General features: G+C 49.2%; 3 protein-coding genes, 1 non-coding gene and 1 pseudogene across 17 annotated transcripts; 3 read left to right on the forward strand and 2 right to left on the reverse strand.

Annotated features, from left to right (window-relative positions):
• The first annotated feature begins 1,098 nt into the window (after positions 1-1,098).
• On the forward strand, positions 1,099-15,522 carry FXYD4 (FXYD domain containing ion transport regulator 4). Of its 4 annotated transcripts, none has more exons than XM_009214310.4 (8): positions 1,099-1,371; positions 11,858-11,903; positions 12,758-12,889; positions 13,529-13,561; positions 13,672-13,698; positions 14,557-14,631; positions 14,735-14,774; positions 15,188-15,522. In XM_009214310.4, exons 3-8 carry the CDS (start codon positions 12,853-12,855, stop codon positions 15,318-15,320), a joined length of 345 nt encoding a protein of 114 aa, XP_009212574.1. In that variant the 5' UTR covers positions 1,099-1,371; positions 11,858-11,903; positions 12,758-12,852; the 3' UTR covers positions 15,321-15,522. The 4 variants fall into 4 exon arrangements, with proteins under 4 accessions (XP_009212574.1, XP_017818248.1, XP_021798906.2 ...); XM_017962759.3 differs by lacking the exon at positions 1,099-1,371 and adding an exon at positions 10,669-10,808; XM_021943214.2 differs by lacking the exon at positions 1,099-1,371 and adding an exon at positions 15,073-15,110 and having other exon boundaries at positions 11,628-11,903; positions 15,188-15,374.
• Positions 5,581-5,684, forward strand: LOC116269556. Its single transcript, XR_004177182.1, has one exon. It is a non-coding gene; the product is annotated as a U6 spliceosomal RNA (small nuclear RNA).
• LOC101025655 (60S ribosomal protein L7a-like) lies at positions 7,485-8,372 on the forward strand. Its single transcript, XM_031652365.1, has one exon. The coding sequence runs from the start codon at positions 7,527-7,529 to the stop codon at positions 8,289-8,291; it is 765 nt and encodes a 254-aa protein (XP_031508225.1). The 5' UTR covers positions 7,485-7,526; the 3' UTR covers positions 8,292-8,372.
• A 9,249-nt stretch (positions 15,523-24,771) lies between the features above and the next one.
• On the reverse strand, positions 24,772-49,135 carry HNRNPF (heterogeneous nuclear ribonucleoprotein F). 11 transcript variants are annotated; one of them, XM_017962758.2, is made up of 5 exons: positions 49,028-49,135; positions 35,905-36,039; positions 34,100-34,155; positions 30,757-30,884; positions 24,772-26,863 (listed from the first exon to the last, which is right to left on the reverse strand). In XM_017962758.2, the coding sequence occupies exon 5, from the start codon at positions 26,809-26,811 to the stop codon at positions 25,564-25,566; it is 1,248 nt and encodes a 415-aa protein (XP_017818247.1). In that variant the 5' UTR covers positions 26,812-26,863; positions 30,757-30,884; positions 34,100-34,155; positions 35,905-36,039; positions 49,028-49,135; the 3' UTR covers positions 24,772-25,563. The 11 variants fall into 11 exon arrangements, with proteins under 11 accessions (XP_017818247.1, XP_003903621.1, XP_003903624.1 ...); XM_003903572.3 differs by lacking the exon at positions 30,757-30,884; XM_003903575.3 differs by lacking the exon at positions 30,757-30,884 and having other exon boundaries at positions 48,987-49,103.
• Positions 49,136-56,977: 7,842 nt separating this feature from the next.
• LOC116269640 lies at positions 56,978-57,156 on the reverse strand (annotated as a pseudogene).
• Between the last annotated feature and the right edge of the window lie 3,792 nt (positions 57,157-60,948).

A 60,948-nucleotide genomic window follows, 5' to 3' on the forward strand; every position in this document is an offset into this window, starting at 1 on the left:
GGAGAGGATGAGAATTAGGATGGAGAGAAAAGATTGAATACGCGAAATATGGAGAAACTAGAAGGACGGGCTCTGACTTGGGGGGCGGACAGGGAAAGGAGTTGCCTAACTTCCCTTTGGTGGAGTCAGACTGTATGCTGAGCGCTGTGACTTTGGACCACTGTCCATGTCCTTGAGGGGGTCATATCCTGAGGAGCTGGCACACATTTCAGCAGATATCTCCATATGACTGTGCTTAGTGGTGGCCTGTGCGACCACCTGGGAAAGAGACCGACCTGAGATGGGAAATTCTGAAAGGTCAGAGATGGTGGGGGAACGGAAAAGTTTATTTTAACGGTTGTTGGCTGTGAAGTGCCTGCAGGAAATGAAAGGGAGGTGCCCAAGACCTGAGAAGTCTGGTATAGGAGAAGCATGAGTAGGAGCTGCTCCAGGGGGCTAAGAGGTGACCTGTGCAGGAGGAAAGCACTCGCGTTCTACCAGGCGCAGAACGAGCAAAGATTTGACGACAAATGATTTTGCCTACCATCTTGAACCCTTTCGGCTTCTCCTCTTGCACAGGTCTTCACTCTCACCCTGCTACACAGCCCCTACTAGAACGTTCTGAAATGCAAACCTAACAACTGTCTCACCCCAACAGGAAACTCTCCCTGGGGTCCCGGGCCCCCTACGGGCCTGCGGGGTTGCAGGCCTCACTTCTCGCACCCATCCCTCAGCCCTGCCCACCCCGAGCTCGCCCCCAGTGCTGGCCCTTCACGTCCAGTTATCCCTCCCAGCCTCCAAGGTCCCCGTTACTGAAGACCGCCACCATCGCGACATGGCGCAGCACGAAATGGGCAAACAAATGGACTGAGACTCAAGCAAAGAAGTAACACTAGACGCGCGCTACACTGGAAACGGCTGCGCAAGCGCGGTAGAGCAGGGGCTTGAAAGTGAGCCGGCGCAGCCAATCCACGCGAAGAGGGTCGGGACCACTTCCGTGGAGGAAAGCCCCGCCCACACCTCCTGGGCCCTCTCCTCACTGGCGGTTTCTCCCGCGGGCCCGCCTCAACGACATTTCTTGGTGCTGACTGGCTGGCGGCCAGTGCAGTCCTCTTTCGTTTGGCTCTCTCGCGGCCCCTTTCGGGAGGGCCTCCTAGAGGCCATGGAGTAGTTTCTGGCGGCCTAAGTGGGGCTAACTTCTAGAGTCCCGAGGGTAGTCGCTGCGGAGGAGATCTCCGCCCCATTTCCGTGCCGCCTTGCCCGTAGGGCTCAGAGCCCCCTGCGCTAAGGGCCCCGTCCCATCTCTGCCCTACACGCGGGAGTCAGCCTAAAGCTGAGCCCTGGGACAGCAGCCGCGCCTGACGCTGCTTGCCTGCCTAACACAGGCAGGAGGTGAGCGGAGTTGGTCGCCTCCCTCCCCAGGGCCCTCCAAGGGAGTGGGCTTCACCTCCGTGGGCCCGAGGAATCTGCCGAGAGACGGGAAGAGCAGGGGCACTCACGGGGCGGGGGTCCAGGCGGGAGTCCAGTAGTCCTCCTGGAGACAGCTGGGAGAGGCCTCGGGGCAAGGGACCTCGGATTTCCTCCTCTGCCTCAAAACAGACAGTCTAAGCCGGGCGCGGTGGCTTGCGCCTGTAATCCCAGCACTTTGGGAGGACGAGGCGGGTGGATCATGAGGTCAAGAGATCGAGAACCATCCTGGCCAACATGGTGAAACCTCGTCTCTACTATAAATACAAAAATTAGTGAGGCATGGTGGCGCACCCCTGTAGCCCCAGCTACTCGGGAGGCTGAGGCGGCAGGAGAATCGCTTGAACCTGGGAGGCGGAGGTTGCAGTGAGCCGAGATGGCGCCGAGAGGCAGGGGACTAAGCCTCAAGAAAGAAGGCGTTCATAGGAAAGGGGTCCTGTAAGTCCCAAAAGCCAACTTTGCTTTGGAAGGTCTCCAAGAGGAACCTCAGATGCACTTCTCCAGAAGGCCCTAGCGTTTTTGCCCGCCCCCTCCCCCCCCCCCCCCCCCCCGCAACAACTTCTGCCCTCTTCAGGGATCCACCATTCCTATTCCTATTGCTATGAGGTATTACAACCTTTAACAGGTGGAAAGAAAACTTCACCTCAGCCAGGTGGTATTGATCCCATCCAAGGCAGGGAGAGGTTGAGGCTTGGACAGATCCAGAGATTGGGAATCCAGCTCTTTGAGCGTGCTTTCTGCAAGCGCAACGGTACATCACCTCATCCATGGTGTGTACCATGCCTTAGCACTGTGTCTGTGCCCTCTGAGAGGCCCCCAATTTCTGGCCACACACTCAATCTGTAGCAACACCTTTTACACTGGAAGTGATGCAAAGTCAGTCCCTAGGTTGATGAACATATCTTCTTAGGTATTAAACCCAGTACTTAAAAATAAATGATCACCGAATGGTGTAGAAAGCTTTAAAAGTTTTGAATATTGGCCGGGCGGGGTGGCTCAAGCCTGTAATCCCAGCACTTTGGGAGGCCCAGACGGCTGGATCACGAGGTCACAAGGTCGAGACCATCCTGGCTAACACGGTGAAACCCCGTCTCTACTAAAAAAAAAATACAAAAAACTAGCCGGGCGAGGTGGCGGGCGCCTGTAGTCCCAGCTACTCGGGAGGCTGAGTCAGGAGAATGGTGTGAACCCGGGAGGCGGAGCTTGCAGTGAGCCGAGATCCGGCCGCTGCACTCCAGCCTGGGCGACAGAGCAAGACCTGGTGCGGAGGAAGGGAAGTCTGTGGCCCAGAGTGGCACCTGAAAATCAGCATTCGCAACTGGGACCCCTCCCTGCCACCTGGCCTCCCCTACTCCCAGAATAAGCTTTTCCCTGTTGCTCTATGAAGAACATAGATGTGTCCATGACGGTATTAATTTCCCTGAGGAAAGGTAATAAAGACTAGAATGTACCCAGATGTAAAATAAAAGGGAAGTGGCAAGTATCTTACCCGGTACACAGTGGGAACATAACCTGAGATTTCTGTTTTCCAAGATGGACTGAACATTACAGGCATCAGTAGAAGGCTGAGATGGTCTATTTTGAGGAGTGCTCTACATGTTCGCGTGTGAGAGCAGCATGCGCGTGCACACACACACACACACAAGCTGAGATTTTAAAAGGCCCAGGAAAGCCGCACCCAGTGGCTCACGCCTGTCATCCTAGCACTTTGGGAGGCTTGAGCTGGGAGGATCACTTAAGACCAGGAGTTCAAGACCAGCCTGGGTAACATAGAGAGGCCCTGATTCTACAAAAATTTAAAATATTGGTTGGGTATGTTGGCGCATGCCTGTAGTCCCAGCTACTTGGGAGGCTGAGGTGAGACAATCACTTGAGCCTGGCAGGTCAAGGTTACAGTGAGCCATGACAGCACCACTACACACACCAGCCTAGGTGACAGCAAGACTATATCTCCAAAAAAAAAAAAAAAAAAAAAACCAAAAGCCCGGGTGCAACGGCTCGCGCCTGTAATCCCAGCACTTTGGGAGGCCAAGGAGGGTGATCACAGGGTCAGGAGTTTGAGACCAGCCTTGCCAATATGGTGAAACCTCGTCTCTACTAAAAATACAAAAATTAGCCAGGTGTGGTGGTGGGTGCCTGTAGTCCCAGCTACTCGGGAGGCTGAGGCAGGAGAATTGCTTGAACCCGAGAGGAGGAGGTTGCAGTGAGCTAAGATCACGCTGTTGCATTCCAGCCTGGGTGACAAAGCGAGACTCCATCTAAAAAAAAAAAAAAAAAAAAGACCTAGGAGACCCAGACAGAAAGTGGGAGAAGATATACCCTGCTGCAGTGACACCACACTCAGAGAAACCACTATAGTAAGGGAGCTAGCTCAGGACGTTGAGTCCTCAAAACAATGCTCTCACTAGTCTCCTTTAATAAATGAAGAAACAGACACCCAAAAAGGTAGAAATCTTCTCCAATGTCACCTGGCTTGGGAGATGGGCCCCAAGTTTAAACTCTGCTCAGTTACTGCAGAGCCACTACATTCTACTTCCTGCATGGAGAATGGCTGGGGGACACACGCCCAGAGACCAGCAGAGAGAGAGTGGGAGGCAGAGGCCAGGAAACACAGGGTCAAGCTGGCCAAGATCTGCCCTCCAGGAGACCATGACACCCAGAGAGTCTACAACATAAAAAGCACAGTGAGGCTGGGTGCAGTGGCTCACGCCTGTAATCCCAGCACTTTCGGGTGAATCACCTGAGGTCAGGAGTTTGAGACCAGCCTGACCAATATGGTGAAACCCAGTCTCTACTAAAATTACAAAAGTTAACCTGGCATAGTGGCATGCGCCTGTAGTCCCAGCTACTCTGAAGGCTGAGGCAGGAGAATCGCTTGAACCTGGGAGGCGGAGGTTTCAGTGAGTTGAGATCATGCCACTGCACTCTAGCCTGGGCAACAGAGCGAGACTCCATCTCAAAGTGACTGCCCTAGGCAGTGAGGGTGTCGCCACCCAGCCACCAGGCTGGGGTCCTGACCTCCCATCCACCCTACATGTGACATGGGGCAAGTCATTCAACCTGTCTCTACCTCAGTTTTCTCACCCTTAAAGTGGGGATTGTGAAAATAAAGCTTACAACACCTAAAGTACTTTAAGCTTTAAGAGAGATGTGACTGTGATCTGAATCACATAACATTTCACAAGTCTACTTCTTTTTTGTTGTTTTTTTGAGACGGAGTCTAGCTCTATCGCCCAGGCTGGAGTGCAGTGGCATGATCTGAGCTCACTGCAAGCTCCGCCTCCTGGGTTCACGCTGTTCTCCTACCTCAGCCTCCCGAGTAGCTGGGACTACAGGTACCTGTCACCACTCCCGGCTAATTTTTTGTATTTTTAGTAGAGACGGGGTTTCATCGTGTTAGCCAGGATGGTCTTGATCTCCTGACCTTGTGATCCGCCCTCCTCGGCCTCCCAAAGTGCTGGGATTACAGGCGTGATCCACTGCGCCTGGCCTCACCAGTCTATTTCTTAAATTACAACTTAACTTTCTTTCTCAGTGTGCTTCTTTAATAAATGACAAAAAAGACAAGAGACCATACATCCCCCTTCCAATCACTAATCTTTGTTATAAATTGACTGTTTTGGCTGGGTGCAGTGGCTCACACCTGTAATCTCAGCATTTTGGGAGTCTGAGGCAGGAGGATCACTTGTGCCCAGAAGTTTGAGAGCAGCATGGGCAACATAGTGAGGTCCTGTTTCTACAAAAAAAATAATTAGCCAGGTGCAGTGGCTCATGCCTATGATCCCAGCACCTTGGGAGGCTGAGGCAGGTGGATCACGTGAAGTCAGGAGTTCGAGACCAGCCTGACCAACATGGTGAAATCCCGTATCTACTAAAAATACAAAATTACCCAGGCATGGTGGTGCATGCCTGTAATCCCAGCTACTTGGGAGCCTGAGGCAGGAGAATCACTTGAACCCAGGAGGCGGAGGTTGCAGTGAGCTGATATCGCGCCTCTCCACACCAGCCTGGGTAACAAGAGTGAAACTCCATCTCAATAATAATAATAATAATTAATTGCTTCCTTTATTATCCTGTACCTAACTCAGACAGAGACCTTATGACAATTACATTTTCAGTGTAAAATGTTAAACAGTGCTTGTTTCTCCAGCACATATACTAAAATTGGAATAATTCAGAAATTAGCATGGCCCCTGCACAAGGATGACATGCAAATTTTCAAAGCATCCCTTGTGTGTGTGTGTATATATATATATATATATATACACACACACACAGGGTTTCACTCTGTCACTCAGGCTGGAGTGCAGTGGCGAAATCTCAGCTGACTGCAGCCTCTGCCTCCCAGGCTCAAGCGATCCTCCTGCCTCAGCCTCCCAAGTAGCTGGGACCACAGGTGTGCACCACCACACCTAGCTAATTTTTTCTATTTTTGGTAGAGATAGGGTTTCACCATGTTGTCCAGGCTGATTCCATACTTTTTAATTTAAAAAAAAAGAATAAATTGGCTGAGGGGAGTGGCTCACCACTATAATTCCAGCACTTTGGGAGGCCAAGGCAAGAGGATCACTTGAGACGAAGAGTTCAAGATCAGCCTGGACAACACAGTGAGATCTAGCCTTCACTTTTTTTGTTTGTTTGTTTTTTGAGACAGTGTCTCGCACTGTTCCCTGGACTGGAGTGCAATGGCGTGATCTCAGCTCACTGCAACCTCCACCCACCGGCTTCAAGCGATTCTCCTGCCTCAGCCTCCCGAGTAGCTGAGATTACAGGCGCCCGCCACCACACCCAGCTAATTTTTTGTAATTTTAGTAGAGACGGGGTTTCACTCTGTTGGCCAGGCTGGTCTCAAACTCCTGACCTCGTGATCCTCCCACCTCGGCCTCCCAATGTGCTGGGATTACAGGTGTGAGCCACCACTCCTGGCCTGACCCAGCCTTCATTTTATATACAAATATTTAAATTTAAAATAAAGTATTAAATAGACCTTCCTCCTAAAGAAAGACTACCTCAACTGATCAGAACTTTTTTTTTCTTTTTGAGATGGAGTTTCGCTCTTGTTGCCCAGGCTGGAGTGCAATGGCACAATCTTGGCTCACTGCAACCTCTGCCTCCTAGGTTCAAGCGATTCTCCTGCTTCAGCCTCCCAAGTAGCTGGGATTACAAGCATGCACCACCACACCCGGCTAATTTTGTATTTTTAGTAGAGACAGGGTTTCTCCATGTTGGTCAGGCTGGTCTCGAACTCCCGATCTCAGGTGATCCACCTGCCTCAGCCCCCTAAAGTGCTGGGATTACAAACATGAGCCACCACACTTGGCCCAGATCATTATAACAATACATTAAACCTTACATTTTAAAAAGTTAAAATTCAGCCAGGTGCAGTGGGTGGCTCATGCCTGTAATGCCAACACTTTAGGCAGCCAAGGCGAGTGAATCACTAGAGCCCAGAAGTTTGAGACCAGCCTGGGCAACATGGCAAAACTCTGTCTCTACCCAAAAAAAAAAAAAACAAAAATTATCCTGGTGTGGTGGTGTGCACCTGTAGTCCCAGCTGCTCAGGATGGTGAGGCAAGAGAATTGCTTGTGCCCAGAAGGTCAAGGCTACAGAGAGCCATGACTGTGTCACTGTGCTTCAGCCTGGGTGACAGAGGGAGACCCTGTCTCAAAAAAGACAAAAAAAAAAAAAAAAAAAAAAAAAACCAGTTAAAGTCCTATTAAACTTTCCTAAACTGTGTCTATATAAATGATCCTAGGCCGGGCACAGTGGCTCATGCCTGTAATCCCAGCACTTTCGGAGTCTGAGGCAGGTGGCTCACTTGAGGTTAGGAGTTTGAGACCAGCCTGGCCAACATAGTGAAACCCTGTCTCTACTAAAAATACAAAAAAATTAGCTGAGTGTGGAGGCCCGGGCCTGTAATCTCAGCTACTCAGGAGGTGGAGGCACAAGAATCACTTGAACCCAAAAGGCGGAGGTTATAGTGAGCAGAGATCATGCCACTGCACTCTAGCTTGGGTAACAGAATGAGACTCTGTCTCAAAAAAATAAAAATAGTTTCTCTCTCCTCCCGCCGCCCAAGATGCCGAAAGGAAAGAAGGCCAAGGGAAAGAAGGTGGCTCCGGCCCCTGCTGTCGTGAAAAAGCAGGAGGCCAAGAAAGTGGTGAATCCCCTGTTTGAGAAAAGACCTAAGAATTTTGGCATTGGACAGGACATCCAGCCCAAAAGAGACCTCACCCGCTTTGTGAAATGGCCTCGCTATATCAGGTTGCAGCGGCAGAGAGCCATCCTCTATAAGCGGCTGGAAGTGCCTCCTGCTATTAACCAGTTCACCCAGGCCCTGGACCGCCAAACAGCTACTCAGCTGCTTAAGCTGGCCCACAAGTACAGACCAGAGACAAAACAAGAGAAGAAGCAGAGGCTGTTGGCCCGGGCCGAGAAGAAAGCTGCTGGCAAAGGGGATGTCCCCACTAAGAGACCACCTGTCCTTCGAGCAGGAGTTAACACCGTCACCACCTTGGTGGAGAACAAGAAGGCTCAGCTGGTGGTGATTGCACATGACGTGGATCCCATCGAGCTGGTTGTCTTCTTGCCTGCCCTGTGTCGTAAAATGGGGGTCCCTTACTGCATTATCAAGGGGAAGGCCAGACTGGGCCATCTAGTCCACAGGAAGACCTGCACCACTGTCGCCTTCACACAGGTGAACTCGGAAGACAAAGGCGCTTTGGCTAAGCTGGTGGAAGCTATCAGGACCAATTACAACGACAGATACGATGAGATCCGCCGTCAATGTCCTGGGTCCCAAGTCTGTGGCTCGTATTGCCAAGCTCGAAAAGGCAAAGGCTAAAGAACTTGCCACTAAGCTGGGTTAAATGTACACTGTTGAGTTTTCTGTACATAAAAATAATTAAAATACAAATTTTCCTTCAAAAAAATAAAAAAAATAAAAATAAAATAAATGATCCCAAACTTTTACACTTTACTTATTTATTGTGAGACAGGGTTTCCCTCTGTCGCCCAGGTTGGAGTGCGGTGGTGCTTCCTGGGCTCACTGCAGACTTGACCTCCATGCTCAGGCGGTCCTCTCACCTCCGCTGGGGTATAGGTGTGTGCCACAACGCCAGACTGTTTGTTCTGTTTTTTTTGTAGAGATGGGTTCTCGCTGTGTTGCCCAAGCTGGTCTCAAACTCCTGGGCTCAAGCGATCTGCCCGCCTTGGCCTCCCAGAGTGTCAGGATTGAACCCCCACACCTCGCCAAGACTTTAAAACTCTGACTTCCATTCTTTTTTTTTTTTTTTCTTTTTTGAGATGGAGTCTCGCTCTGTCACCGAGGCTGGAGTGCAGTGGCACCATCTCAGCTCACTACAACCTCCACCTCCCAGGTTCAAGTGATTCTCCTGCCTCAGTTTCCCAAGTAGCTGGGACTACAGGAGTGCACCACCACGCCTGGCTAATTTTTGTATTTTTAGTAGAGATGGGGTTTCACCATGTTGGCCAGGCTGGTCTTGAACTCCTGACCTCATGTTCTGCCTGCCTTGGCCTCCCAAAGTGCTGGGATCACAGGTGTGAGCCACTGCCCCCAGCCATGACTTCCATTCTCTACAATTTATACTTCCTGAGCAGACCATCCTTAACCTTTACACTTAAATAAACTCCTTTAAAACTAAAATCTGACCTGTTTGACTATTGTAGATTGACAGGCTAATGAGAGTATATACCTCCAAGGACTTCTGTGAGGGCTAAGTGCAATGAGCTCAAGTAAACAGCTGGCCGAGGAAACACCTGGACCCCTCCTCTGTGCTAAGCCCCATGCAGTGTACACACAGAGACACAAGCCCACCTCAGCCTCCCAAAGTGCTGGGATTACAGGCCTGAGCCCCCATTCCCAGCCAATATTTTATATTTTTACACAAGTGACAGCATCCTATTCAGAATGCCCTATACTTTTTTTCTACTTAAAAGTATGTTTGGGCCAGACACAGTGGCTCACGCCTATAATCCCAGCACTTTGGGAGGCCCAGGCGGGTGGATCACCTGAGGTCAGGAGTTCGAGACCAGCCTGCTCAACATAGCAAAGTCCTGTCTGTACTAAAAATACAAAAATTAGCTGGGCACAGTGGTGTGTGCCCATAATCCCAGCTACTCGGGAGACCGAGACAGAATTGCTTGAATCTGGGAGGTGGAGATTGTGGTGTGCCAAGATTGAGCCACTGCACTCCAGCTTGGGCGACAGAGCGAGACTCCGGCTCATAAATTAATAAATAAACCATCTAAACCGTCACTGCCCTCCCTAGCCCTCCCAGCCCAGAGACCCCCATCCCTTGTCAGCCATCCCCCCTTACCTTCTGGACAGGGACAAGTGTCCCTCATTTGGAAAAGAATTAGGGAGGGGTAACAGCAGACTAGGGAGGCCTGGGTCCTCCACATGCCTGTGTGGGGTGTGTTTGGCCCCCAGCAACAAGGCAGGCCTGAGGTCTGCAGAGGGAGGTACCACTCCTTATTTGGGGGCGGCTATCCTCCTCCTGGACCCATCCCTCTCCTATGGGGGAGGCTAAGTGGGTGTCAGGGCCCTGTCAGAGGGTGAGCCACCCCCAGGGGTGCCCACCAGCCACCAGCCTCCCTTCAGTAGACATCCAGCCCAAGTGACAGCAGTGGCACCACTGAGCACAGGGAGCCTGCAGGTCAGTGCCTGGCTCCTGGTATCCTCCGCGGTCCCCAGGACACCCCCACACAGAGGTCCCAGAACCCCCACAGCTGGCACAAGAGCCCAGAAACACCCTGCCCAGCACCCTCCAGGTCCCTCTTTTAGGATCTGGGTGAGCTAAAGAAGCCAAAAGAAAGCCTGGGCGTGGTGGCTTACGCCTGTAATCCTAGCACTTTGGGAGGCCGAGGTGGGCAGACTGCCTGAGCTTGGGAGTTCGAGACCAGCCTGGGCAACACGGTGAAACCCCATCTCTACTAAAATACAAAAAAAATTAGCCAGACGTGGTGGCGTGCACCTGTAGTCCCAGCTACTCGGAGCCTGAGGCAGGAGAATTGCTTGAACCCGGGAGGCAGAGGTTGCAGTGAGCTGAGATCACACCACTGCACTCCAGCCTGGTAGACAGAGTGAGACTCTGTCTCAAAAAAAAAAAAAAAAAAAAAGGAGAAGCCAAAAGAGGGTCTTCGGCCCAGCCCACCCCTCCCCAACAGCCCTGGGTGTGGCAGGCCCGTCAGGCTGAGTCTCAGGAAGCCTGACCATTTCCCTCCAGCCTGCGTCATGGAGCCCTGGGCGTGGCTGCAGGGTTTAAAGAGCTGACCCACCTGCCTGGGCCTCCACAGCCCAGCAACCTCCTCAAATCCATTCTCTGCGCTGCCAGCTCAGGTGAGTCCTCACTCAGGTGACCTCGCAGGTGACCAGGCGTCCACTTCGGGGCTGCTGGGTGAAGGGGGTGGGTGCCCAAGAATTCTGAGTAATGACAAGCCTGTTGAGGTGTCTTAGGGCAGATATGGCTGCAGTAGACGCTTGAAGGCCTCTTGCTTTGCACCTACTGTCATATGGATGGTGGGTTGGGGGCTGGAGGAAACAGAAGCCAGCCCTTGGTTAAAGAATATATGAACTGGTGGGGTGCACCTGTGGTCCCAACTGCTTGAGATACTCAGGTGAGGAGATCACCTGAGCCAAGAGAGTTCAAGGCTGCAGTGAGCCGAGATCATGCCACTGCTGCCTTCCTGGGTAACAGAGCAAGACCCTGTCTCAAAAAAATAATAATAATAAAAATAAAAAAATAAAAAATGTGGCCTAGAGTTGAGACCCTCATATTCCAGGAACTCTTGTTGGTGAAGGTAGAGAGAGACCAGTGAAGGCTCGGGGAAGTCAGCTTTGGAGACTGCTCCTAGCCCAATAACTCATGTTCAGAAGCAGTGCCTAAGAGTCTCTCCCTCCAGTGCCTCCCTCCCGCTGCAGAAGGAGCAGTTTATTTATGGATGTATCTATTTATTTATTTATTTTTAGATGGAGTCTCACTCTGTTGCCTGGGCTGGAGTGCACTGGCACTATCTCAGCTCACTGCAACCTCCACCTTCCAGGTTCAAGTGATTCTTCGGCCTCAGCTTCCCAAGAAGCTGGGAATACAGGCGCCTGTCACCACACCTGGCTAATTTTTGTATTTTTAGTATAGACAGGGTTTTGCCATGTTGGCCAGGCTGATCTTGAACTCCTGACCTCAGGTGATCCACCGGCCTCAGCCCCAAAGTGCTGGGATTATAGGTGTGAGTCACTGCGCCCAACCTATGGATGTATTTATTGTAACAGGTTTTTAGTGCTTACTGTGTGCTAGGCATGGTTCTTAGGCTTTGCAAATAGTAGTTCATGTAATTCCATTGCTATAACCTTATGAAGTTGCTACTATTCTGATGATCCTCCTTTTACAGGACACTGGTGAAGGAGCAGTGAGGAACCTGCAGAGTCACACCGTTGGTAAGTTGCTGAGAATCGACCCAGCCCAGACAGCTGGCCCTGGATCTGTGATCTCATCAGGAGGCCAGAGCTGGGTACAGCAGATGAAAACAATGGCTTCAGTATTGAAGACTTGACCACACTAGGCTAACAATATGCAGAGGGCTGGGAGGGGCCCTGCGCTCAAAGACTCAGCCTCCCCGAGGACAAGTAAATGGGGTCCTGGCTACTTCCAACCTGAGGGAGAAATGTCATACCACAGGAGGTCTATACTCTGAGAGCAGAATCTGGGGCTGCTGGAGCAGGGTCCCCTGCCAGGGCTGGCAGGGGAGGTCCTGGCTGCTGTAGTCACCTCATCCCAGGATTCAGCGCTTCCTTCCTCCTCTGCACCCTTGCTTTTGTGAAGGCTGTCTGGGAATTCAGACTCAGGGCACTGGACTCTGGCCACCCCAGGCCCAGACCTTTGGGAGCAATAGCCTGGGGCCTGATAACAATGCCCTTTGTGTGGGGTTAGGAAGTCCAGACCCTGACTTAGAATAGCAGCCACCTGACCCTGGGCATCTGATTACACCTCTCTAAGCTCCATTTCTTTTTTTTTCTCCTCTGAAATTGAGACAATAATAGTGCCTTCCTCATAGGGAGGAGTAGGGGGTGGGTTTGTCACATGGATTTTAACAACGCCTTCTGCAGCACTTACTCTGTGCAGGCACAGTTCTGAGCTCTTAGCTCGTGCTTACTCCCCCAGGCCGTCACTATCTCTAGGTGGGAAGGCAGAAAGTAGTCACTTTCCCAAGATCACCCCACAAGCAAGTGTATCCTTGGGGTTTGTACACCTACTCTCACCACAGGGCTGTGCCTGCCCCCACCCCCTGTAGCTGACCAAGCGAGCTGTGAGCCTGGAGCAGATCCGTGGGCTGCAGACCCCAGCCCCAGTGCCTATCCCCTGCAGTCCTGCCACTCGAACTGTGACATGGAGAGAGTGACCCTGGCCCTTCTCCTACTGGCAGGTGAGTCCTCCCAGTCTCTTGGGACCCTCTTGCAATCACCCCACCCACAAAGGCAGCAAAAGTCAGACAACATCTCCCAAAGTTATTTAAACTGACAATTTAGAGAAAAACATGAAGGAAATGACAGTACAGGTAGGATGAGAATATTGCAAAAAGGTCCTAATAGCTCCAGAGGAATTGAACCATGGAAAACATTAACCACCTGTGGCTTGAAGACAAAAGCAGGATGGCACAGTGGCTCAGGCCTGTAATCCTAGCGCTTTGGGAGGCCAAGGTGGGAGGATCACTTGAGCCTGGGAGGTCGAGGCTGCAGTGAGCTAGGATTGCACCATTGCACTCCAGCCTGGGTGACAGAGGTTCTAACTCAAAAAAAAAGACAAGCACTCCCTGTTTCTTCAGGGGGCAGAGACATAACAAACCATCCCTGTTAGCAGGTACACAGGAGAATCAGGAAGCCTGGGAAGGCAGGGCTTGGGCGGGGCCAAACCCTGAGGCTGTGTGGGGCTGGGGAGGGCGTGAGGAAGGGAACTGGTGGCTCCAGGGTCACCCCACAACCTCTGGGCTGGGGTCCTGCTGCCTGACTTACTTGGACACCAGTGTCATGAATTCCCACCCATTTTCTCTGCTCCTCCCACACAGGCCTGACTGCCTTGGAAGCCAATGACCCATTTGGTGAGTGAGGCCCCCAAACAGCCTGCCCACTCTGCCCACATCTCCCCTCTGATACCCACATCCTGTCTCCTGGTTCTGGTTCTGAAGTCTTTTCCCCCCACTTTTTCTAGCCAATGAAGATGATCCCTTCTACTATGGTAAGAGCTGATATTCCCACCCCCACCCTCCCCTTGCTTATCCTGGACCTCTTTGCCAGACAAGTTGGTGAGGGGTGGTGTGGACCTAGTGTACACAAAGTGAGATGGAGGATTAAACCTGGTCTCTGTGAAAGCGTTGCTCCAGCAAGGGGAGGGTGGCCACAGGATGCTTAGGAACGCTCCTGGTGAAGGGCTGGTGTCTGGGCGGTTAGGCCCCCCGATACATCACCTCTACCCTCCTGCCTTCACTCACCCTCACTCTCCCCTTCCCTAGTCCCCAGCCCTCAGGCAGTTCTCCTCTCTTCCTCTCCCCTGGGCCTCAGCCCCAGGATAACTTTCCTTGATCATCCTTCAAAGCCCCTTCTTTGCGCACGTCCACTTCTTCTTTTTTTTTTTTTTTTCTTGAGACAGATTCTGACTCTGTCGCCCAGGCTGGAGTGCAGTGGCATGATCTCTGCTCACTGCAACCTCCGCCTCCTGGGTTCAAGCAATTCTCCTGTCTCAGCCTCCCGAGTAGGTGGGACTACAGGTGCCCACTGCCATGCCCAGCTAATTTTTGTATTTTTAGTGGAGATGGGGTTTCACCATATTGGTCAGGCTGGTCTCGAACTTCTGACCTCAGGTCATCTGCCCGCCTCAACCTCCCAAAGTGCTAGAATTACAGGTGTGAGCCACCATGCCTGGCCTCACCTTTTTTCTTCTTAGTGTTTCCCCACCAGACACAGAATGATGTCTGTGTTGCTGGCTTGTCTTTATGCATATGGCAGCGGCTGGCACAAGCAGGGGCCCACGAATGTCTTTTGAATGAATGAGTGAGGCCCCAGGCTGGTGCAAGCACACTCTCTGTACCTGCCCCAGACTGGAAAAACCTGCAGCTGAGCGGACTGATCTGCGGAGGGCTCCTGGCCATTGCTGGGATCGTGGCAGTTCTGAGTGAGTGGCAGGGCAGGTGGGGCTGGCGGACAGGGTGGGGCAGGAAGAGAGAGTGCTCTGATTCCAGCACTGACCCTGGCACTGACCCCTCTCTCCCTCCCAGGTAGCAAATGCAAATGCAAGAGCAGCCAGAAGCAGCACAGGTGAGCCCAACCCTGTGGTGCGCCCCTCCTTCAGGGCAGAACTATGGGAGGACAGTCCTGACCTGGAGAGTGGACAGGGTCCTGGCCATTCACTGGACTTGCAGCCAGCTTTGTTATTCAGATAGTCAACCCTGAAGGGCCCCAGTCAGGGAAAGCTCTGACCTCGGTATTGTGTGAAGTGACCATGGAAGGAGAGCAAGGAGGTGCACTCTTGGGGCCAGGCGGCAAGAGTCTGGGATGTAGGGTAGAAGGTCCTCCAGGCTAACCTGATACTACTCTGATGCGGTCCTTTCTCTAGTCCCGTACTTGAGAAAACTATCCCACTCATCACTCCAGGTGAGACGGGCTTCCGTGGGCTGAGGGGGTGCCTGTGTAAGGATTGTGTCTGATGGCCTGCCTGCCACTCTCCGCAGGCTCTACCACTACCTGCTGAGCATAGGACCGGCCTCCAGGGATGGCCTGAAGCCTAACACTGGCCCCCAGCGCCTCCTCCCCTGGGAGGCCTTATCCTCAAAGAAGGACTTCTTTCCAAGGGCAGGCTGTTAGGCCCCTTTCCAATCAGGAGGCTTTTTTTCTGAATTAAACTTGCCCCACCACCCCTTCCTCTGTAGTCTTGTGATCCATCGTCTTTGGGTCTGGGGGCGAGTAATCCCTCGGATTGCTGACTTTCCCTGGAGGCCCACTCCCAACGAGCTTCCCGATCCCTGAGTCCCTGCCGCCCAACTGTCTCCTATGGCTCCCACTCCAGCAAGCCCCACAGAGACCCACGTACCGTGAGACACCACAGTGTTATAACAGAAGACCTTTCCATTTCCACCACTTGCGCGGGGGTCCTAGAAGTCCTGATGCCTCAGGTACTCATGACTTCCTTTAACCTAGAGTGACCCCCAGGGCTCGCCCCCCCATTGAAACCTCATCTCACCCAGTGAGTGCTCTCTATGGTAGAAAATGTAGCAATTCCTTCGACCCATTCCAGTAAAACCCTCAGCTCACCCTGTGGGTCCCCCTCCTCCCAGGAAATATCCTGTGAAACTCCATGAAGAACTATGTCTTGAGAAGCCCTGCATAGTGCATGCGGGAGTCAAACACCATGTGTGCAAATCTGAGTTCTTTGGCATGCCCGAACTCCCCTCCAGGAAGACCTCCCTGGCAATGTCCCTGTAGCCCCCCAGGCAGGGGTGTGAAGTGCCGCTCCTGCCTGGTGCCCGTCCTGCAGTCCTGCCCCTTGACAGCCCAGGAGAAGGAACTGAGCCCACTTCTAGCCTCTGCCCCCAGCAAAGGCCAGAGCACAACAGAGTCCCTGCCAGGTGGCATCTCCCAATCTGAGGCCAGGGCCTGGGATGGGCAGCTGTCTCCAATGATGCATCCTCCCTCCACTTCTCAGGGTGGGCCACATCCTTGAGAAGTATGATGTATCCTAGACTTAGGGTCTCCTGACTTGTGGGCTGGGGTCAGAGACTTGTGCAGGGCCCCAGAGGTATAAAAATGAGGTCCACATGTCTGCCAGAGCCTTTGAAACAGGACATGCAGGGGCTGAGAGCAAGGCTCCAAGGTGGGGCTGAGTGGGACTCAGGATACCTGGCTGAGTCCAACCACTATCAGGGAATCTTGGGTGGGTCACAGAACACCTGGCAAGCCCCAGTGCTTTGGGGAAGCTGCCCTGTACTGGCAGCCCCAGGTGGTATGGCCAGTCCGGAGGCGGCACTGAGTCTGCACAGGTGGACCCAGGGAGGGGCCTGTGCGCAAACCACCCTGGTGGAGGGAATCAGCAGCATGACTGGAATGCAGGCGATAGGATCACCGAGGAAGCAAGGCCCAGCCCTGTAGGGACACAGAGGCAGGGGTGGGAGCCACCCAGCAGGGCTGATAGAAGGGGGCTCCTGAGCACGCCTCCTCATCCAGGGGGTGCAGTGCAGAGCTCTCTCCTCATTGGCACCGGAAGATGCTGGTGTGAGGGACTGCTTTTGAGAACATGAAAAGTGAGGTAAGAAAGCTGAGTCTGGAGTGGCAGACCCAGGGGAAGCCACACAAAGGTGACTGGAAGCAGTGTATGCTTTCTGACTGAGGAACCCAGGACGCAGTCATGACTATCAGGAGCTCTGCTGTTTGAAATCCTAGCAAACCTTGTCCTTGCATGGTGGCCCCATGACCCTGACAAGAGATGCAGCCTTGACTTCCAACCCCAGTGCCCCGCTGGGGAGCAGAGGTTTCTGGACATGACATCCACCCACCTCCACCTTCACATGTTGTGTCCTGGGGCCACATCGTGGCGGAGACCTGCTGCTCTGCTTTCAAGCTCTCATGCTGCTTCATTTAAACTTCTCCTGGACAGGTGCCACAGTTTCCCCAAGTCCTGTAAGTGACCACTTATGTAGGAGGCCCCACCACACATGAGTCCCTAGGTGTGACTGCCCAGTGACAGGCTTATCCCTCCGATGTGGAGGGTGACAGCTCTAGCTTATGGAGCCTGGGGAAATCATGATGGGAGGAGTCAGAGACTGATGGGAGGAGTCAGAGACTGATGGGAGGCCAGGCCCGGGTGACAGTGGAGGATGGAGTCGGTGTCAGCCCCAGGTGGATGAGGCTGGGCCCTGGAGTTGGGCTGCTTGTTCCCAGCAGAAATGAGCTCTCCTCTCTCCCTTCTGGGAGTGAGGAATGGGCTGACTAGGGCATGACACAGGCTCTCCAGGCTTCCCTTTGTGGGATTACTGGCTGTGCCTCAGAGACCCCTTCCTGGGGCCTGTTTCGGAGGTAGGGGGTAATTTCCCCTTGTCATCTTCTCCTAGTTGAGGGGCTGCGGGGAGAGGTGGGGAGGACCAGAGAAAGCAAAGGGTCATTTCCACTCAGTTGGGGATTTACTATGTGACAGACACCACTATAAATACTTCACACATGTCCAATTTTCCTAGCAACCTATGAGATGCGGATGACATTAGGGTTAGGGTTAGGTTAGAGGAGAGGAGGCACCCAGAGGTTCTCATGGGCTAATGAATTCCACAGCCAGCCTCCAACCCAGGTGTCAGGCTCCTGAGCCCTGTTTCCAAAGGTCTGGGGCCTGTTGCCTTCCCAGTGTTTATCATTGTCAAAGACAGAGCCCAGGGACTGTGCTGCTGGGTGACTATACATCCTTCCTCACTTTTTTATTTTAAAAATCTTTTTATTTTTCAGGGCTGGGCTCAGTGGCTCATGCCTGTAATCTCAGCACTTTGGGAAGCTGAGATGGGAGGATCACTTGAGGTCAGGAGTTCGGGACCAGCCTGGCCAACATGTTGAAACCCTGTAACTACTAAAAATACAAAAATCGGCCAGGCGCAGTGGCTCACGCCTGTAATCCTAGCTACTCAGGAGGCTAAGGTGGGAGGATCACTTGAACCCAGGATGTGGAGGTTGCAGTGAGCCGAGATCGCACCACTGCACTCCAGCCTGGGTGACAGACCGAGACTCTGTCTCCAGAAAAAAGAAAAGAAAAGAAAACAAACATCACAGAGACATTTACTCACAAGGTAAACCAACTTCTAACCTAGCACCCCCAAATTATCAAGGTTAAAAGTTTGCCCCCACAAAAAAAAAAAGTTTGCTAATCTTTCAGATCATCTTTTCCCTCTTGTACCTGGGAGTTGGCCTTGTGAGTTTGAGATCAGAACTCAGGCTATTGCTGGGCACAGTGGCTCAAGCCTGTAATCCAGGCACTTTGGGAGGCTGAGGTGAGCGGATCACCTGAGGTCGGGAGTTCAAGACCAGCCTGACCAACATGGTGAAACCCCGTCTCTACTAAAAATACAAAATTAGCTGGGCGTGGTGGCACATGCCTGTAATCCAAGCTACTCAGGAGGCTGAGGCAGGAGAATCACTTGAACCCCGGAGGTGGAGGTTGCAGTGAGCCAAGATCGTGCCATTGCACTCCAGCCTAGCAACAGAGTGAGACTCGGTCTCAAAAAAAAAAAAAAAAAGAACTCAGGCTATTGTTTCAGAACCCCAAAGTTGAGGACTAGAGAAAGGACTTATTCTGATTTAAAATAATCCTTTTTTTTCTGAGACAGGGTCTGGCTCTGTCACCTAGGCTGGAGTGCAGTGGTGCAACCTCACTACAACCTCTACTTCAGCCTCCCAAGTAGCTGGAACTACAGGCACATGCCACCACACACGGCTATATTTTTTGTAGAGATGAGGTCTCATCATGTTGTCCAGGCTAGTCTCAAACTCCTGAGCTCAAGCCATCAGCCCACCTCAACCTCCCAAAGTGCTAGGAATATAGGCATGAGCCATGGCACCCAGCTCTCTTTTTAAAATTTCTATATATTTTTTCTTTTCTTTTTTTCTTTTTTTAAAAATTTATTTCTTAAAACTCGGTCTCACTCTCTCACCCAGACTGGAGTACAGTAGCATGTGGCAGCCTCAACCTCCTGGGCTAAAGCAATCTTCCCACCTTAGCCTCCGGATTAGCTAGGACCACAGGCGCGTGTCACTATGCCCAGCTAATTTTTTTTTTATTTTTGAGATGGAGTTTCGCTCTTGTTGCCCAGGCTGGAGTGCAATGGCGCGATCTTAGCTCACCACAACCTCTGCCCCCTGGGTTCAAGCGATTCTTCTGCCTCAGCCTCCTGTGAAGCTGGGATTACAGGCATATGCCACCATGCCTGGCTAATTTTATTTTGTTTTTTCTTTAGTAGAGACGGGGTTTTTCCATGTTGGTCAGGCTGGTCTTGAACTCCCAGCCTCAGGTGATCTGCCCACCTCAGCCTCCCAAAGTGCTGGGATTATAGGCATGAGTCACTGCACCCGGGCCAGCGAATTTTTTTGATGTAGAGATGGGCTCTCACTGTGTTGCCTAGGCTGGTCTGGAACTCCTGCGTTCAAGCAATCCTCCCACCTCAGCCTCCCAAAGTGCTGGGACTACAGGGGTGAGCCACAGCACCTGGCCTGCCTCTTTTTTCTCAACTAAACCAAACCAAACCAAACCAAAACAAAAAAACCTTACATTTAAGATAATTATAGATTCACATGCAATTGTAAAAAATAATACAGAGAGATAAGCCAGTTTCCCCCAGTGGCAACTTCTTGTATAACTATAGTACACTATATCACAACAGAATATTGAAACTGCTAGAAACATCGGTCTTACTGAGATTTCACCAGTGTTAGAACACTCATTTGTGTGCGCATGTGTTTAGTTCTGTGCAACTTTATCACCCGTGATTCCTGTGACCACCACAGTCAAGATCTAGAACAGTTCATCACTAGGATCCCTCATGCTCCTCTTTTATAGCCAAACCCATTTCTCTCCCTACTTAGGCCCCCCAGGCCTAACCTCTGGCAACCACTAAACTGTCTTCTATCTCTATAATTTTGTTATTTCCAGAATGTTAGGACCTGGCATGGTGGCCCACACCTGTAATCCCAAAACTTTGGGAAGCTGAGGCGGGTGGATCATCTAAGGTTAGGAGTTCGAGACCAGCCTGACCAACATGTTGAAACCCTGTCTCTACTGAAAATACAAAATTAGCCAGGCGTGGTGGCAGGCGCCTATAATCCCAGCTACTCCGGAGGCTGAAGTAGGTGAATCGCTTAAACCCGGGAGGAAGAGGTGCAGTGAGCCGAGACTGCACCACTGCATTCCAACCTGGACAATAGAGTGAGACTCTGTCTCAAAAAAAAGAAAAAAAGAATGTTAGGCTGGGTGCGGTGGCACATGCGTGTAGTCCCAGCTACTTAGGATAAAGCAGTTGAACCACTGGAGAGTTTGAGGCTGCAGTGAGCTCTGATTGCGATCATGCCATTGTACTCAAGCCTGGGTGACAGAGCAAGGCCCGGTCTCAAGACAAAGAAAAAAAAAAAAAAAAAAGGGAGCTATGATCTCACAACTGCTCTTTAGCATGGGCAACAGAGTAAGATTCTGTCTTTTTTTTTTTTCAAGATGGAGTCTCACTCTGTCGCCAGGCTGGAGTGCAATGGCCTGATCTTGGCTCACTGCACTCTCCACCTCCTGGATTCAAGCCATTCTCCTGCCTAAGCCTCCTGAGTAGCTAGGACTGCAGGCATGTGCCACCACACCCAGCTAATTTTTGTAATTTTAGTAGAGATGGGATTTCACCATGTTGGCCAGGATGGTCTGGAACTCCTGACCTCAGGCGATCCGCCTGCCTCGTCCTCCCAAAGTGCTGGGATTATGGGTGTGAGCCATCGCTCCCAGCCTGATTCTTTTTTTAAAAAAAAACAATAAAACTGAGATGCCTTGAGACTTGATGCATCTGCCAGCGCCCAAATCATGAGGGTGGTCTTAGTGCGGGTGACTTATCTCCCATACTGCTAAGTACTCAGGGGCTGCTTCTTGAAAGGTAACTAGGCCGGGTGCGCAGATTGCCTGAGGTCAGGAGTTCCAGACCAGCCTGGCCAACATGGTGAAACCCTGTGTATACTAAAAATACGAAAATTAGCCGGGTGTGGTGGCGGGTGCCTGGAATCCCAGCTACTCGGGAGGCGGAGACAGGAGAATCGCTCGAACCTGGGAGGAGATTACAGTGAGCCGAGATTACGCCATTGCACTCCAGCCTGGGCAACATAACGAGACCCCGTCTCAAAAAAAAAAACAACAAAAAAAACAAAAAACGAAAAAAAAGAAAAGAAAAGAAAGGTAACTAGCCCTCTCCTGCAGAAAACATGGCCTTGATTCAGAACACTCAGAGTTTCAGGGTTTGGCCTGAGTGTTTACTGAGACTCATCAGAGGCGCCACATGAAATCATTTAGGAACACAGGTACCTCTTTGATGGGGCCTATGCTGTCATTGGTAGCAGATGGCAGAGCAGCTGGTGGAGTCTTTGCATCCTTCTGGTCACCTGGTAATTAGCAGGAGTAGTATTTTCTTTTATTTTTTTTGAGACAGGGTCTAACTGTCACCCAGGCTGAGGTGCAGTGGTGCAATCTTGGCTCACTGCAACCTCTGCCTCCTGGGCTCAAGTGATCCTGCCACCTCAGCCTCCCAAGTAGCTGGCCTACAGGTGTGAGCCACCATGGGCCCGAGTAATTTTTATATTTTTTGTAGAGTTGGGGGTCTCACTATATTGCCCAAGCTGCTCAAACTCATCAGCTCGGCCGGGCACACTGGCTCACGCCTGTAATCCTAGCACTTTGGGAGGCCGAGGTGGGTGGATCACCTAAGGTCCGGAGTTCAAGACCAGCCTGGCCAACATGGTAAAACCCCACCTCTACTAAAAATACAAAAATTAGCTGGGCGTGGCAACATGCACCTGTAATCCCAGCTACTCAAGGAGCTAAGGCAGAATCGCTTGACTAGGGAGGCGGAGGTTGCAATGAGCTGAGATCGCACCACTGCACTCCAGCCTGGGTAAGAGTGAGACTCTGTCTTAAAACAAACCAAACAAAAAACCCTCCTCAGTTCAAGCAATCCACCTGCCTCAGCCTCCCAAAGCACTGGCATTACAGGTATGAGCCACTGTGCCAGGCCTCAGGGTATTTTCAAGTGTTAAAGCAGCTTTCTCCAAAATCCAAAACTACTACCCAAAATTATGCCTCTTTCTTAGTGATGAGTTTCTGTAACCAGGACCCTTGAGATTTCAACACCTGGCATTTTTAGTGACTCAAATAATGAAAATTCTTATCAGGTCCTTACTTGCTTACACGTTAACCACTCGCTTTTTGCCCAATATTCCTTGTTTCCATAATGAAATTATAAACTGCTGGAATACTGTTCCTTGTGAAGGAGGGGTTAACTTCAGGGCCATAACAAAATTTTGCAGAACGAATGAGTATCTTTAAACACACTGTGACCAGCTGCAGACACCCAGAAGTCTGGTTATTCAAGACACTATGTGAGACTAAAGAAACATAGATTTTTCCCCCCTTAGGTCTCTGAAACTGCTCCTCCCTTATTCTCTAGCTATGTAAAAACTCCCTAAGCCTGCCATGGTGGCGTATGCCTGTAATCCCAGCACTTTGGAAGGCCAAGGCTATAGTGTACTATGTCAATTGTGTATCTGCAGCAAGTTCGGCCTCAATATGACCTCCCAGGAGTGGAGGACCACTAGGTTGCCTAAGGAGGGGTGAACTGGCCCAGGTTGAAAACAGAGGTCAAAACTTCCATGCTGAGGCCGTGCGCGGTGGCTCACGCTTGTAATACCAACACTTTGAGACACTGCACTCCAGCTTGGGTGATACAGGGAGATCCCATCTCTAAAAACAAAAAACAAAACAAAACCTCCATGCTGCTTCTTTTTGTTAAGGCAGATTTCTCACCTTGGCCAAATCAAATAAACCTTTATCTCCAAGCACCTGTCTCTCGATGTTTGGCATCAGCTACACAAGCCTGAATTTGGGGTTCTACAACATAACAAGATGCAGTATCTTGACCTTTACCTTGCAGGGAATGCCCTTGTCATGCCCAAGGCCACAGGCTGAAAAACATTTCCTGTAACAGTGTCAGTAAATATTTTAGGTTTTGTGGGCCATGTGGTCTCTGATACAACTACCCATCTGCCTGCCTGCTGTGACACCTGGGCAGCCATAGACCGTATTAACAAATGGGCATGGCTGTGTGAAATAGGCCAGGCTGGGTGCCATGGTACATGCCTGAAATCCTAGAACTTTGGGAGGCCGAAGAGTGCAGATCACTTGAGCTGAGAAGTTCAAGACCAGTCTGGGCAACATAGTTTGAGACCCCGTCTCTACAAATAATACAGAAATTAGCTGGGAATAGTGGTGTGGGACTCCAGTCCCAGCTACTTGGGAGGCTGAGGTGGGAGGACAACTGGATAACTTGAGCACGGGAGGCTGACACTGCAGCGAGCCAGCATCATGCCACTAGACCCAACCTGGGAATCAGAGGGAGATTTGCTCCTCCCCGAGTTAACAATCCTGGAGCAAGGGGATGTGTTTTGCTGTCCACGTTGTTACCTTGGGACATCAGGTCATCTAACACATTCACTTTCCCATCCCCTAAAGCCCTTTCCACCCATGCATCCTAAATCTAGCAGACTTCCAGGGGTGTGCAGGTACTCTCCCCACCACTCTACAAAATCCGAGGTCTCATCTTCACCGCATTCCAGCCCCGTTTACAGCTGAAACTCGTTTTCCAATGGAAACTTCACTGTTTCTCTGGGTTTCCCTCACCTGTAGTCCTCTGCTTCCCCATGCAATGCTGACACTCGAAGCATGGTAGGCCCATGGGTAGGCAGAGATCCCGGATCAGGGCTACAGCAAGGATAGTTCTCTCTAGGTTTTCCCTATGCCAGTCTTCTGCATCCCTGTATCCTGCCATTCCTGGTGATGCTGCTGCCCTCACATCAGGCCATCCAAGCATGCAGAACACTGGAACTAAGGACTGTACCTAAGCTGAGCCTCTGAAGCCCAATGGAGCTAGCAAAGGCTGAAGACTTCACAGACTTAATTTTTAATGCAACTCTCAGGGGTTTAACCAAAAGCATTTACTCTTTAAGATACTAATGAAAACCCTTAATACCGGTAAAATCATTAACACTATATAGCTAGTAAAGGGGGAAAATGAACATTTTTGAATAGAATGGTTTTAAATAAACTCCACATTTTAAAGTCCTAATGGTTTGTATTTAGCATAAGGTTTAAAATGATAGTAATACTGTATGCTGTATGTAGAGCTGCCTGAATTTTAACACTGCTTTGTTGCCTAGGTGGGTAGCAATTTGAAAACAGGTCTCGAGCTTGGTAATGGGTATCCTGCCATAACCTAATCAACAAATGCACCCTACAGAAATCAGGAAAGTGACCAAAAAAAAAAAAATAATTTAAATCAGCATTTTTATAAAAACTAGAAACAAAATAATGGCTTTCACAATGTAGCACTTGAAACTAAAGCTCTCCCGCTATCAACAGATGTGACTCCAGCATCAAGGGCCCAGCAGGAAATTCCGAATGGTTTAGAACAGTGCACGTAAGTTGCCAGTGGCTGGGGCTGTGTGTCTATTTGATGCTTCCCGGAATGTGTGCTGCTAGTCACCATTTCCACCATTCACATATTTAACGTTTTTATTAGTCTTTTATTTAGCCTCATCATAAGAATATAAGGGAGATCATAGATTTGATGTATGAAATTTTTAAATTCACACTAAAATACATTACGATTAAAATGAATTATCTTCAACCCATTTTGCTATCTTTTGCTGAGTAGATAATCTGTGCCAGTCATTGTGAAAAAGTCTTTATTTTAAGAAAAAAATTTAGTTAACAAAAAATTTAACAAGTTTCACTTAGCAAAATACACCCAAAAGGAAATCACAGTACAAAGAAAGTTTTAAGTCAAGGCCTCACCAATTCCTACAGTATTAGTATTGTGTCTCAATTCTCAAAACTAACTTTTAAAAAGCTTAAACTTAACCTAAAGGATCTTAAATGAAAATATAAACTAGAATGAACAAACATGAGAAATATTTCTTTGAATCAGGGAGCTAGCACCTTTGAGTTTTCCAAAAAAGCACGTCTCCCCAGTGTGTTCACTGTGATGTGGTGTAAAAGATCCACATTTAACATACTTAAACTACTTAAACTCGGATAACATCACTCTGAAGTATACTACCAAAATGTTAATTGAGAAAAGCTGAAAATAGTTTTAGTTTACTCATTATCACATGCTAGAAGAAAATTTTGCATGAGAAAACACTGAAGAGGTAATTTTTTAATCCAGATTTCACAAACTCATGGTGCAAAATGGGTCCCCCAGCTTCCTCTATTATAACTGCTCTTAACTGCTTGTTGGCTGCCTGTGAAAATTTGATTGAAATAACTCAAATGTTCCTAACAAAACTAGTCATAGCCACCCATGCTGTTCTGCCCACTATAGCCGGCCCCGTAACAGCCACTCACTGACTGGCTCTCCAGGCCACTATAAGTGGCCTGGGCAGCAGACACCCCCATGCCTTGCATCACCTGGCTGCTATACGCCCCATTGCTGGCCCCTGTTGTTGAATTCAAGAAGAGTTCTATGTATCTGTGCTGCATATTGGCCCTGTCTTTGGACATAGCTGCCACAGCTTCTTCATGAGTAGCAAACTCAACATCTGCTTCGCCCGTCACTCTTCCATCTGGGCCGATCTCAATATGGACTCTCACAGGGTTGAGAGGAGAGAAGAAGTTGTAAATGTCGTTCTCGGTCGCTTTGTACGGCAGACCCCTCATGTGGACACAGTGGCCTGTGGTGCTCTGCACTGTGAACTCACTGTCGCCATATCTGTGGTCATACATTCCGGAGAGACAGTAGCTGAGATCTCTCCCGAACAGGTCGGTGGTGAAGCCGTAGCCATCACTGAGGCCACTGTACTCCTCGTAGCCCCCATAGCCTGTGCTGTAGGCACCGGGCCTCATCCTCTCCAGGCCTGCCTGCTTCACGATGCCAATATACCTCCTGGCAGTCCCGGGCCGGTCATAGGGCCCTGGCCGCTGCACGGACATGAACTTCAGAGGGGGATCTGAGTATGACCTAACTTCCTCCTGGCTGCTCTTAAACACCTCGATGTACCTGTGCCCTATCCTCTCCTTGTGCTTCCCTAGAGCCTTCTCAGCTAACTCCTGCGAGGCAAACTGCACGAACGCTTCCCCTGTAATCTTGCCTTCGGGGTCCACAGGCAATGTGATCCCGTTTGGCACGATTTCCAACCCTGAGAAGAACTGAATAATTTCTTCCTTTGTGCATCCAAATGGGAGTCCTCGAAGCCGCACGAAGCCATCGTTGGCGCTGTCGGCACTGTTGGGACCGCTGTGCTTCAACACCCAATCCATCTCGGTTCTGTGGGACTTGAACACCTCAATGTACCGGTGTCCCATGCTTTCCCTGTCTTTTTTCAGGGCCATTTTTACATCATCTTCTGATCCAAGTTCAACAAAAGCCTCACCACTCTGCCTGCCCTCTCTAGTATAGATGAAATGGACACCTGCGGCCCCATCATGAATCGTGCAGTCAGAGAGGAAGTTCTGCACGTCCTCAACAGAGCAGGACCAGGGCAGGCCACGGAGCTTGACCACAAAGCCTTCACCTCCCTCAGGGCCCAGCATCATGGACACTTGACAGGGTGGGTGTCAGGTGATCTTGGGTGTGGCTTTTTTGTGGCTGGAAAAAAAAAAAAAAGACAAATTTATTTAATATGCACAACAAAAGTATGCAACAGAAAATTTCCCCATTTTACAGATGAGAGAGGTAGCAAGACATTAAGAAATATACCAAATACAATTGAGAGCTAAGATTTAACTCCAGGTTTCTCAAAAAATTACATGATCAGTCATAGGCAGTTTGAAAAAAATCAGGAGTTTACAAGACAGGACGATGCATGTGAACGTGGTGCCTTGAACACAGAGAAATGTAAATTTCAGTCAGGTGAGAGCAAGCGCATTTCCTTGTTATATTTATTCCACGTTGGTCATGATAATTATGTGGCAGTTCACTTATAAGAGCACCTCAGTTCTTCCTAAACTATAGGCCTTACATTTGGTTAAACAGTAAATTTAGTAAATTTGATTGTTTATGGTAGGATACTTTTACTTTCATGAGAAGGGACGGGAACATAGCAGGCTGTTTTTAAACCACAACATAGGGTAAGATTTTCTAATTTTCTCATCGGCAGTAATGTTGCCAGGATACAAGACAGTAACGGCTTACAGTGTCTACTGAGGTATGATTTTGCTCCCAAATCGTCAATTCAAACTAAATACCAGATTCACCAGTTCACATAAAATATAGCAGAATTGCTGTCTTTTGCTTAAGATCTGGAAGAGGGCACCGGGAAGAAAGGGCAATCGCAAGAGGGCTGAGAAATGCCCTTCCCACCAGGGTGGTACATGGCACTTGGAAGTCCAAACTCAAAGAATAAGGCCAACTACACACTAGAAGGCAGTCTTCTGAGAAAGAGCAGCAGCTGACCCAGACGCCAGGGTATACAGCATAGCCAGCCATAAGCAAGAAAAATACTGCAGTATTATGGTGCCGAAGACATATTTTTATATGAACAATGTCAAAGATGATGCTCAAAATGAGCACAGGAGTATATGGAAATCTTTTTTTTTTTTTTTGAGACAGAGTTTCACTCTTGTTGCCCAGGATGGAGTGCAGTGGCACGATCTTGGCTCACTGTAACCTCCGCCTCCCTAGTTCAAGCGATTTTCCTGCCTCAGCCTCCCAAGTAGCTGGGATTACAGGCATGCATGCCAAGCTAATTTTTTTTTTTTTTTTTTTTTAGTAGAGAAGGGGTTTCTCTGTGTTGGTCAGGCTGGTCTCTAACTCCCAACCTCAGGTGATCAACTCCCCCCAGCATTTTTTTTTTTTTTTGGAGACGGAGTCTTGCTCTGTCTCACAGGCTGGAGTGCAGTGGCGGATCTCATCTCACTGCAACCTCCGCCTCCCAGGTTCCAGTGGTTCTCTCCCCTCAGACTCGCGAGTAGCTGGGATTACAGGTGTGTGCCACCATGCCCAGATAATTTTTTTTGTTTTTGTTTTGAGACAGTCTCAATCTGTCACCCAGGCTGGAGTGTAATGGCACAATCTCAGCTCACTGCAACCTCTGCCTCCCAGGTTCAAGAAATTCTCCTGTCTCAATCTCCTGAGTAGCTGGGATTACAGGCCACCACACCCAGCTAATTTTTTGTATTTTTAGTAGGTACGGGGTTTCACCATGTTGGCCAGGCTGGTCTTTAATTCCTGACCTCAGGTGATCTGCCCGCCTTAGCTGCCCAAAGTGCTGGGATCACAGACATGAGCCACCATGCACAGCTGGAAATCTAATGTTTCAAAGTGTCATTTTACATCAAGCATAATAGGTACAAGCTGCTAGTCTTTTCAAGCAATATGGGCTCATCATGTGGGGAAAAATGCTCCATTAAAAAAACCCCACAATTTAAAAAACAGACAAAAAGTATAGGTTAGTGCAATTTAAGAAAAGGAAAAGCAAATTCATAATAAATGAAATGCTCAACTGCACTAGCTTCAGGGAAAACTAAATTAGTAACAAGTAGTTACCATTTTGACTGATCATATTAGTAATTTTAAAGTTTGATGTAGCCATTGCAGATGACATTTATCATACAGTGCTTCGTTATTTCAAATTGACAATGTCTAAAAGGATAATTGTGTAAATCTTTTAAATTTGCCTGTGTCTACACCAGATTATAAAGATAACAAGACATGTCTCCTCTCCCAATAACAAGCATAATGACACAAATGAAACAGAACAGTATGTGATATCCTGAACACATCACCAAGACCAAATACCCGGCATTTACTCATGAACTGTGACTTGGCATGCAAGGGCTTTGAAAGTATACAGCCTAAGTAAAAGACGTCACCCTTGCTAATGAGTGGAACATGGAAGCCTCTGGGATGAGAGTCAAGGGGAGCTTAACCAGGATTGCTCATTGCCTACCTCAAATGTACTGACTATGTACATCAACTCAATCAACTTTTATAAAATAATCCTGAAGGGCAAAGGATTGGGCATAAATAATCCTATCTCCAATTCTCAAACTGTGCTTTGGGTCTGCAATAAACACCAGGGTTTAGCCTCCACCTTAGAATGTAATGGTCCCTGCCTCCCCAGGCCTTACCCAAATCCCCTGCAGCAGAGCACATGGCCACGGCAACATGCTGACCTGGCAGAGCAAGGTCACAGCAGCTTCTTCCTCTCCTGCCCATGGAGGGAATTCTGTGCTAACGGCTCAGAAGCTCCTCCTTGGAAAGTCAGGGCAAGTTTGCATCGTGTCTCTTGGGATAATGGGTCCGGGATCGCACAATTACAGGTGGGGGCTCCTTATGCAATTCCATTCCTAACACCCGGTCAGCCTAGGCACCACCTGTCCTTTTGTTTTTGACCATACCCTGGTCTTGCTCCTCAAACATGGAAAGTATCTGAAGGCCTCCCTCAAGTTCTGTTCCCAGCCTTCGGTCCAGCCATCATTCTGGGTGGGGGAGATGAGGCCATAATCCACTAACCATTTTCTCCTGGACCCTACACCTCCAATGATTTCACCATTCCCTGCAGGAAACCCCATCCTAATCACATCCTCCTCCTTCCACCACAACTGCTTTCCCCCTCCTTTGTAGGGACCCTGGCTTCCTTATCCACACAGCCTCTCATTCTCTCCTCATTCTTCATAATCCAGCTTAGAGCAAGTATCATTTTACGTTCCTTCCTCACAATACATGGAATTCATTCAATGAACTTCTTCCTTAACTGTACGCACCCAGTAAAACCAGAGCTCTCTGTAAGATTCCAAACAAATATCTGACTACTCCATGGATGTATTGAGTGGCTCAGCTGCACACAGACAGGCCAAATGGTGCCTCTAGGCTACGATTTCTCAGCCTCAGGACTACTGACATTTTGGACCAGACAGTTCTTTGTGGTCTGGGGGCAGGCCCAGGCACTGTAGGATGTTTAGTTGCATGCCTGGTCTCTGCCCACTAGATGCCAGCAGCACCCTCCACCTCCTGTTCTGACAACCAAATGTCTCCAGACATTCCCAAATGTTCTCTGATGGATAATGCTGCCCTCAAGTTGTCAAATACCATAGAAAATCAGGGTGAGGCCGGGCACAGTGGCTCCAACCTATAATCCTAGCACTTTGGGGGGCCAAGGTGGGTGGGATCATTTGAGGTCACGAGTTCCAGACCAGCCTGGCCAATAGACAAAACCGTGCCTCAACTAAAAATACAAAACACTAGACTGGGTGTGGTGGCTCATGCCTGTAATCCCAGCACTTTGGGAGGCCGAGGTAGGTGGATCACAAGGTCAGGAGATCAAGACCATCCTGGCTAATGCGGTGAAACCCTGTCTCGACTAAAAATACAAAAAGTTAGCCGGGCGTGGTGGCGGGCGCCTGCAGTCCCAGCTACTTGGGAGGCTGAGGCAGGAGCATCGCTTGAACCTGGGAGGCAGAGGTTTCAGTGAGCCAAGATCACATCACTGCACTCCAGCCTGGGTGACAGAGTGAGACTCCGTCTCAAAAAAGAATTACCTGGATGTGGTGGTGGGCGCCTGTAGTCCCAGCCACTCGGGAGGCTGAGGTGAGAGAAAACCAGGAAGCGGAGTTTTCAGAGTGGAGATCACACCACTGCACTCGAGCCCAGGTGACAGAGTGAGAATCTTGACTCCACAAAAACAAAACAAAACAAAACAAAACAAAACACCCACCACACAAGAAGAAAAAAAAAAAAAAAAGAAAATCAGAATGAACAGCCTTAAGAGTAAGCAGGCCATCAATATCGCCCACTGTCCTACCCCAGCACCCTGCTTGTCCAAAGTCCTTCAGATGTCTGGGGCAGCCTTAGATTCTCACCTCCTCTCCAGCTGGTCGACATTACTCTAGGAAGTGGACTTTGTGAAGTCAAGTCAGAGTCTAGGAGTTTGTAATCAAGTAGTGGGTCCCTTACAGCGGACATTATGAACAGCTCTGCTCTGGGTCCAACCTCACATACCCCGGGGTCCATGCTTTTTTCTTTCTTTCCCCTTTCTCCACTGAGCACTGTCTACTTGGTAATTAAACACGCTCAGTTCTACCCAATGATGTCATACCTCTCCCCTGCGCCAACTTTGTCTCTAGCTACTTGTTGATTTGTTTAGTAAAATCTTGTCAAAAGGTCTCTACTGTCACTTCTATTCCCCACCATTAAAACTGCACGATCAAGGTCAAGAGTGGTGGCTCACCAGAGTCAGGAGTTCAAGACCAGCCTGACCAAAATGGTGAAATCCTGCCTCTACCAAAAATACAAAATTAGCTGAGCATAGTGGTGGACACCTATGCTGAGCGCAGTGGCTGACGACTTTAATCCCAACACTTTGGGTGGCTAAGGCAGGCAGATCACTTGAGGTCAGGAGTTCCAGACCAGCCTAGCCAACATAGTGAAACCCCGTCTCTACTAAAAATACAAAAAATTAGCCAGGTGTGGTGGCGGGCGCCTGTAGTCCCAGCTACTCGGGAGGCTGAGGCAGGAGAATGGCATGAACCCGGGAGGCAGAGCTTGCAGTGAGCCAAGATTGTGTCACTGAACTCCAGCCTGGGCGAAACAACAAGACTCTGTCAAAAATAAATAAATAAATAAATTTAGCCGGGCATGGTGGCGGGCACCTGTAATCCCAGCTACTCCGGACGCGGAAGCAGGAGAATCGCTTGAACCTGGAAGGCAGAGGTTGCAGTGAGCTGAGATCGTCCAGATCGTGCCACTGCACTGCAGCCTAGGTGACAAGAGTGAGACTTGTGTAAAAAAAAAAACAAAAAAACCCTACATGATCCTACCATACAGATCTTCATGGCAAGAAAAAGAGCGAATGTTTTCATCTTCATCTTAACCATTTCTTCCCGGATATCCTCTCCCTTTCACTCCCTGTTGGCAATTACTCTTGGTTTTCCAGTGAATTCCTTAGACACTCTTAGTCTCTGAGTCCTTCCTTAACCATAGGGAATTGGGCTTGGGCCCAGTCCTCTTCTCAGTGGCCCCACCTGCTCCCAGGGTCTCCATAATCATCTCCAGGCTCAGGAGATATGCAAGCCTCCAGTCTTTGGCTCCCTGAAGCCCAGATGGGTAGATACAACTCTACTCCACAGGTTCTCCTCTGTGCCACAACTGAACCTCACATTCTCTCTTCTGTCACACTCCAATAGCAGCATGACTGCCCCTATCTGCACCCAGAGGTCCTAGAAGGAAACTGGAGTAATCCCTGACCTTCTCTCAAGCCCTCAAATCCAATCAACTCATCAACTCCCTTGGGTGATCCCATTCGCCACAGTATCCTCATCCCTAAATCCTATTCAACTCCTTGATTTCCTCAGCAATAAAGGTGCCTCATAGCTCGACGCTGTTCCTAACACATTGTAATGGCAGCCTATGAACTCAGTAATTCTCTTCTTTGTGAGTTATCAAATTGTCATTTTATCTCATACTGTATTTCTCCTATTCTAATTCCTGTATGAACAAACAGCCAATTCCAGGCTACTGATCTCTTTTAAAGTATTCCAAGCATAGGCCTGTAATCCCCAGCACTTTGGGAGGCGGGCAGGTCACCTGAAGTCAGGAGTTCAAGACCAGCCTGATCAACAAGGAGACACCTCATCTCTACTAAAAATGCAAAATTAGCCAGGCGTGGTGGTGCATGCCTGTAATCCCAGCTACTTAGGCTAAGGCAGGAGAATCGCTTGAACCCAGGAGGCAGAGGTCGCAGTGAGCCAAGATCGCATCACCGCACTCCAGCCTGGGCAACAGGAGCAAAACTCCATCTCCACAAAAAACAAAACAAAACAAAACAAAACAAAAAACAACAACAAAAAAAAACGTTTTCCAAGCATACTGGCTAAGCCTTACTGCAATCCCATCTACGGCTCAAGTGTACTTTTAAAACTAACCACTGTCCTGCTTCCAAGTCCTCAGTGGTTTCCCATGGACCTCAGAACAAGGACCACTGGCTCAGTTGGGTGCCTCAGGCCTTGCAACTTTTGCCTGCAACACTCTTCTACCTAAGCTCACTTCACTTCCTTTTTTCTCCTGGAATGTGCCAAGCTCTCTGCTCCTTCAGTGACGCACATAGTTGACACTCATGGTTAATTCTCTCCCCAAATATACTCTGTTCAACCTTCTGTCTACCTAAATCCCACTAATCCTTAAGGTCTAAGCTCAAATACACCACCTTTCTCAAATGTCTTCACATTATCCAAATTGTCTCATGCTCTACACTACCACAGCACTCTTGCTGTGTTGTTAAAGGGGCCTTCAAACCCACAATGGGAGCCTATTGGGGAGACACTTGTGCCTGTTTTGTTGGTCACCATGACCCCATCCTCAGTACAGGCTTGACCCAGCTGGCCCAAGATTAGCCAGGATTAACTGCTGCCCATGTGCAGGGGGGTCAACACCTTCCTCAAGAATGCAGTAGCCTGCCTGGCTAGGCTGAAAAAGACACACAAGTAGCATCAAAAAACAAAAACAAAAAAACATATTTCATAGAAGAATTACTTAAAATGCCTAATCTCTTACATGTCGTGTTTTGCACCAGGAAATGTTTCAGAAGCAGAATGACTTCCTCTCTGAAGGCAAAGTGAAGAGACCATTCCTTTCCAAAACACATGTGTACACACCACTTAAAACACTTACTGCTTATTTTTACTCCAGAATTGGTTTTCTTTTCCATTTCTCAGAAGTCCTAAGGCTTTTCATTAACTAAAACTCAAGCTGAAAAGAGCCCTGTGGTGTCCTGCTCAAGGTTAAAGTTTGTGACAAAACTTTTTTCACTCCAGGCTGCTAAGCAAATTTGAGTATAACAAATATAAATACTGCAGCTGAAAAAAGGCTCTTCTTAAAATAGCTCACCTTAAAAACCGCGGATGCCTTCAGTGGGAGACACTTCTGGATGGTAATGAACTGTCCTAAAAAAACAGAGCGATATTGGCTGTATGGTCTCAAGATCCTGGGCACTGGCTCTGGGATCAGAACTCCAGGTAAGGACAGGATATAGCTGGGAAGCCCTTTACATAGCACCTGGGTTTAAATTAAATCTCACACCCCATCCGCCTAACAGCATTTTGGAAGTATTATCTCTTCACAGGGCAATACAGAGCACAACAAAAGAGAAAGGCCTTATTAATCTTGATTAGATTTACTCTTGATGAGATTCTCCTGCCTCAGTAGCTAGTATTACAAGCGTGAGTCATCACACGCAGCTAATTTTTGTATTTTTAGTAGAAACGAAATTTCACTGTGTTGGCCAGGCTGGTCCTGAATGCCTGACCTCAGGTGATCCGCCCGCCTCTGCCCAATTCCTGAGTTTCTACACTGAGGACCCTAAGTGCTGGGAGGAAATTTAAACATCAGGGGCAGGGCACTTGGGAAGTAGGTGGGTGGGGAGAAGTGACAACCACAGGGGATTTGACCTTAAGACCCCTCTTTCACTGGGATAGCACGGGCATGGGGCAACGGTGCTTGCTAGAAATTGTTATAGGAACACCTCTGTAAGCAGTGTGGAGACACATCCAAAAGACACTTCCAGTTTTATTGGGTAACTTCTTTGAAATATGCTTCACTAAAAAATACATCACAATCACTAGATCACCAACATCCCAGTAATAACGCTGCCCCATAGGACTAGGACACGGACTGAGGGCTATGGAATTCTGAGAACTAAGCTGCATGAGTTTTGGAAATGTGGAATTAGTAAAATCAACTAATTTTGCTGAACCTGACGTCTTAAAATGAAGACAATCACATCTGCCTTGTCTTGCAAACTTCCAGTGATTATTACATAAGACACTCTTGGGGGGTGTACAAATGAAAAGCATTACATTTATTAGGAAACCTATTCAGGGATGAAATAGTTTCAAGTACTCTGGAATCAGGTTTTCAAAAGGCTTCAACAATCGTCTTGTTGAAGGATCTGAAGGGTGGAACCCAGTCATCTTAATGATCTGATCCACTTCTGCCCTAGTTTATCCCTGCGTGATCCACAGACCAACACCCTGAGGCCTCTGGGGACATGCACAACCTGGCAGCCAGACCCACGTACACCCATTTACCCCAATGGACCAGTCGCTGTGAGCCTGTAGACCACGACCACAGCGTACCGCCAACGCACGCGGAGGAAGAGTCTGGTCTCCCCGCCCTCAGAGCCAGGAAACCGCTGGGGGCGGGGAGGGCTGCTCAGCTCCCCCAGGTGACTGGACAGGGAGGTTTTCCGAGCGAGCTTGCACGCGGTCTACCTAGATAATTAAAACAGCGACCCTAAAACAGATCTGGTTGGGGGCTAAGAATCTCCATTTCCAAAAAGCGCTCTCGAACGAGCTCTTCGCTGTGATACAGGTTGGACGGGATTAACGCTTGCCTTCAGGCAGAGCCAATCAAGATAAACAGGGCGCGCCGAAGTCCTACTAGTCTGGCTATCTGCAGAGTAAACAGGGCCGTTCAAGCACCACCCACCTCGTTTTCTTTTGTTCAGGACAGGACTCGAGGAGGAACCCTGGCCTCCCCTCCTAGACACACTCCCGTGCTCCCCGGGAAACCGGGTAGCATTCTCGCTAGGCGGCTGGGAGCGCGTTCGGCCGCGCCGCCCCCATTACTCAGTTACACTCTCAAACCAAAGTCCACCCGGTCGGGCCCACGGACTTTCATGCTCTAGGACTTACCACGGAGGCGAGCGGGACTGGTTTCTGTTGCTACCAGGCAAGCGCGGCTGGCAGCCAAGAGCCCCGAAATTCCACCGAAGCTCAACCACGCAGAGTGCTCCGGGGAAAGTCCAGGTGCATCTTTTTGTTCTCAACCTGCAACAGAAATCCAAGTGGTGGGGAGCCCCTTCCGCGAGGTGGGAGGCCCGGACGCGCGATAAGCGTGTTTTGGCGGGAAGCAGCGCCTAGGACCCGAGAGAAGGTGACGGCGACGTTCCCGCGGCCTCCTCCCAGCGCTCCAGCAGCCTCGGACCGCCCGGCCCGGCAGGAAGGTCGGCCCCAGGGCCTGCGCGGGCTCGGGCGGGAGCTTCCGGGCGGGGGGCGGAGCAAGCGGGGCGGGGGGGGGGCGGGGACTGGAGGACTCACGGAGGGAAAGGCGCCCTGCGGGAGGGGGAGGGGGAGGGGGAGGGGAGGGGGCGCCTGGCGGGCTTCCGGGGCCCTGAGGGTGAGGGCGACGGCGAAGTGGGGTGGGGGCTGTTTCCCCGGCCCGCCGAGCTAGCCTGCCTGGGCGGGACCTCCGGGACCCACGGTCCGAGCGGGGCTGAGGAGAGGGAAGGAAGAGGCGCTCCTAGGTCTGGGTCCGTCTCTGGGCGACCAGGGCGGCGGAAAGGGACCTGGGGGGCGGCCCGGGCTGGAGTGGCGGGGCTGGTGCGCCCGCGCAGCGGCTCACCACGCCAGGGACGGGCCGTCGGCCCCGAGGCGGCGCGGGGTCCGGAGTCCGGGAAGCAGAGGCCTCGTGATTCAAGACCGGCAGCCGGACGTGGGTCACGGGGTGTAGAGGAGGAAGTGCCACCGCCGGGCCCGCCAAGATGTCACCAATGGGAAACGCGTGCCTGCAGGTGCGGCCCCGTGGCCCGCGCGCTGGGCCCAGGCAGGAAGTGGGGGAAGGAGAGTCAGGGCGGCGGGAAGATAGTTCTCCGAGTTCTCCCGAAGGGAGCTGGGCGCGAGCGCGACCTGGGGAAAGTCCAGAGTGCCAGCCACGGGGAGGGGCGGGCACTGCAGAGTGGAAGAGAAGCCAGCAAGTTAGACACAGCCTTTCTCCGGGAGGCTGCCTCTAAATTCGAACTAGAGGAGGTGCCTTGGTTTGTACATTTGACCGTGGATACACGTAAAAGATTTTGAAAAAAAATCTTTGAAAAACAATTTTTAGAACGCAATTCCTAAAACTTTTAACCACGCAATTTTGTGGACCTCTGAATCTTAATTCAAATGAACTGGAGAACAATTATAAAGCAATTTCGATAATATGAACAGTGACATTTTATATTACGGAATTATAAATTTTGTTGTAATTATGCTGTAATTTTATTTCTTTAAAAGACCCTTTTAGAGCCACAAATATTTGTAGATAACTGATTTCTCGAATGTTTCAGATTACTTGGAAAGTGGAAATACACATGAAACAAGATGTGCTATGAGCTAGTAATTATTAAAGCTCCTGATGCAGTTTCATTACACTTGTTTCTACTTTTGTGTATGTTTGACTTTTTTTGGTTTTTAGTTTTTTTTTTTTTTTGAGACAGTCTTCACTCTGTCACCCAAGCTGGAGTGCAGTGGCATGATCTCGGCTCACTGCAACCTCCGCCTCCTGGGTTCAGGCGATTCTCCTGCCTCAGCCTCCCGAGTAGCTAGGACTATAGGCCCATGCCACTGTACCAGCTACTTTTTGTATTTTTAATAGAGATGAGGTTTCACCATGTTGGCTAGGCTGGTCTTGATCTCTTGACCTCGTGATCCCCCTACCTCGGCCTCCCAAAGGGCTGGGATTACAGGCGCCAGCCCCCCGCCTGGCCTGTTTGATGGTTTTTTTTTTTTTTTTTTTTTTGAGACTGAGTCTGGCTCTGTCGCCCAGGCTGGAGTGCAGTGGCCGGATCTCAGCTCACTGCAAGCTCCGCCTCCCGGGTTTACGCCATTCTCCTGCCTCAGCCTCTTGAGTAGCTGGGCTTACAGGGACACGCTACCACGCCCGGCTAATTTTTGTATTTTTTGTAGAGACAGGGTTTCATCATGTTGGTCAGGCTGGTCACGAACTCTTGACCTTGTGATCCACCCACCTTGGCCTCTCAAAATGCTGGGATCACAGGCGTGAGCCACCCCACCCCGGCCTGTTTGACATTTTTAACAGAATTATTTTGAGACGGGGTCCGACTCAGTTGCTCAGGCTGGAATGCAGTGGCACGATCTTGGCTCACTGCAGCTTCAATCTTCCAGGCTCAAGCGAGCCTCCAACCTCAGCATCCTGAGTAGCTGGGACCACAGGCATGCAACCACGCCGGGCTAATATAACTGTCTGTAAAAGTGAAAGAAAATAAGTCTTTACAATGCACTTACTAGATGACAGCAATTACAGGGAACAGTAACATACTGCATATAGTGATGTAGAAACTACAAGGACAAATGAGCCAGTCCTTCCTCAGAATAGTTCCAGATAAAAGAACCCACAGAATTATGGTTATGTTATAAAATAAAGCAACTAAGTTTTAGAAATCCATCTTGAAATATCTGTGATGGCTTGGATTTGTTTGAAGTTGTCCACAAAGTAGTAGGTGGCGAGATGGAGAATAACTGTTGAATCTGGGTGACAGGCACATTAGCCTCAACATCCTGGGCTCAAGTGATCTTCCCACCTTAGCCTCCCCAAAGCAGCTGGGACTACAGTTGCATGCCACCAAGCCAGGCTAATTTTTTCCTTTTTTAGTAGAGACAAGATCTCTCTATGATGCCTAGACTGGTCTGTAACTCCTGGGCTCAACTGATCCACCTTGGCCTCCCAAAGTCCTGGGATCATAGGGGTGAGTCACTGTGCCTGGCCCAAGGCAAGTTTTAATTATTGATCAGTCACCATAGGGTTCCTGCCTGTGAGGGAACAACGTGTGCACAAGACTTGAGCCAGGGGTCTTACTGTGCAACTGCAGCTAGGTCTGAGATCAATGGTAGGAGATGACATAGCCTTAAAGGCCTGGTTTGCTGTTCAAAGGCCAGTGGGAAGGCATTTAATGGAATGTGGTGTGATTGCAGTTTTGCTTTTTAACAGTCTAGATGTTATCTGGAAAATGAATGGTGGGAATAGATACATAGAGATAAGATGGGAAGGAATGAAACAAGTCTAGGAAGACTGCTGGGAATTGAAGAATGTGAAAGGATTTGAGTAATGTAGAGAAAAATGACAATCTGAAAATTGATTGACTCACCAAGAAATACTGCGCACCTAAAAGATACAGGAACTGTAGTGGTAAAGAGACACAGTTCCTGCCTTGGTGGGTCCAGTAACAGTGGAGTAGGAAATCAAGAAATGTACAAATATTTGACGACAAATTTTGGAATGAACAAAAAATAGAAAATAGGGATTAGCTCAGATTGCGGTTCTGAGGAAGTGACATTTAAACAGAAGCATGGGTGAGTGGGAACACTGAGTGATGAATTTCATGTAGAAAGAAGGGAAATTCTTTTTTCCTTGATAAATAGCTGAGGTTTAAAGTAGAAGCTGGCCAGGAGCAGTGGCTCAAACCTGTAATCCCAGCACTTTGGGGGGCCGAGGTGGGAGGATCACTTGAGCCCAAGAGAGTTTGAGACCAGCCTGGGCAATATAGTGAGACCCCCCATCCATCTCTATATAGGAAAAATAAAAATGAGGGGGAAAAAAAGACAAGTTAAAAGCCCATTATTCTTTTTTCCTTCTGTACATTATTTCCCCTCTGCATACTTGTTCAAATTATTTATATTTTTTACCAAAGCCCTTTACTAGGATACATTTTGGTGCTGGATGCTTTGTATTCATATTCTTATTTCGTGGTGAATTCTTTCGATTGAAGAAATTTAGCTGCTGCTGCTGCTCACGTCTGTTCACCACATGAGAAGCACAAGATGGGTCTTGGGGGCAAAAATTCCCCATCATGGTATATAGTATGTGAGCAGATCATAGACCTATTTGTTATGGATGTCTTCCTTTTCTGTTGGAAATGATATTGAAAATTGGACTTAATGGCCTCAAAAGTCTCTTCCAACCCAGCAATTTTATAAAATCCTTATTGTGACTCTAAAGTAGTTCCTGCTGTCATGAACTCAAGAATTATGATACAAGACACTAATTCCATTACAAAAAATGCACCAATGCACACATTTGTACTTAATTTTTCAAGGGCACATGGATCTGAAGTGTGAGAATTCTAACCCAATTCACACAACATGCCAAATTCAATACATAGAGCTATCCTAAAAGCTATTAAGGACTGAGAAGTGGCCGGGCACGGTGGCTCATGCCTATAATCCCAGCACTTCGGGAGGCTGAGGTGGGTGGATCACGAGGTCAGGAGGTTGAGACCATCCTGGCTAACACAGTGAAACCCCATCTCTACTAAAAATACAAAAAATTAGCCAGGCACGGTGGCAGGCGCCTGTAGTCCCAGCTACTCGGAAGGCTGAGGCAGGAGAATGGCGTGAACCCGGGAGGCGGAGCTTGCAGTGAGCTGAGATCCGGCCACTGCACTCCAGCCTGGGTGACAGAGCCAGACTCCGTCTCAAAAAAAAAAAAAAAAAAAAAGGACTGAGAAGCTGCAGATGGAGCATATATTAACATTTTAAATGTTTACTCCATTATTACTACATTTTTATCCACCAAAGGGCATCTGTTCTGATCTGCCTGCAACAGGAAAGCTGTTTTCCATTACCATCTTATCAGGTTCTTTCACTTACTTGCTGTAGCTAAATCTGGGGGGATAACACACTGCTTCCCTCAGCATTCATTTTTCAAAAGATGTGTTACTAAAAAGCATCACGAGTAGTATAATGTAATGTTACATTTTAAATATACTGTTTGTATTGAAATTAATGTAAGGGACATTTTTTGACTGATCATAAAACAAGCAACCATTGTTATTTGATATTGATTGCATTTTGCAAATGACTCAAGAATCATGATATCTAAGGTAAATGTTCCCTAAAATGTTAATAAAAAGCAAAACTGCTACTAGACTGCTGTTCCTAAAAATAAAATCTGTTCTTAACTGAGGGAAAATGTCATTATTTGGATTACCTGGATTAACTGGAAATAATACCCATGCCTACCTAAGAAATGGGTATGTGCAGATTCCACTAAACAAAAATACAATTGATAGGAAGATCAATTTTGTTTTTCCCAGACCACCTCCTGTACCTCTCTCCCTTGAGCAAGCAGCCCCTAAGTAGGTGCATAGTCAAACCCTGGAGCTGGACAGAAAGGAGGCCTGTGGGGTATCCTCAGCCCCCTGAGGAAGGTACATCCCTTGGGATGGGAATTCTTTCTGAAGCCTCCATGGAAACATGACACCTTAGGTTCCAAGCAGCAGGCCCTGAGCTGAGACTGCTGGCCCTGAGCTGTGCTGCCCAGGGGACCACTGCATTCTGCCTTGGGAGAACTGTGGAGAACAGAGAGATGGAAAGAGGAAAGGAACATGACAATTTACAGAAGAGGGGCTCCAGCACTCAGAAATAACGTATCACACCTCAGACTTCGGCAGGTTTCAGGGAACAAGAAGTGCTAAACAAAAACCAAAATGATTTTAACAGGAAAAAAAAGAGCAACTTCAGATACCACTCCATTACAAAGAAAACAAACAAAAACAAAAAAAACACAAACTTTCTGGAACTAAAATCGAGTTTCAAATTTAAAAATTAGTAATGAATTCAAAGAAAGGAAAATCCAGTAGAATAAACATCAAAACAGAAACAATTGGGGAGAAGATAAGAGATTTGCACGACATACTTTTTCCAAAGCAGTTTCCGCTATACTTTAAACTTAGGAGTTTTACCAACACACGCCTGTGCTGTGTCTTTTCACAATATCCTAATGGGAACTACAGGGATCTTAAGCCTGGAAAATTCACTTCTATGCTTTATCGTTTCTCTTGCTGCCTCCATCTGTTTCTTTTTCTCCTTCTGGAATTCCTACTATTCACATTATTTCTCCTGCCTGAAAAGAAACCAACCCTATCAACACCCTTATCTTAGGACTTCTAGCCTCCATAACTGTGAGAAAATTTGTTACTAGTCTCTATTACTTTGCATGGCAGCCCTAGCATACTAATACACCATGTTACCAAAGCAGACAAAAACACCACAAGAAAACTAACTTCTGAATTCTATGTACTTTAAGAGGGTCATATATGGTATCTAACACCAACTTAAATTAGAAAAGATATGTATTTGTCATAAACATCATAATTCTATTAGATGGCCCTATTCTAATCAAATAACTTATGATGGGTTTATCAGGATGTAACATAGTAAGTAGGAGTATCTGTATTTATATTAGGTGAACAGTTGTCTAACAGGAGGCATACTGTTAGGATAAATCTAATAGGAGTCTTAATCTGTCATGCCTTTCCTTAATTATGATGGCTTTTTGTGTGTGTGTTTTTATTAAACGGTCTTGCTTTCTTGCTCAGGCTGGTATGCAGTAGTGCGATCACAACTCACTGCATCCTCTATCTACTGGGCTCGAGGGATCCTCCCCACTTAGCCTGCCAAGTAGCTGGTATTACAAGTGTTCGCTATCACGTCTGGCTAATTAAAAATTCTTTTTTGAAAAGATAGGGTCTTGCCATCTTGCCCAGGCTGGTCTTGATCTCCTGAGCTCAAATCCATTCTTCCACCTTGACCTCCCAAGTGTTGGGATTACAGGTGTGAGCCTACATTGCCTGGTCTGTGTCACTTTTTCTCTTCTGAGTCGGAGTCTGGCTCTGTCACCCAGGCTGGTGTGCAAGTGCACGATCTCAGTTCAGTGAAACCTCCGCCTCCTGAGGTCAAGCAATTCTCCTGCCTCAGCCTGGGATTACAGATGCACATCACCACCCCCAGCAAATTTTTGTATTTTTAGTACAGATGGGGTTTCACCACATTGGCCAGGCTGGTCTTGGACTCTTGGCCTCAAGCAATCTGCCTGCCCCAGCCTCCCAAAGTGCTGGGATTAAAGGTATGAGCCACCCCGTCCAGTCTGTGTCATTTTCAAGAGATCTTTTTCCTAGCCCAAGCCCATATGGTTATCTGAACTTACAAAGCGCTGATGTTTTTACCTAAATTTTTACACTTAGATCTACAATGAACTTGAAATTGATTTTTTCATTTCCAAAAGAGTTTACAATTAGTTCATCAAGTATCACAGGCTAATTTTACTCAAGAACTCAGATGCGAAAGTCCAAACCAAGTATCAGTCAACCAAATCCAGCAATATGTAAAGCAATATTATGACCAAAGTTGGGTTTATTTCAGGAATGCAAGTGTAGTTGATCATTTCAAACTCAATCACTGCAATTTATCATACTGATGTATCAATGGAGACAAAGTACAGAGGTAATTTTTTAATGTTTTATGAGAAATGCTAAACTGAATTTATGTCAAGAAAGAAACGAGGCCATGTACTGTGGCTCACACCTGTAATCCCAGCACTTTGGGAGGCCGAGGTGGGCAGATCACTTGAGCTCAGGAGACCACCCTGGGCAACATGGCAAAACCCCTTCTCTACAAAAAAATACAAAAAAATTAGCTGGGCATGTGGCACACACCTGTAATCCCAGCTACTTGGGGAGCTGAGGTAGGAGGACTGCCCGAGCCCAGGAGGTCAAGGCTGCAGTGAGCTCTGTTCGCACCACGGCACTCCAGTGTGTGCATCAAAATGAAACTGATTCTTGAAAAACAAACAAACAAAATGTAGGGGGCTGGGTGTGGTGGGTGGCTCATGCCTGTAATCCCAGCACTTTGGGAGGCCAAAGCAGGCAGATCACTTGAGGTCAGCAGTTTGAGACCACCCTGGCCAATATGGTGAAACCATCTCTACTATTAGATGGGCGTGGTGGTGCTGCACGCCTGTAATCCCAGCTGCTCATGAGCCTGAGAATTGCTTGAACCCAGGAGGCTCAGGCTGCACTGAGCCCGGATCCTGCCACTGCACTCCAGCCTGGGTGACAGAGTGAGACTCCGTGTCTTAAAAAAAAAAAAAAAAAGGAAAACAAAAGTACATCTTAGAGTGATCAAATGATCATTGAAGGAGTTATCATCTTATAAAAGTATTCCTGCTAATAAGTGAGAAGGAATCGATTATTAAAATATCACTAATTTGGAAACCATTTAAGAAAATAATGGATCTAGGTAATGATCATTAATAGCTGCTGTAACATGACAAAAGGGAAAATACCAACCAATATGTGCCTCCAGTAGGAGCACAGCACCTCAACTAAGTATTCTTTCCAAAAACTCTCATCTGAATCAAAACTACCTCCAGGCTGGGTGTAGTGGCTCACACCTGTAATCCCAGCACTTTGGGGGGCTGAAGCCGGTGGATCACCTGAGGTCAGGACGTCGAGACCAGCCTGGTCTCTACTAAAAATACACCTGTAATCCCAGCTACTCAGGAGGCTGAGGCAAGAGAACTGCTTGAACCCAGGAGGCGGAGGTTGCAGTGAGTCAAGATTACTGCCATTGCACTCCAGCCTGGGCAACAAAACCAAAACTCTGTTTTAAAAACAAAAATAAAACCAAAACCAACACCACTTCTAGAGGTAACTATCACTTTACAGCAAATATAAAGAACAGAGACTCAAAGGCCACCAGGGAAAAACAATCAGAAAAATGCGAAGTGTGGGGAAGGAATGCTGCAAGACAACCCGACAAATATAACCCAGAATGGGGCCTTTAAGAAAGGGGAACTTCTAGATGATCACTGATACAGCATCCATTCACCACACCTGAAATGTGTATGTGTAAAACTCACTGGATTTTGACAGGTTCACAGGATTGTTTTTAATTATTTTAGTCAAGATCATGGAGAAACGAAAGTGTTTTAATAGTGGATATATATTAGGTTAAATTATTAATACAATGAATCACGTTTCCTTTTACCACTAGAGAATATAAGATTGGCCGGGCGCGGTGGCTCAAGCCTGTAATCCCAGCACTTTGGGAGGATCACGATGTCAGGAGATCGAGACCATTCTGGCTAACACAGTGAAACCCTGTCTCTACTAAAAAACACAAAATACTAGCCGGGCGAGGTGGCGGGCGCCTGTAGTCCCAGCTACTCGGGAGGCTGAGGCAGGAGAACGGCGTAAACCCGGGAGGCGGAGTTTGCAGTGAGCTGAGATCCGCACGGCACTCCAGCCCGGGCGACAGAGTGAGACTCCGTCTCAAAGGCCGGGCGCGGTGGCTCAAGCCTGTAATCCCAGCACTTTGGGAGGCCGAGACGGGGGATCACGAGGTCAGGAGATCGAGACCATCCTGGCTAACACAGTGAAACCCCGTCTCTACTAAAAATACAAAAACTTAGCCGGGCGAGGTGGCAGGCGCCTGTAGTCCCAGCTACTCGGGAGGCTGAGGCAGGAGAATGGCATGAACCCGGGAGGCGGAGCTTGCAGTGAGCTGAGATCCGGCCACTGCACTCCAGCCTGGGTGACAGAGCCAGACTCCGTCTCAAAAAAAAAAAAAAAAAAAAAAAAAAAAAAAAAAAGAATATAAGATTACATTTATAGCATACATTATATTTCTATTGGACAGTGCTGCTCTGAATTTAAAAAGTTATCTACAAAATATAAGGTGTGACTTTGGATCCTGACTCAAACCAACCAGTTTAAAATATTTAATACGGAAACATTTAAACCCTGGAAACTTGGTATTTTGGAATATATTTTTAGGTATGATAGCAGTATTATGGTTAGATTTTAAAAGTCCTTAGAAATACTGCGGATTTATTTATTAATAAACACCTTATTGGTCTGGGATTTGCTGTAAAATAACTCAGGGTGGTCTTGGCTGACTCAGTTCTCCCTCTGCCCACCCTGTTGCCCTCCAAAGAACCGTAGCTCAGGGGAACTAAGACAGGGCAAGGGCCCCGGCAGAGGAGGGGTGTCCCGGTCCAACTTGGGTACCCAGTCCCAATTGTGTCCCTGGGCACGTGACTTCTCCCAACCTCCATTTTCTCATCTGGGGCTAATAGCAGCCCCTTTTACAGTAGTCCTGAGAATGTAATTCGAAAATGGAGTAAAACTTCTAGGACCTAGTAAGAATCAACTAATGTGGTTCTCTCGAAGAGCAGAGAACCAGAGCTCAGTGGAAGAGGGGAATTAGAGAAGTCACCTCCACGGAAAGGGCCTGTCACATTTCTGCAGCCCCTGCAGGCATCTACCCGCACTAGGCTCTCATTTGCCTCCAGACTTTCCAAGGTTCTGGCCACGTGGGAGAAGTAACTTTTTATTTACTCACTATTTTCCCTTAAATAAATTGCAATTTTTACCTGAATAAAGCTTTGTAACGCTACCCTTAACAGAAAACTTGACAGTTTACAAAAAAGTGGCCGGGCATGATGGCTCACGCCTGTAATCCCAGCACTTTGGGAGGCAGAGGCGTGAGAATCGCTTGAACACAAAAGTTTGAAAATCAATCTGGGCAACATAAGGAGACCCCATCTCTACAAAAAATACAAAAATTTGCCAGGCGTGCTGGAGAATGCCCGCGGTCCCAGATACTCGGCAGCTGAGGTGGGAGGACCCCTTGAGGACAGGAGGATCTCGGCAGCGAGCCGAGATTACACCATTGCACTCCAGCCTGGGCAACAAAGTGAGACCCTGTCTCAAAAAATAATATATATAATATATATATAATTTTATAGAGATGGGGTCGGTCTCTGAGGCCCAAGCGATTCTCCCACACCTCGGCCTCCCTAAATGCTGGGATTACAGGCGTGAGCCACCTCGCCCGGCCGGCAGTGACTCTAATCTACAGAATGCACACCGGAATGTAATACCTACAAGACAAAAGATCTTTTTGCTTAGGAATAAAGCAATCTCTCTCTTTACATTCATTAAAGTAGTAATGTCTTATTTTATAGTTATAAATTCTGTAAAAGCAACAAGTCACGTTTCAGGGATAGCACTTAAGATATCTTTCACCTACCTAGAGAACCCAATAAATTTTTATCTTACTAGGAATTCAGAGACAACCACGTATTTAACTTTTAAAAATATAAGTAGAAAGAATTATATGTGTATATTTTTGGAAGAATTAAGATGACTTTTTGAAAGGAACGACTGAAGACAACACTTTCAGAACTCCCTGCCGCCTGAGGCTGTGGCCCTGACCCCGGCGCAGCGCCCGCCCCGCGCGGTTCCGGGAAGCCGCCGTTGCCGCCCGTTGCCCTTCGCGCGCAGCCGCCAGCGCGCGCCTCCTGTCCCGCCACGCAGATGGCCGGCCCGAGCCCCCAGCGCCCGCGAGCAGTTTCGAAAACTAAAGTGGCGCGTTCGCTCGTCCCCGGGCCGCTTGGAGACCGAAAAGCCGCAGCGAAGGGCGCCTCGCGGGCCATGGGCGACCTCGGCTCTCCTTCCACCCTCCAGCCGGGACACACGCGGAGCCGAGCGGGGATCCCAGGCACCTAGCGGGAGGGGTCCCCGCGACCTGGGCGGTCTGGCGGGGAGGGCGAGTCGGGTGCCCTGCTCCTCAAAACCCTGGTCCACGACTCTGCGGTTGGGGGAGCGGGGCAGCCGGCGCAGCAGGAGCCGGGCCCCGTCCGCAAGTTTCCTAGGAGCAGGGCGGAATCAACGAAAATGCTTCATACACACAAGCAGAAGGGGAAAAAAAAGGGACGACTAAACCGAAGAGCGCGCACGAGTCAGATTTTCACCCCAGATACAAACACGATACCTCTAGGAGCAGGAGACCAACACAGAGACCGCGCTACGAGGACACGCGGCGCCGCCGAGGAAGAAAAAGGGCCCAGGGCAGAGAGCTAAGGCTCCGGGAACCGGGCGTGGGAGGAGGGCGGAGCCAACTCCCCACAAGGAAGTCTTGTGCAACTCTCAGGCGCCTGCAGCCACGTGAGCGCGCGGCTTTCATTTTATTCAGGTATTATTACTACTGTTATTACTTCTTCTGAGACAAGGTCTCACTCCCATCGGCCAGGCTGGAATGCAGTGGCACAGTCACTGTCACTGCAGCCTCGACCTCCTCAGAGCAAGCAACTCTCCCGCCTCAGCCTCTCGAGTAGCTGGGACAACAGGCGCGCGCCACCACACGTGGCTTTCTATTTTTTTTTTTAACTTTTTAGCAAAGACAGAGTTTCACTATGTTGCCCAGGCTTGTCGGGAACTCTTGGGCTCAAGAGATCCTCCTGGCTGGGCCTCCCACTGAGCCAGGCCTGTTCTCACTTTCAGAGCCCTCCGGTGGTCGCCAGCGCCCGACCAGGAGGCTGAACTAACGCACCGGCCGGCCGTGTCTTCCCGGCCGCCCCTGACTCCAAAATCTCAGCCCGCGGTGCTCACCGCGTGGGACCACTATCTGGGCGTGCGGCTCTCGACCTCCGACACTGCGTCTCCCGATCCCAGGGGTCCAGTTCTCGCCAGTCCCACGTACCGGCCCCTCGACCTCGAATCCGTCCCCCAAATCTCAGCGCCGCGGCCCCTCATTATGTGCAGTCCTCGCTCGGTCCCAGATGCGTGGCGCTTAAACTCAGATCTCTCCTCCCTGATCCCAAATCCCAGCCCCAGCCCCACCCACCCCAATAGGCCCAAACCCCAGGTAGTCCGGGTACGGGGCCCTGGACTTCGGAAGGTCTCCCCAGTCTCAAATCCCAGGCCCACTGTCCACACCCCCAGGGGGACCCGGTCCCCGCTCGGTCACGGGTGTGCGGCCTTCGACGTCGGAGACTTCGGCCACCCCTCACCTCGGCCTCCGAGTCTCTACGCTCCCGCTCTCACATCAGGCACCCCGGTGGTCCCTCGGAGCACCTAGAGGAGGGTGGGACGCGGGGAACTTGGCAGTTGTAGCAGAGGCAGTTGAGGCTTGTTGACCATCACCATGGAAACCCCCGGCTGCAAGCACGGGGCGGGGCCTACGAGGGGCGGGGTCAGGCGCGCTGCCGGCCCCAGTCCTTAGCGCCTGCCCGACGAAAGCACGCGGCTTTGCCGGAAGCCCTCCTGCTCCCGGCGTGCCAGGCCCCGACTCGGCCCTACTCCCCGGCTCGGCCCTTTGCCCTGAGCACCCGGAAACAGAAGCCCAAGGAGCCCGCGTCCCAACCCCGCTGCTACCTGCCGGCGTGACAGCGATTCGGTGCCACCCCGAACCCCACCTTAAGGAAGACGCGGCGCAGTCCTGCTTCCACGACGGAGCCGGAAGGACGCAAGGACCGCGGTAGGGCGGAGCTTCTGCGTCTTGCACCCGGGGGCGGGGCCGCGACGGCGCTACTGTGACGCGCCCAGAGCGGAGCTACCGGTTGGCCGGCCGGGCGCGGAGCTGAGCCGACACTGGGGGCGGGGGTGTGGGGGAGGCGGCGGAGGCAGACGAGCGAGGACGTTTCTGGAGAGGAGAAGGGAGGGGTGGGGAGGGGATGCGGGGGGAGGAGAAGGGAGGGGTGGGGAGGGGATTGGGGAGGAGGAGGAGGAGGAGGGAATGGAGCGGCGGGAAAGATCCCTCTGACTGCCCCTGAGGCCCTGGAGGAAGGCCACTGGTAAGCCCCGCAGGACACTGAAACGTGCGCTCAAAGGACGCCTGATTTGAAGACTAGGATGGGAAAAGGAAATGAGAACCGATGGCAGGCCGTGGTGGCGCAAGCCTGTGGTCCCAGTAATTTGGGAGGCTAAGTCGGGAGAATCGCTTGAGCCCGGGAGGTCGAGGCTGCAGTGATCCGTGACTGCTCCACTGCGTCCAGCCTGGGCGACAGAGCGAGAGGCTGTCTCAAAAAATAAAATAAGGAAAGAAGTACACTGAGGGCCGGGCGCAATGGCTCACGCCTGTAATCCCACCACTTTGGGAGGCCCAGGCGGACGTATCACGCGGTGAGGAGAGCGAGACCATCCTGGCCAACATGGTGAAACCCCGTTTCTACTAAAATACAAAAAATTAGCCGGGCGTGGTGGCGCGCGCCTGTAGTCCCAGCTACTCGGGTGGCGGAGGCAGGGGAATCGCTTGAACCCGGGAGACGCAGGTTGCGTGAGCCGTGATCGCACCACTGCACTCCAGCCTGGCGACAGAGCGAGACTGCGTCTCAAAAAAAAAAAAAAAAAAAAGTACGCTGAGTACTCCAGAGATCGCTTAAAGGCGTCTCAGAGCGGGACAAGCGTTAGGAGGGATTTGTCAGGTCGAAGTTGCTCACGTGGTAATTCCATGGTGTAAGAAGCCCCCAAACCTCAGAATGTAACTCAGACCCAGGTCGAGGGCAAGGTTTTCAGTCACAGAGCACCTGAACACAGAGATTTGGTGGCTAATGGCTAAGCCAGGGACAGATTTTTTTTTTTTTCTCACGCTTTGTAAGGCTAATAATTATAATCATTTCATTTTGGTGGACCTTCTTCATGAGATGATGTCAAGGCACTCATCACAGGTTAAGCTGAACATTATTACTATTATTATTTCCAGACTGGGTCTCTCTCTGTCAGTCAGGCTGGAGTGCAGTGGGTACAATCACGGCTCACTGCAGCCTCGACCTCCTGGGCTCAAGCAATCCTCCTGCCTCAACCTCCTGAGTAGCACCACCACTATTGGCTAAATTTTGTATTTTTTTTTTTTTTTTTTGAGACCGAGTGTTGCTCTGTCGCCCAGGCTGGAGTGCTGTGGCGCAATCTCGGCTCACTGCAAGCTCTGGTTCCCGGGTTCACACCATTCTCCTGCCTCAGCCTCCCAAGAAGCTAGGACTACAGCAGCCCGCCACCACGCCCGGCTAATTTTTTGTATTTTTTAGTAGAGACGGGGTTTTACCATGTTAGCCAGGATGGTCTCGATCTCCTGACCTCGTGATCCACCCGCCTCGGCCTTCCAAAGTGCTGGGATTACAGGCGTGAGCCACCGTGCCCGGCCTTAAATTTTGTATTTTTTTGTAGAGATGGGGTTTTGCTATGTTGCCCAGGATGGTCGGGAACTCCTGGATTCAAGCCATCTGCCCACCTCTGCCTCCCAGAATGTTCGGATTACTGGATTGAGCCACGCACCTGGCTGAACATTATTTTCTAAATCACCAGAGAAAGTAAAGGAGTGCTCAAAATAGTGTCAGATGATGAGTGGGATGACTGTGATGAAGGAAGGAGTTTGTCAAAAAAAAAAAAAAAAAAAAAAAAAAAAAAAGCTAGTTCCAAGAAAGAGAACGGAAAGAGTAAAGCAGGAGCTGTCAGAAGAGGTAAAAATGTCAGAAGAGAAAACTATGTAATTTGAGGCCAAATTACAGAAAATAGTTCCTGCAAAAATCAGATAGATATTTAGCACCATAGGAAGGGGGTGAAAATCAGATAGGTAGGTATCCTTAAGAAGTTGTGGCCTGCCAGGCGCGGTGGCTCACGCCTGTAATCCCAAGACTGGGAGGCCGAGGTGGGTGGATCACTTGCGGTCAGGCGTTCCAGACCAGCCTGGGCAACATCGCCAAACCCTGTCTCTCCCAAAACTGCAAAAAAATTAGCTGGGCATGGTGGCGCGTGCCTGTAGTCCCAGCTACTCTGGAGGCTGAGGCAGGAGAATCGCTTGAATCCGGGAGGCAGAGGTTGCAGTGAGCCAAGATTGTGCCAGTGCACTCCAGCCTGGGCAACAAGTGCGAAACTCTGTCTCAAAAAAAAAATAAAAATAAAAAAAATAAATAAATAGACTGCATCACAGCTCATGCTGTAGAAAGATGTTTCTGGAGAGAAAAATTCAAGTAGCCAATTTAAATCAAATATTAGGAAAATTAAACCAAAAGAGCTCACGCCTGTAATCCAAGCACTTTGAGAGGCTGAGTCAGGCAGATTACCTGAGGTCGGGAGTTCAAGACCAGCCTGGCCAACATGGTGAAACCCTGTCTCTTCTAAAAATACGAAAATTAGCTGGGCGTGGTGGCACATGCCTGTAATCCCAGCTCCTCAGGAGGATGAGGCAGGAGAATTGCTTGAGCCCAGGAGACGGAGGTTGCAGTGAGCCAAGATTTTGCCACTGTACTCCAGCCTGGCCGACAGAGCAAGACTCTGTCTCAAAAAAAAAAAAGAAAGAAAGAAAATTAAACCAAAAGACTAGTAATACTTCAGAACTTAGGGACTGTCAAACCAGTTGCAAGAAGATATATTCATGCAATCTTTGTATTAAGAGTCTCTCTAGCTGGGCGCGGTGGCTCAGACCTGTAATCCCAGCACTTTGGGAGGACAAGGCCAGTGGATTGCTTGAGCCCTGGAGTTCAAGACCAGCCTGGGGAACATCGTGAGACCCAGTCTGTATTTTAAAAGTTTTTAAAACAAAAAACAAAACGAAAAAAAAACCTCTGAGCTAAGTGGACCTTTGATCCCCTCACTCAAATTTGACAGTTCTCCATTATTCATAAATGAGGTAATAGTTGTTGGAGATGGTCTTCTCTGAATGCAAGACTAGTACTTTGGCCTGATTATGAACTTCCTGCCGTCCTAAGGAGTCATCCCAGGTGTCCACTATATCTTTTTCAGCATTGAGTACTAGCACAGTCACATGTAGGCTTTCTTCCACAGTGAAGACTTGGCATCAATCAGAATGATGCCACAGGTCCTCGGCCTTTTCCACACTGGGCTCACTTTATCAACTGGCAAATGCTCATCCACACCTGGTGCACCTGGACTACCTCCTTATCTGTAGCCCTTTCACCTCTGTGTGCATAGAAATGTCTTACCTAAGCTCTGAAATCTAAACATTCACAGAGCACCTTGATGCTTGAGAGCATCTTCACAGAGGTATACCTTTAAGATCTATGGTTTAAAACAATTGAATTGCAAAATGTTGCTTCTTACAGATTGACCTGCCTGATTATTTCCTGTTGTTTATGTACATTGATTATTATCAAAAACTTAATTTTTTTTTTTTTTTTGAGACGGAGTCTTGCTCTGTCGCCCAGGCTGGAGTGCAGTGGTGCAATCTCGTCTCACTGCAAGCTCTGCCTCCCGGGTTCACACCATTCTCCTGCCTCAGCCTCCCGAGTAGCTGGGACTACAGGCACCTGCCACCATGCCCTGCTAATTTTTTTGTATTTTTAGTAGAGACAGGGTTTCACCATGTTAGGCAGGATGGTCTTGATCTCCTGACCTCATGATACATCTGCCTTGGCCTCCCAAAGTGCTGGGATTACAGGCGTGAGCCACCGCGCCTGGCCAAAAACTTAATACTTTTTAATAAATATTGTCAGGCATTTTTTTTTTTTTTTTTTTTTTTTTGAGATGGAGTCTTGCTCTTGTCGCCTAGGCTGGAGTGCAATGGCACGGTCTTCGCTCACCGCACCCTCTGCCTCCCAGGTTCAAGCGATTCTCCTGCCTCAGCCTCCTCAGTAGTTGGGATTAGAGGTGCCCACCACCAGGCCCGGCTAATTTTTGTATTTTTAGTAGCGATGGGGTTTCGCCACTTTGGCCAGGCTAAACTTGAACTCCTGACCTCATGATCCACCCGCCTTGGCCTCCCAAAGTGTTGGGATTACAGGCGTGAGTCACCGCGCCTGGCCAATATTGTGAGTTTTAAAAAACAAGTTCCCCTCTAGAAACTCCTCATCCATACAATTGGTTACAGGTTTGGAGTGTTACAGAGGTTTTTAAATCTTCTACTTAGTAGTTCTTGAAAAATTACCTTACCTATTAAGCTGAGATTCCCCTTTCCCCCAGGACAGTGCCATTAAGTAGGCAGGGATCACCAAGGTTCAGAGATGTCTCTTGCTCAAAAATCATAGTATCTGTTAAATAGCAATAACTGTAGCTAACACATACTGCATTCTCACTATGCTTTGCACTATTCTACTTAATCCCATTGAAACCTCATAACAACCCAGCAGTAGATACTACCACCATTTGGCAGAAAGAAACTGAGTCACCCAGCTTCCAGATGGCTGAGCTGGAAGTTGTATGGAGGCTGGAGGCCCCATCTGATTCCAGGGTCCGTTCTCATCTACTGCAATCTAGATCCTAGTAAGAAACGGGCTTTTCAGGCTGTCTCCTAAACCCCTCCTCTCGTCCCTTTCCCAACTGAGAGGAGAATGAAGTGAGAAAGCCAACTGACCTGTCTAGTCACAGTATAGTCCCTGTCCAAATCTCAGTTTTCTTCTTGAAGTGAGGTGCTCTAGGAGGCAGAGATAACCCAGGTGGGAAGAGGCAAATTCGGCAGTCACAGCCTTGTCTGATTAATTTTCTTGACTAATACAGAAAAGTGCAACTTTGAAGCTGCTCTGATGCTCACTGAAGTGAGCTACCACCAGGAAGGCTGGACCCCTAGGTTATTTGCAGTTCTTTCAGAGAACTTGACAGTTCTTTCAAATAACATTTTTTACTATGTATTAAATAGTGAAAGAAGGATTATGGGATACCTGAGCTTGCTGGTTACTTGCTTGAATTGGTTTCTTTGCCCAATAAAAGACCACAGCTTGATTAGGTGGTAGTGGCTAGTGTTGGTGGAGTGGCTGCCCTTACTTTGCCCATTTCCCCAGCAGGCGAAGCAAGCAACTGAGGGCCTTACTTGGATGTTAGTAAGCTAAGTTCTAGCTCTTCACCCTTTTTTTTTTTTTTTTGATACAGAGTCTCACCCTGTCGCCCAGGCTAGAGTGCAGTGGCACGATCTGGGCTCACTGCAACCTCTGCCTGCCAGGTTCAAGCAATTTTTGGCTAATTTTTGTATTTTTATTTATTTACTTTTATTTTATTTATTTATATTTTGAGACGGAGTTTCCCTCTTGTCCCCCAGGCTAGAGTGCAATGGTGTGATCTCGGCTCACTGCAACCTCCGCCTCCCGGGTTCAAGCGATTCTTTTGCCTCAGCCTCCTGAGCAGCTGGGATCACAGGCACCCACCACCATGCCCAGCTACATTTTTTTTTTTTTTGGTATTTTTACTAGAGACGGGGTTTTGCTGTGTTGGCCAGGGTTGTCTCGAACTCCTGACCTCAGGTGATCCACCCGCCTTGGCCTACCAAAGTGCTGGGATTACAGGCATGAGCTACCGCGCCCAGCCAATTTTTGTATTTTTAGTAGGGACAGGGTTTCACCATGTTGGCCATGCTGGTCTGGAACTCCCGATCTCAAGTGATCCACCTGCCTTGGCCTCTCAAAGTGCTGGGATTATAGGCAGGCATGAGCCACCACACCTGGCCAGCTCTTTCTTCATTCTAAGTCATCATCTTTTAGTCTGATCATGAGTTTTCCCACCAAAAACTGTACAGTTAGATGCCTTCATCTCTGTGGAGCCTCAGGAGAGTCAGAAAACTTCATTTGGATCAAAATGTGCAAGGGACAGGACAGCATGCATTTTCTCTTTCTCTCTACCTTTCTTTTTCTCTTATTAACTTCCATTTTTTAAAAAAAATTATGGAATATTTTAAACATACAGAAAATTGTAGATATATAACAAATTTAACAGACATTTTGCTCTTTCCTTTTATTGTTTTTGGACAAAAGATTACAGATAGGCCAGGCGCGGTGGCTCCACGCCTGTAATCCCAGCACTTTGGGAGGCCGAGGCGGGCAGATCACAAGGTCAGGAGTTCGAGAACAGCCTGGCCAACATGGTGAAACCCCGTCTCTACAAAAAATACAAAAGTTAGCTGGGTGTGGTGGCATGTGCCTGTGCCTGTAATTTTAGCTTCTCGGGAGGCTGAGGGAGAAGAATCACTTGAACCCAGGAGGTAGAGGTTGCAGTGAGATTGTGCCACTGTACTCCAGCCTGGGCAACAGAGCAAGACTCTGTCTCAAAAAAAAAAAAAAAAAAAAAAAGATTACAGATAAACCAGCGCTCTGAGGTGCTTTTTGACTCTTTAAAAAGCATTACTGGGCCAGGCGCGGTGGCTCATGCCTGTAATCCCAGCACTTTGGCAGGCTGAGGTGGACGGATCACCTGAGGTCAGGAGTTTGAGATCCGTCTGGCCAACACAGAGAAACCTGTCTCTACTAAAAATACAAAATTAGGCAGGCATGGTGGCATATGCCTGTAATCCCAGCTACTCGAGAGGGTGAGACAGGAAAATCGCTTGAACCCGGGAGGCGCAGGTTGCAGTGAGCCGAGATCGTGCCATTGCAGTCCAGCCTGGGCAACGAGAGTGAAACCCTTAAAAAAAAAAAAAAAAAGAAAAACATTACTGGCCGGGTGCTGCAGCAGCTCACACCTGTAATCCCAGCACTTTGGGAGGCCGAGGCTGGCGGATCACAAGGTCAGGTGTTGGAGACCAGCCTGACCGACATGGTGAAACCCCATCTCTACTAAAAATACAAAAATTAGCTGGGCGTGGTGGCAGGCGTCTGTAATACCAGCTACTTGGGAGGCTGAGGCAGGAGAATCGCTTGAACCCAGGAGGCGGAGTTTGCAGTGAGCCGAGATTGAGCCACTGCACTCCAGCCTGGGCAACAAGAGCAAGACTCAGTCTCAGAAAAAATAAATAAATAATAAAATAAAATGAAATAAAAAATAAAAAGTAGGCCGGGCGCGGTGGCTCAAGCCTGTAATCCCAGCACTTTAGGAGGCCGAGACGGGTGGATCACGAGGTCAGAAGATCGAGACCATCCTGGCGAACATGGTGAAACCCCGTCTCTACTAAAAAATACAAAAAACTAGCCGGGCGAGATGGCGGGCGCCTGTAGTCCCAGTTACTTGGGAGGCTGAGGCAGGAGAATGGCGTAAACCCGGGAGGCGGAGCTTGCAGTGAGCTGAGATCCGGCCACTGCACTCCAGCCCGGGCGACAGAGCGAGACTCCGTCTCAAAAAAAAATAAAAAATAAAAAATAAAAAGTAAGCCAGGCGTGGTAGCTCACACCTATAATACCAGCACTTTGGGAGGCCAAGGTGGGCGGATCATGAGGTCATGAATTCGCGACCAGCCTGGCCAACATGGTGAAACCCCGTCTCTACTATAAATACAAAACTTAGCTGGGCGTGGTGGTGCACACCTGTAATCCCAGCTACTCCAGAGGCTGAGGCAGGAGAATTGCTTAAACCTGGGAGGCGGAGGTTGCAGTGAGCCGAGATCATGCCACTGCACTCCAGCCTGGGTGACAGAGCAAGACTCTGTCTCAGAAAAATAAATACATAAAAATTAAAAAGCATTACTGTAAATATATTTTTTTCCTTTGGTAACTGAAACCACTCAGCCTGTGTCCTCTCCCTCTCACTCCCCCCGGAGGAGAAGAAACATCAATGGTGATAGCAACACAGGCTTCACACTCAGGAGAAAACTGCACCTCCTGTCGTTTCCGGGGCTCTACACTTTCACAAAGTTCTCTAGTAACCAACTACAGAAATGATCCCTGAAAGCCGCCTAATTTTTGAGTGATAAAATATTTCTAAATTGGTCAGGCACAGTGGCTCACACCTGTAATCCCAGCAGTTTGGGAGGCTGAGGAAGGTGAATCACCTAAGGTCAGGAGTTCGAGACCAGCCTGGCCAACAAGGTGAAACCCCTTCTCTACTAAAAATACAGGCCTGGTGCGGTGGCTCACGCCTGTAATCCCAGTACTATGGGAGGCTTGAGGCAGGTGGATCACCTGAAGTCAGGATATCAAGACCAACCTGGCCAACATAGTGAAATCCCGTCTCTACTAAAAATACAAAAATCAGCTGGGTGTGGTGGCACACATCTGTAATCCCACCTACTCTGGAGGCTGAGGCAGAAAAATTGCTTGAACTCAGAAGGTGGAGGTTGCAGTGAGCCAAGATCGCTCTACTGCACTCCAGCCTGAGCCACAGAGCGAGACTCCTCAAAAAAAAAAAAAAACCTGAAGATAATTTTATACAGTCAATGGGGAGTATTGAAGTTTCAGGATCGGCCGGGCGCGGTGGCTCAAGCCTGTAATCCCAGCACTTTGGGAGGCCGAGGCGGGTGGATCACGAGGTCAGGAGATCGAGACTATCCTGGCTAACATGGTGAAACCCCGTCTCTACTAAAAATACAAAAAACTAGCCGGGCGTGGTGGCGGGCACCTGTAGTCTCAGCTACTTGGGAGGCTGAGGCGGGAGAATGGCGTGAACCCGGGAGGCGAAGCTTGCAGTGAGCCGAGATCACGCCACTGCACTCCAGCCTGGGAGACACAGCGAGACTCCGTCTCAAAAAAAAAAAAAAAAAAAAAAAAAAAAAAGAAGTTTCAGGATCAGGGATTTAATTAAATTTGTGGCCCTTTATGGAAATATCTTTAAAGAATATTGTTTAAGGCAATGTAGTTTGTGTGTGGGTGTGTGCTGTCTTGACTTGTTTTTAGGCTCTGGCTAAAAGTCAGTTAGTTCCTCTTCTTGAGCTGCCGATTATGTCTGCATCCCCAACCACCTCCGTTATCAGGCTCAAACACTAGGGACCATTATACACCCAGCCTAATCACTCCAGGGCCAGTTATTAGACAACTAGAGTCAGCCCCCATGTCCCTCAGCCCCCAGAAATTACTCAAATTAGCCAATCCCAAACCTGTTGGCCTTGCCTAACCCTTCTCTTCCTGCAAAAACCACAACAAAAGCTCTTCCGCAGTTCCCCCCTCACTCCCTCTGCCTAGTGACCCCTTCTGTTCCTGCTGAGTGGCCTTGTGTGAAGCCCCAGGAAAATGAGAGTGCCAAACTAAAACTTGGGCCAACACGGTGGCTCATGCTTGTAATCCCAGCACTTTGGGAGGCAGAGGCAGGCAAATCACTTGAGGCCAAGAGTTCAAGACCAGTCTGGCCAACATGGTGAAACCCTGTCTCTACTAAAAATACAAAAATTAGCCGGGTGTGGTGGTGCGCGCCTGTAGTCCCAGATACTCGGGAGGCTGAGGAAGGAGAGTCACTTGAAACTGGGAGGTGGAGGAGCAACCTCCTCTGAGAGTCTGGAGTGCCACTACTCTCCAGCCTGAGGAAGTGAAAGACTGTCTCAAACAAAAAACAAAAACTAAAACTGTAAAACTTGTAAAACTGGTTTGTGACTCCTGTACTGCATCTAACCTCACCATACCTCACCTAAGGTAACCTGTTTTGTTTGTGTTTTTGTTTTTGAGACAGAGTCGCTCTGTTACCCAGGCTGGAGTGCAGTGGCTCCATCTTGGCTCACTGCAGCCTCCACCTCCCAGATTCAAGCAATTCTCCCACCTCAGCCTCCCAAGTACCTGGGATTACAGGCACATGCCACCACGCCCAGCTCATCTTTGTATTTTTAGTAGAGATGGGGTTCCACCATTCGTTAGCCAAGCTGGTGTAAAACTCCTGACCTCAAGTGATCCACCCACCTGGGACCCCCAAAGTGCTGGGATTACAGGCATAAGCCACTGTGCCTGGCCAAATTTGAGCTTTTTATAAAATCTTCATCATAATGGTTCTTAATAAAGTTGACTTTAAAGTTTTATTCCCTCCTACAACAGAAGGTGGGGAAAAAAGGTAGTTCATAAAGATCAGTTGATCTGCCGGGCGCGGTGGCTCAAGCCTGTAATCCCAGCACTTTGGGAGGCCGAGACGGGCGGATCACGAGGTCAGGAGATCGAGACCATCCTGGCTAACACAGTGAAACCCCGTCTCCACTAAAAATACAAAAACTTAGCCGGGCGAGGTGGCGGGCGCCTGTAGTCCCAGCTACTCGGGAGGCTGAGGCAGGAGAATGGCGTAAACCCAGGAGGCGGAGCTTGCAGTGAGCTGAGATCCGGCCACTGCACTCCAGCCTGGGCGAGAGAGCGAGACTCCGTCTCAACAAAAAAAAAAAAAAAAAAAAAAAGATCAGTTGATCTTTTTAAAATAATTTTTAATTGACAAATAATTGTACATATTCATGGAGTACATAGTGATGATGTTTTGATACATGTAACGTATAGAGATCAGGATAATTAACATCCATCATCTCAAATAATTATCATTTTTTTGTGTTGGGAACATTCAATATTTTTCTCCTAGCTATTTGAAACTATTATGGTGAACCACAGTCATCCTATGGCACAGAAAATCAGATAGCTGTACTTATGTATATCCTTTAGCAAATCTCTCCTTATCCTTCCTTTCCCGCCACCATTCCCTTTTTTAATTTTTTTTTTTAATTTTTTTTACTTTTTGGAGACAGGGTCTCGCTTTTTCTCCCGGACTGGAGTGCATTGGCTCAGTCTGTGCTCACTGCAACCTCTGCCTCCCGAACTCAAGCGATCCTCCCATCTCTGCCTCTCGAGTAGCTGGGACCACAGGCTCTGGCCAGCACACCCCGCTAATATTTGTGTTTTTCTTTTTATAGAGACGCGGTCTCGCTATGTTGCCCAGGCTCATCTTGAACGGATTGCTCAAGCAATCCGTCCGTCTCCTTTTTCCAAAGTACTGGGATTACAGGCGTGAGCTACGGTGCCTGGCCTTGTTTTTTAAATTATTTTTTTTGTTGAAGGGCTCACTGTGTCGCCCAGGCTAGAGTGCAGTGGTGCGATCCCGGCTCACTGCAGCCTCGACCTCCCGGGCTCAAGCGATCTCTCCGTCCTCAGCCTCCCGGGTAGCTGGGACCACAGGCGCGTGCCACCACCATGCCCAGCTCTTTCCCAGTTTAACTGTGGTTAAAACTGGTGTTTGGGGGCAATGAGAGAGACCCGCGAAAAATGGGAAACAAGGGATAGGGCTGACCTCTTTTGCGGACAAAGAAAAATAAAACAAAGTTTCCTCAGAAAACGAAGTTGCCTCACAGCCGCCTGGTATCAGGAAGCACTAAGCCCGCCCAACGCGGGCTCCTCCCCGAGCAGGCCGCCCTTGTCCGCCCGGAGCTGGAGAGTGGGGGCGGCCGCGGGACCACGTGGCCCAGAGCGCCCTTCCTGCGCCGCCAGGGTGGCGGGGCCGGGCGCGCCTGCTGAGCGGGGCGGGACGCGGACTCCCAGGCTCTGCGGAGAGCGGCTGCCACCGGCCTCTGATTTTTTCTTGAGACCTAGTCTGGCTCTGTGGCTCAGGTTGGAGTGCAGTGGTGTGATCACGGCTCACTGCAGCCTCAGCCTCTTCTCGCCTCAGCCGCTCTGGTAGCTGGGACCACGAACGGGTGCTGCCACCCCCGGCTACATTTTTTGTATTTTTAGTAGAGATGGGGGTCTCGCCATGTTGGCTAGGCTGCTCCCGAACTCCGGAGCTCAAGCGACCGGCCTGCCTG

This window comes from Papio anubis, chromosome 11 (genome assembly GCF_008728515.1).
Source record: "Papio anubis isolate 15944 chromosome 11, Panubis1.0, whole genome shotgun sequence".
In the NCBI taxonomy this organism is placed as follows: domain Eukaryota; kingdom Metazoa; phylum Chordata; class Mammalia; order Primates; family Cercopithecidae; genus Papio; species Papio anubis.

Coding starts and splice junctions, on each gene's coding strand:
- LOC101025655 (XM_031652365.1), top strand. CDS start 7,527: ATGCCGAAAGGAAAGAAGGCCAAGGGAAAGAAGGTGGCTCCGGCCCCT.
- FXYD4 (XM_021943213.2), top strand. CDS start 11,840: ATGATCCTCCTTTTACAGGACACTGGTGAAGGAGCAGTGAGGAACCTG. Junction 11,904..12,757: donor CCTGCAGAGTCACACCGTTG/GTAAGTTGCTGA, acceptor CACCCCCTGTAG/CTGACCAAGCGAGCTGTGAG. Junction 14,632..14,734: donor TGGGATCGTGGCAGTTCTGA/GTGAGTGGCAGG, acceptor TCTCCCTCCCAG/GTAGCAAATGCAAATGCAAG.
- HNRNPF (XM_009214313.2), bottom strand. CDS start 26,811: ATGATGCTGGGCCCTGAGGGAGGTGAAGGCTTTGTGGTCAAGCTCCGT.